Here is a 69,057-nt window from a genome sequence, read left to right on the forward strand (position 1 = left end):
CCCCAAATATCCCCAAAATATCCAAAAAAATCCCCCCAAAATAAAAAAAAATCCCACCCCAAAATCCAAAAAAAATCCCTCCAAAAATCCCCAAAAAAATCCCCTAAAATCCCAAATAAGACCCAAAATAATCCCCAAAAAATCCCCCCCCAAATTTTAATAAAACCCCAAAAATTCCCCCCAAAATAAAAAAAAAAATCCCCCTGAAATCCCAAATAAGACCCTAAAAAATCCCAAATAAGACCCCAAAAAAATCCCCCCAAAAAATCTCAAATAAGACCCCAAAAAAATCCCCCAAAAATTAAAAAAAAAATTTCCCCCCAAAATATAAAAAAAACCCCAAAAATCCAAAAAAAAACCCCCCCAAAAATTTTATAAAAACCCCCAAAATTCCCCCCAAAATCAAAAAAAAGAAAACCCCTAAAAATCGAAAAAAAATCTGAAAAAATTCCAAAAAAATTCCCAAAAAATTCCAAAAAAAATCCCCCAAAAAATCCCAAAAAATTCCCAAAAAATTCCAAAAAAATTCCCAAAAAATTCCCCATAAAATTCCCCAAAAATCCCAAAAAAATTCCCCAAAAATCCCCAAAAAATTCCCCCCAAATCCCCAAAAAATTCCCCAAAAATCCCCATAAAATTCCCCAAAAATCCCCAAAAAATTCCCCAAAAATTCCCAAAAAATCCCCATAAAATTCCCCAAAAAATTCCCCAAAAATCCCCATAAAATTCCCCCAAAATCCCCAAAAAATTCCCCAAAAATCCCCATAAAATTCCCCCGAAATCCCCATAGAATTCCCCAAAAATCCCCATAAAATTCCCCCCAAATCCCCATAAAATTCCCCAAAATTCCCCATAGAATTCCCCAAAATTCCCCATAGAATTCCCCCCAAATCCCCATAGAATTCCCCCAAATCCCCATGGAATCCGCGGCCGGGTCTGGGTCCCACTCACGTCCACGAACTCGGTGGTGAGTTTGAAGGCCGAGGTCTCGAAGCCCAAGTTCCGCGGGGACGACGAGAGGATGAAGCCGAAGTCGATGTGGATGATGTGACCCTCGGCGTCCAGCAGGATGTTCCCGTTGTGCCTTGGGGGGAATTCCAGGGAAATCCCATCAAATCCCCAAAAAATCCCGTTAAAATTGCAAAAAAAATCCCGTAAAAATCCCATCAAATCCCAAAAAAATCCCAAAAAAATCCCAAAAAAATCCCATTAAAACTGCAAAAAATCCCATAAAAATCCCATCAAATCCCATTAAATTCCCGTTCAATTTCCATCGAATCCCATCAAATTTCCATCGAATCCCATTAAAATCGCAAAAAATCCCATAAAAATCCATCAAATCCCATTAAATTCCAAAAAACCCCCAAACCCATTAAAATTGAAAAAAATTCCCATAAAACTCTATAAAAATCGCAAAAAAAATCCGATTAAAATTCCATCAAATCCCATTAAATTCCTGTTCAATTTCCATAAAATCCCATCAAATTTCCATCGAATCCCATCAAATTTCCATCAAACCCCATTAAAATCCCATCAAATCCCATCAAATTTCCATCAAATTTCCATCAAACCCCATAAATTCCCAGCAAACCCCATTAAATTCAAACCAATCCCTCCCCGTTCCTTAAAATCCCCTCAAATCCCACCAAATTCCATAAAATCCCCTCAAATCCCGCCAAATTCCATAAAATCCCCTCAAATCCCACCAAATTCCATAAAATCCCTTTAAAATCCCACCAAATTCCATAAAATCCCTTTAAAATCCCACCAAATTCCATCAAATCCCCTCAAATCCCACCAAATTCCATCAAATCCCATCAAATCCCACCAAATTCCATCAAATCCCCTCAAATCCCACCAAAGTCCATCAAATCCCCTCAAATCCCACCAAATTCCATCAAATCCCCTCAAATCCCACCAAATTCCATCAAATCCCCTCAAATCCACCAAAGTCCATAAAATCCCTTTAAAATCCCACCAAATTCCATCAAATCCCCTCAAATCCCACCAAATTCCATAAAACACCCTCAAATCCCACCAAATAATTCCATAAAATCCCTTTAAAATCCCACCAAAGTCCATAAAACCCCCTCAAATCCCACCAAATAATTCCATAAAATCCCTTTAAAATCCCACCAAAGTCCATAAAAATCCCCTTCAAATGCCATTTAAAATCCCGCCCAATTCCACGAAATTCTCTAAAATGCCGGCGTCAACCCCGGATAAAATTCCCATTAAATCCGCCAACGATTGATAAAAACCCCCAAAACCCCCAAAACAAGTCTGGTTCTCACCTGTCCTTGACCTGCAGCAGGTAACAGACCAGACAGTATCCGGCGCAGCTGCGGACGAAATTCCTCTGGGCGGTGAGGAAGGATTCCGTGTTGTAACTGCCGTGCTCCTGCAGGAAATAATCCAGCAGCGACAGCTGGGATTGCTTCTTGATCTGGTGCAGGGACACGGCGCTGAGCACCGGCTCGATCATCCCGCTGTCGGCCGAGATCACCAGGATCTTGTAGGGCTTGATCCACAGCGGGACGCGCTCCTGCTCCCAGATGGACTGCCGGCGGGAAAAACGACGGGGTTAGAGGGGGGAAATGGGGAAAAATGGGGGAAAATGGGGAAAAATGGGGGAAAATGGGGGGAAATGGGTTTGGTCATCCCGCTGTCGGGATCTTGTAGGGCTTGATCCACAGCGGGACGCGCTCCTGCTCCCAGATGGACTGCCGGCGGGAAAAAACGGGAAAGACGGGGTTAGAGGGGGGGAAATGGGGAAAATATGGGGGAAAAATGGGGGGAAATGGGGGGAAATGGGGGAAAAATGGGGGGAAAATGGGGAAAATATGGGAAAAATGGGGGAAATGGGTTTGGTCATCCCGGTGTCGGCCGGGATCACCAGGATCTTGTAGGGCTTGATCCACAGCGGGACGCGCTCCTGCTCCCAGATGGACTGCCGGCGGGAAAAGGGGAAAAAACGGGGTTAGAGGGGGGGAAATGGGGGAAATATGGGGGAAAATGGGGAAAATGGGGGAAAATGGGGAAAAATGGGGGGAAATGGGGAAAAATGGGGGAAAATGGGGGAAATGGGTTTGGTCATCCCGGTGTCGGCCGGGATCACCAGGATCTTGTAGGGCTTGATCCACAGCGGGACGCGCTCCTGCTCCCAGATGGACTGCCGGCGGGAAAAACGGGAAAGACGGGGTTAGAGGGGGGGAAATGGGGAAAATATGGGGGAAATGGGGGAAAATGGGGGGAAAATGGGGAAAATGGGGGAAAAATGGGTTTGGTCATCCCGGTGTCGGCCGAGATCACCAGGATCTTGTAGGGTTTGATCCACAGCGGGACGCGCTCCTGCTCCCAGATGGACTGCCGGCGGGAAAAAAGACGGGGTTAGAGGGGGGAAATGGGGAAAAATGGGGGAAAATGGGGAAAAATGGGGAAAAATGGGGAAAAATGGGGGGAAATGGGGGAAAATGGGGAAAAATGGGGGAAATGGGGGAAATGGGTTTGGTCATCCCGCTGTCGGGATCTTGTAGGGCTTGATCCACAGCGGGACGCGCTCCTGCTCCCAGATGGACTGCCGGCGGGAAAAACGGGAAAAAACGGGGTTAGAGGGGGGGAAAATGGGGAAAATATGGGGGAAAATGGGGAAAAATGGGGGGAAATGGGGAAAAATGGGTTTGGTCATCCCGGTGTCGGCCGAGATCACCAGGATCTTGTAGGGCTTGATCCACAGCGGGACGCGCTCCTGCTCCCAGATGGACTGCCGGCGGGAAAAACGGGAAAAAATGGGGTTAGAGGGGGGGAAAATGGGGAAAATATGGGGGGAAATGGGGAAAAATGGGGGAAAAATGGGGGAAAAATGGGTTTGGTCATCCCGGTGTCGGCCGGGATCACCAGGATCTTGTAGGGCTTGATCCACAGCGGGACGCGCTCCTGCTCCCAGATGGACTGCCGGCGGGAAAAACGGGAAAAAATGGGGTTAGAGGGGGGAAATGGGGAAAATATGGGGGAAAATGGGGAAAAATGGGGAAAAATGGGGGGAAATGGGGGAAAATGGGGGAAAATGGGGGGAAAATGGGGGGAAATGGGGAAAAATGGGGGGAAATGGGGGAAAATGGGGGAAAATGGGGAAAAATGGGGGGAAAATGGGGAAAAATGGGGGGAAATGGGGGGAAATGGGGAAAATGGGGAAAAATGGGGGAAATGGGTTTGGTCATCCCGCTGTCGGGATCTTGTAGGGCTTGACCCACAGCGGGACGCGCTCCTGCTCCCAGATGGACTGCCGGCGGGAAAAACGGGAAAGACGGGGTTAGAGGGGGGAAAAATGGGGGGAAATGGGGGAAAATGGGGGAAAATGGGGGAAAATGGGGGGAAAATGGGGGAAAATGGGGAAAAATGGGGGAAAATGGGGAAAAATGGGGGGAAAATGGGGAAAATGGGGGAAAAAAAAGGATTTTTTTCTCGGAGTTCTTCAGGAATTTCCTCACCTGGAGCTGTTTGAGCACCTGGAAGGCCACGAAAACCCCATTTAAAGAAAGGTGAAAATCGATTCAAACCCCCTAAAACCCCGGGAATTTTTCCAGGAACGGCAGGAATTTCTCTGGAATTGGGAATTCTCTGGGAATTCTCTCACCTGGAGCTGTTTGCGCACCTGGAAGGCCACGAAAACCCCTAAAAAAACCCCCTAAAACGACATAAAAACTCCACAAAACGCCCTAAAAACGCGGGGTTTTTTCCAGGAACGGCAGGAATTTCTCAGGAATTGGGAATTCTCTGGGAATTCTCTCACCTGGAGCTGTTTGAGCACCTGGAAGGCCAGCAGCTCCTGCCGCAGGTCGTCGCCACATTTGACGATGACGGAGAGGAGGCGCCACGACGGGAGGTGCCCGTAGGGTGACGCTTCCCGGATCCTCCTGAGGGGAAAAATTGGGGAAAAAACCGGGATTTTTCCAGGGGATGAGAGCTCAGGGGATGGACTGGAGGTGTTGCGGTGACGTCCCAGCCCAGGAAAACCCCATAAAATTCCATGAAATCCCCGTTGAAATCCCATAAAGTTCCATAAAACCCCGTTGAAACGTCATCAAATGCCATTAAAATCCCCACAGAATTCAAAAGAATTCCAAGAAATCAAAAGAATTCCATTAAAATCCCATCAAATCCCATTAAAATCCCCACAGAATTCAAAAGAATTCCAAGAAATCCCATCAAATCCCATTAAAATCCCACCAAATCCCATTAAAATCCCATCAAATCCCATTGAACTCCCACAAAATTGAATTAAAATCCCATCAAATTGAATTAAACTCCCATCAAATTGAATTAAAATCCCATAAAATTCAATTAAAGTCCCATAAAACTGAATTAAACTCCCATAAAACTGAATTAAATTCCCATAAAACTGAATTAAATTCCCATAAAACTGAATTAAACTCCCATAAAACTGAATTAAACTCCCATCAAATTGAATTAAACTCCCATAAAATTGAATTAAAATCCCATCAAACTGAATTAAAATCCCATCAAATTGAATTAAAATCCCAGAAAATTCAATTAAAATCCCAGAAAATTGAATTAAACTCCCATAAAATTGAATTAAACTCCCATAAAACTGAATTAAACTCCCACCAAATCCAATTAAACTCCCATCAAATCCCACGCAATCCCATTAACAATCCCCCAGAATTCCAAGAAATCCCGCCGAGGCGCCGCGGAAGGCCAGGAAATTCCACGGCGGCCCATCGCATCCCGCCCAGCTCGCCCGCACCCCACAAAGTCCGACCCAGCGCCCTTAAAACCCCATCAGCTTTCTGACGAATTTACGAATCCTGCCACAAGTTTGGGTTTTTTTCCGCAAATTTCTGGATTTTTAAGGAGTTTTTACGGATTCGCCATTTTTGGGAACGGCTTCCTGCGCGTTCACGATGGTTTTTTTCCCGCGAGGTTTTAACGAAGCCGTAAACCTCGAAACGAGCTTTTCCGGATTTCCCAATTCTTTCCGCGAGTTTTTTAAGGAACGTTTTCGGGGGTTTCTTTTTTTTTTTTTTAACGAACTTTTTTCGCAAATTCACGGATTTTTTTCCCTTTTTTCTTTTTTTAAATAAATTTACGGTTTTTAACGAATTTTTCTTCGACAAACTTTTAACAAATCCCTCGAGAATTCTCCCCCAGATCCTCACCTGACTTTCTCCTGCCAGGGCTCTTTGAGGGCCACGGCCGACGGATCCTCGGGATCCCTCCGGAAGGACGTGGGGGTGTGAGCCAGCTGCTCCGACAGCCGCCTCCTGAGGGGGGGAAATTCCCAAAAATTCCAGGTTTTCCCACGGAAAAATTCCCGGATTTTCGCTCAAAAGGACGTTGGAATCCCAGGTTTTTCTTTAAGGGAGAAATCCTGAATTTTTCGCTCAGAATTCCAGGGAAAACTCCCAAATTTTTGCTCAGAATTCCGGAGTTTCACGAGGGAAAATTCCCAGATTTTTTTGCTCCGGGGAATTCCCGAAAATTCCGGGGTTTTAATGGAAAAAAATTAATGGGTTTTTCGCTCTGAGCGAGGCCGGAATTCCAGGGGGTTTTATGAGGGGAAATTTCCGAAATTTTGGCTCGGAATTCCAAGGGTTTATGAGGCAAAATTCCCAGATTTTTGCGCTGGGGAATTCCCGAAAATTCCGGGGCTTTTTTAACGGAAAAATTCACGGGATTTCCGCTCGGAGCGAGGTCAGAATTCCGGGGGGGTTTTATGAGGGAAAATTCCCGAATTTTTTGCTCTGGGGAATATCAGAATTCCAAGGTTTCTATGAGGGAAAATTCCCGGATTTTCCCCGAGCTGACCGGATGTCTCCGGCGGCGATGAACACGGGCTCCCGGCTCTCCTGGCTGGTGATGGAATCCACGGAAAACTGGGAGATGTTGTCGCAGCTGTTGGTGTGCATCTCCGGGAGCTGAGGGGACCCCGGGAAAATCCCGTCAAATTCCCGTCAAAATCCCGTCAAATTCCCGTCAAAATCCCGTCAAATTCCCGTCAAAATCCCGTCATCAAATCCATTAAAATGCCCCAAAAATCCCATGAAATCCCATTAAAATCCGACCAAATCCCATTGAAATCCCATTAAAATCCCACAGAATTCAAAACAAATTCCGACAAATCCCATTCCAGGGGGAGCCTGGAGTGATGTTCCCCCATGGAAGCCCTGGGGACACCTTGGGGACACCTGGAGGTCACCACGGTGACCAGAACCTTCTGGAAAACCCCGTTCCCACCATCCCCACCTCCATGGGACCACCCTGGAGGCCACCATGGTGCCAGAACCTCCTGGAAAACCCCGTTCCCACCATTCCCACCATTCCCACCATTCCCACCATTCCCACCATCCCCACCTCCATGGAGACACCTTGGGGACACCTGGAGACCACCATGGTGCCAGAACCTTCTGGAAAACCCCATTCCCACCATTCCCACCATTCCCACCATTCCCACCTCCATGGGACCACCCTGGAGGCCACCATGGTGCCAGAACCTTCTGGAAAACCCCATCCCCACCATTCCCACCATTCCCACCATCCCCACCTCCATGGAGACACCTTGGGGACACCTGGAGGCCACCATGGTGCCAGAACCTTCTGGAAAACCCCATTCCCACCATTCCCACCATTCCCACCATTCCCACCTCCACGGTGGCCAGAACCTTCTGGAAAACCCCATTCCTACCATTCCCACCATTCCCACCTCCATGGGACCACCCTGGAGACCACCATGGTGCCAGAACCTCCTGGAAAACCCCGTTCCCACCATTCCCACCATTCCCACCATTCCCACCTCCATGGGACCACCCTGGAGGCCACCTTGGTGCCAGAACCTTCTGGAAAATTCTGTTCCCACCATTCCCACCATTCCCACCTCCACGGTGACCAGAACCTTCTGGAAAACCCCGTTCCCACCATCCCCACCTCCATGGAGACACCTTGGGGACACCTGGAGACCACCATGGTGCCAGAACCTCCTGGAAAACCCCATTCCCACCATTCCCACCGTTCCCACCACCATGATGACCAGAACCTTCTGGAAAATCCCATTCCCATCATTCCCACCATTCCCACCTCCATGGAGACACCACAGTGGCCAGAACCTTCTGGAAAACCCCATTCCCACCATTCCCACCATTCCCACCTCCATGGGACCACTCTGGAGGCCACCATGGTGCCAGAACCTTCTGGAAAACCCCATTCCCACCATTCCCACCATTCCCACCTCCACGGTGGCCAGAACCTTCTGGAAAACCCCATTCCCACCATTCCCACCATTCCCACCTCCATGGAGACACCATGATGACCAGGACCTTCTGGAAAACCCCGCCCCCCACCCTTGCCAGCGTGGTGGCCCACCTCCACCTGGAGCTCCACGATGTCGTCCACGGACCAGGCCTCGTCGTCGTTGTCGTAGTTGGGGACGGTGCTGAAGCTGCCGGCCCTGTGCTCGGGGCCCATGCCGCATTCCGGAAGGTTCTCGGCCGAGCGCGTGCTCCGGATCCGGTTCTCCGGGATCCGCGCCGGGACGTTCGCCGTGTCGAAGTTGTCGCATTCCAGCACCTCCACGTAGATTAAATAGGGAGCCTGGGGACGGGGCGGGGCGGGGGGGGAAAAGCGGGAAAGACGGGAAAAAAAAAAGCGGGAATGTTGGTGGGGTGAGGGATGAGGACGTCGTCGGGGTTTGGGTTTGGGGGGAATTCCGGGTTTTTGGCGGATGTGGAGGAAGCTGGAGGCTCTCCAGGGGGTTTGTTGGCCAAGTCCAGCCGTCCCAACATGCCCTGGAAGTGACAGCTCCAGGTCCTTCCCAAAATTCCCACTCCTGGAGGTGACACTTCCAGGTCTTTCCCAAAATTCCCAATCCTGGAAGTGACAGTTCCACATCTTTCCCATCATTCCCAACCCATCCCAAATCCCAGATTTTCCACCCCAAATCCCAAATTTCCCACCCCAAATCCCAAATTTCCCCCCCAAATCCCGGATTTCCACCCCAAATCCCAAATTTCCCCCCCCAAATCCCAAATTTCCCACCTTATCCTTGGAGTTGAGCACCACGGCCTGGGAGTGGGGCACCCGCACCACGTGGTGCTCGAAGGCGGCCGTGGGCAGCTCCGGCTCTCTCCCACCATCCCCAAATCCCGGATTTCCCACCCCAAATCCCAAATTTCCCCCCCCAAATCCCAAATTTCTCCCCCAAATCCCAAATTTCCCACCTTATCCTTGGAGTTGAGCACCACGGCCTGGGAGTGGGGCACCCGCACCACGTGGTGCTCGAAGGCGGCCGTGGGCAGCTCCGGCTCTCTCCCACCATCCCCAAATCCCGGATTTCCACCCCAAATCCCAAATTTCCTCCCCAAATCCCAAATTTCTCCCCCAAATCCCAAATTTCTCCCCCAAATCCCAAATTTCCCACCCCAAATCCCAAATTTCCCACCTTATCCTTGGAGTTGAGCACCACGGCCTGGGAGTGGGGCACCCGCACCACGTGGTGCTCGAAGGCGGCCGTGGGCAGCTCCGGCTCTCTCCCACCATCCCCAAATCCCGGATTTCCCCCCCCAAATCCCAAATTTCCCACCCCAAATCCCAAATTTCCCACCCCAAATCCCAAATTTCCCCCCCCAAATCCCAAATTTCCCACCTTATCCTTGGAGTTGAGCACCACGGCCTGGGAGTGGGGCACCCGCACCACGTGGTGCTCGAAGGCGGCCGTGGGCAGCTCCGGCTCTCTCCCACCATCCCCAAATCCCAAATTTCCCACCCCAAATCCCAAATTTCCCACCCCAAATCCCAAATTTCCCACCCCAAATCCCAAATTTCCCCCCCAAATCCCAAATTTCCCCACCTTATCCTTGGAGTTGAGCACCACGGCCTGGGAGTGGGGCACCCGCACCACGTGGTGCTCGAAGGCGGCCGTGGGCAGCTCCGGCTCTCTCCCACCATCCCCAAATCCCAAATTTCCCACCCCAAATCCCGGATTTCCACCCCAAATCCCAAATTTCCCCACCTTATCCTTGGAGTTGAGCACCACGGCCTGGGAGTGGGGCACCCGCACCACGTGGTGCTCGAAGGCGGCCGTGGGCAGCTCCGGCTCTCTCCCACCATCCCCAAATCCCGGATTTCCCACCCCAAATCCCAAATTTCCCCCCCCAAATCCCAAATTTCCACCCCAAATCCCAAATTTCCCCCCCCAAATCCCAAATTTCTCCCCCAAACCCCAAATTTCCCCCCCCAAATCCCAAATTTCCCACCTTATCCTTGGAGTTGAGCACCACGGCCTGGGAGTGGGGCACCCGCACCACGTGGTGCTCGAAGGCGGCCGTGGGCAGCTCCGGCTCTCTCCCACCATCCCCAAATCCCAAATTTCCCACCCCAAATCCCAAATTTTCCACCCCAAATCCCAAATTTCCCCCCCAAATCCCAAATTTCCCCCCCCCAAATCCCGGATTTCCCACCTTATCCTTGGAGTTGAGCACCACGGCCTGGGAGTGGGGCACCCGCACCACGTGGTGCTCGAAGGCGGCCGTGGGCAGCTCCGGCTCTCTCCCACCATCCCCAAATCCCGGATTTCCCTCCCCAAATCCCAAATTTCCCACCCCAAATCCCAAATTTTCCACCCCAAATCCCAAATTTCCCACCTTATCCTTGGAGTTGAGCACCACGGCCTGGGAGTGGGGCACCCGCACCACGTGGTGCTCGAAGGCGGCCGTGGGCAGCTCCGGCTCTCTCCCACCATCCCCAAATCCCGGATTTCCTCCCCAAATCCCAAATTTCCCCCCCAAATCCCAAATTTCCCACCCCAAATCCCAAATTTTCCACCCCAAATCCCAAATTTCCCACCTTATCCTTGGAGTTGAGCACCACGGCCTGGGAGTGGGGCACCCGCACCACGTGGTGCTCGAAGGCGGCCGTGGGCAGCTCCGGCTCTCTCCCACCATCCCCAAATCCCAAATTTCCCCCCCAAATCCCAAATTTCCCCACCTTATCCTTGGAGTTGAGCACCACGGCCTGGGAGTGGGGCACCCGCACCACGTGGTGCTCGAAGGCGGCCGTGGGCAGCCAGGCGCGGGCGGGCAGTTTGTGGTTGAGCAGCGACAGCTCCGAGATCAGCCGCTGCGTCTTCTGCTCCTTGGTGGGCAGCGTGGCCAGGCGCTTCCCGATGGCCATCAGCGACTTGATGAACTCGCGCTCCGGGGCCAGCCGCGCCGGCTGGAGGGGCCGCGGCATTCCCAGGGGGAAGGGGGTGGGGGGAGAACGGGAGGGAACGGAGCTGCCGTCAGTGGGTGGAGTGGGAGGAAATTCCCGCCCCTCCCTCTTCCTGCCCTTCCCCCTTCCTGCCCTTCCCTCTTCCTGCCCTTCCCCGTTCCTGCCCTTCCCTCTTCCTGCCCTTCCCTCTTCCCGCCCATCCCTCTTCCCGCCCTTCCCTCTTCCTGCCCTTCCCTCTTCCCGCCCTTCCCTCTTCCCACCCTTCCCTCTTCCCACCCTTCCCTTTTCCCGCCCTTCCCTCTTCCCGCCCATCCCTCTTCCCGCCCTTCCCTCTTCCTGCCCTTCCCTCTTCCCGCCCTTCCCTCTTCCCGCCCTTCCCTCTTCCTGCCCTTCCCCGTTCCTGCCCTTCCCTCTTCCCGCCCTTCCCTCTTCCTGCCCTTCCCCGTTCCTGCCCTTCCCTCTTCCCGCCCTTCCCTGTTCCTGCCCTTCCCTCTTCCTGCCCTTCCCTCTTCCTGCCCTTCCCTCTTCCCGCCCTTCCCTCTTCCCGCCCTTCCCTGTTCCTGCCCTTCCCTCTTCCTGCCCTTCCCTTTTCCCGCCCTTCCCTCTTCCCGCCCTTCCCTCTTCCCGCCCTTCCCTCTTCCCGCCCTTCCCTGTTCCTGCCCTTCCCTCTTCCTGCCCTTCCCTTTTCCCGCCCTTCCCTCTTCCCGCCCTTCCCTCTTCCCGCCCTTCCCTGTTCCTGCCCTTCCCTGTTCCTGCCCTTCCCTCTTCCTGCCCTTCCCTCTTCCCGCCCTTCCCTCTTCCCGCCCTTCCCTTTTCCTGCCCTTCCCTTTTCCTGCCCTTCCCTCTTCCCGCCCTTCCCTCTTCCTGCCCTTCCCTCTTCCCGCCCTTCCCTTTTCCCGCCCTTCCCTCTTCCCGCCCTTCCCTCTTCCCGCCCTTCCCTCTTCCCGCCCTTCCCTTTTCCCGCCCTTCCCTCTTCCCGCCCTTCCCTTTTCCCGCCCTTCCCTCTTCCTGCCCTTCCCTCTTCCCGCCCTTCCCCGTTCCTGCCCTTCCCTCTTCCCGCCCTTCCCTCTTCCCGCCCTTCCCTTTTCCCCGCTTGCTCCTTTTCCCACTTTGCTTTCCCTCTCCCCACTTTTCCCTCTCCCCACTTTTCCCTCTTCCTGGGAATTCCTGGGAATCCCATCCCTCCCCCAGCAGAGCAGGACCCCAGAGGGTTTTTCCTTCCCCCCGGAATTCCAGAGCCGATGTTCCCGCTGGATTCCTGGGATTTGGGATCATCCCAGAATCCCGGGATTTGGGATTATCCCCCTGCCCCTCCCCGCTCTCCCAATCCAAAAACCCCGCACGGAATTCGAGATTTCCCTTTGGATGCAGCGGCCCCTCGCCACACCGATCCCAAATTTCCACTCCACATTCCCAAAAGAAAAAAATCGGGAAGAACTGATTGCTCTTTTTTTTTTTCCGGGATCATGCTGGAAAAGGCGCATGCAGAAAAGCCACGGATCGGGGGGGGAGAGAGAAAAGCAACGGAAAACGCCGGAAAAATCGGGAATTTCGCCGAGCAAGAAGGGAAAAAGATCGGGACAAATCAAGGAAAGAAGGAGGAGGACGGGAATTCCCAGCTGGGAATCCTTTGGATTTGTAGTCCATGGCTAAAAATTCCCTCAGGAATTCCAGGAATTCTTGGCTTTCCTGGCTCCAGGCACGGGAGAAATATTCCAGAGGTGCCAGATCCCGGCTGGATCCCAAAAATTCCTTCAGCTCTCCATGGCTTGAATCCCATTCCTGCAAAAACCCCGGGATATCCCAGGGATGCTTCCCGGATTTTCCAGTGGTTCTGGTATTCCCGATCCTCCCATCCAGGTTTTTTTTTTTTTTTTTGTGGAGTTTGTCCCCCTGGGAAAAGCGGGAAATTCCCAGGGGAATTTGGGAATTTGGGATCAATCCAGGGATCAGCCCCGCCTGGATCCGGAGGAGTTTTGGATTCCTGGTTTTCCCAAGGATCCCAAAAACGCTTCCCAAGGATCTTCTCCCAACCTCAGGAATATTCCAGGATCCCTTGGGAGCCTCTGGAATTCTGGGTCCGGTGGGAAATCTTGGATCTTCCAGCCGGAGGAGTTGGGAAATTCCATCCCATTCCAGAGGGAAATTCCAGAGGGGAATTTCCTCTTCAACCCAGAGGGAAAATTCTTCTCCATCCCATTCCGAAGGGAAATTCCAGAGGGAAATTCCTCTTCTTCCCATCCCAGAGGGAAATTAAACCCATTCCAAAGGAAATTTTCTTCTTCATCCCATTCCAGAGGGAAATTCCAGAGGGGAAATCCCGAAGGGAAAATTCCTCTTCATCTCATCCTTTTCCAAATGGAAAATTTCCTCTTCATCCCGTTCCCAAGGCAAATTCCAGAGGGAAAATTCTTCTTCTTCCCATTCCGGAGAGAAAATTCCTCTTCCCATTCCAAAGGGAAAATTCCTCTTCCCATTCCAGAGGGAAAATTCCTCTTCTTCCCATTCCCAAGACAAATTCCAGAGGGAAAATTCCTCTTCTTCCCATTCCAAAGGGAAAATTCCTCTTCTTCCCATTCCAAAGGGGAAATTCTTCTTCTTCCCATTCCAGAGGGAATTTTCCTCTTGATCCCATTCCTCATGCCAGCATTCCCACGGAATCCTTCCCATTCCAGCAGAACATTCCACAGGGAATGAGGAATTCTCCCAATTTTCCGTCGATTCCCGAGAAAAAACAAACCAAACAAACCCGGAGAGGAGCCCTTGGCTGGGCTGGGAGGAAATCAAGGAATTCCTGGAATTTTGGGTGGGAATTCTGGCCTTGGAGCTCATCCCAAGCATCTCGTTATCCTTAAAAAAGCAGCAGGATTCAGGATGAGCCCGAAATTTGGGAGCAAATCCCAAAATTCCCAAATCCGGGAGTGGGAAGGATCCTTGGGAATTCCCAGCAGGATCCAGGAATTCCAAGAAAAGCCAAAAAAAAAAAAAAAAAAAAGGTGGAAATTTTTTTTTCCCAAAAAATTCCAGTGCTGGAGGAAATCATGGACTACACAATTCCCACTGGGAAAAGAGGGAAAGATCCCAAAAAAAAGGGAGGAAAAAAAAAGGGGAGAAAAGGCTCATTCCAGAGAGAAAAATCAGGGAAAACGCCGGGATTCGATTGGAATTTTCATGGGGGGAAAAAAAAAAAAAGGAATTAAAAGAACGAAATCAAGGAATGATTGGTGGGAAAAAAAAATATGGAAAAAACCAAACAAAATTTTAAAAAAAGCAAATTTTGGGAGCCAAATTCCGAGGGAAAAAACAGCATTTCCTCTTCCACCTGCAAGGGGAAAAAATGGGAATTTCCTCATTCCCAGATGGATTTGGGGGAAAAAAAATGGGAATTTCCTCATTCCCAGATGGATTTGGGGGAAAAAAATGGGAATTTCCTCATTCCCAGATGGAATTTTAGGGAAAAAATGGGAATTTCCTCATTCCCAGATGGATTTGGGGAAAAAAAATGGGAATTTCCTCATTCCCAGATGGAATTTTAGGGAAAAAATGGGAATTTCCTCATTCCCAGATGGAATTCTAGGGAAAAAAATGGGAATTTCCTCATTTCCCAGATGGATCTTTAGGGAAAAAATGGGAATTTCCTCATTCCCAGATGGATTTGGGGGAAAAAATGGGAATTTCCTCATTCCCAGATGGAATTTTAGGGAAAAAATGGGAATTTCCTCATTCCCAGATGGATTTTGAGGGGGAAAAATGAGATTTTTTTTTCCCCTGATTTTATCCAACTGGAAGGAATTTTCCCGGAATTATTTCCGAGGAACAAGTCGCGGTGAACGATCCTGGGAATTTTTCTTGGGATTTTTTTTTTTGGGGGGAATATTTGAGGAATGCTGGGAAATTCCAGAGGTGGGAAGGTGGAAACGGAGGAAATGCTGCCAGGGGGGAGAGGGAAAAACCTCTGGAAAAAAACAACAACAAAAAAACCGGGATAAAACTTACGGGAGCCAAGGATTTCTCCAGGCTTTCCGTACTCGAGGAGAATTCCTGGGAAAAAGCAGGAAAAAAACAAAAAAAAAAGGGAATTTTGGGGCAAGTTTTTTCCGGGGAATTTTTTTCCGTAGGAAAGAGAGGAAGGAGGAAAGGGGGAAAAAAAGTTTAACTCCGGGTTGACTTCCAGCAATTCCCAAAGTTTTTGGGTTTTTTGGGTGTTGTTTTTTCGGTTCCATCCCCTTGGAATCCCTGGAGCAATTCCAAGAATCCCAGCGTCGAATTCCCGGGATTCTCAGGATTTTCCAGGTTTTTTTCCTCCTCTCTGAGATTCGTTATCCCACCCCTGGAAGGACAAGGACGGATCCAGCCCCGAATTCTTTGGATTTTCTCACCTTTTCCATCACCAAATCCACGTGTTGGGTTTTTTTTTTTCCCCCTAAATTCCCGCTTATCCCGAATTTCACCACGGAAACGATCCCAAAAAATTCCCCAAAATCCCCATTTTTGAGGCCTTTTCCTTTTTTTTTTTCCCCTGATTTATCCCAAACTTTTCCTGCCACTCCCACATTTCCCTCCGAGCTCCATCCCAAGGGATTCCCATCCCATAATATCCCGAAATTCCAGCGCTGGGCGTCCATCAATCCACGATTTTGGATTTTCCAAAAAAAACCAAAAAAACCCCACAAAAAACCCTGGGAATTTTGGGGCAAAAATTCCCCAAAAAAATTGGGACAACCAGGTCTGGATCGCACCTGGAGGGAAAATCGACGGGAAATGATCCCAGAATTCATCAGGGAAGGGAAAATGGATGGAAAACGATCCCAAATTTCCCCTCCCCCGGGGAATTCTGGGATCGTTTCCCATCCATTTCCCCTCCCCCGGGGAATTCTGGGATCGTTTCCCGTCCATTTCCCCTCCCCCGGGGAATTCTGGGATCGTTTCCCGTCCATTTCCCCTCCCCCGGGGAATTCTGGGATCGTTTCCCGTCCATTTCCCCTCCCCCGGGGAATTCTGGGATCGTTTCCCGTCCATTTCCCCTCCCCCGGGGAATTCTGGGATCGTTTCCCGTCCATTTCCCCTCCCCCGGGGAATTCTGGGATCGTTTCCCGTCCATTTCCCCTCCCCCGGGGAATTCTGGGATCGTTTCCCGTCCATTTCCCCTCCCCCGGGGAATTCTGGGATCGTTTCCCGTCCATTTCCCCTCCCCCGGGGAATTCTGGGATCGTTTCCCGTCCATTTCCCCTCCCCCGGGGAATTCTGGGATCGTTTCCCGTCCATTTCCCCTCCCCCGGGGAATTCTGGGATCGTTTCCCGTCCATTTCCCCCAAAGGAGCTCTGGGATCCATCCCAAGCCCCCGGAGATCCCTTTCCCAACAGGATGAACTCTAACGGAATTTCGGGATGAATCCCAAGGAACGACCAGGGGAGTTTCCCGGTTCCCTGAGCCTCGGAGCACCACTCCGACCCCGGAGGAGCTCTGGGATCAATCCCGAGGAAAAACCCCGACCCTGGAAGAGCTCTGGGATCAATCCCGAGGAACAGCCCCGACCCTGGAGGAGCTCTGGGATCAGTCCCAAGTTCCCTGGAGATCCCTTTCCCAGCGGGACGAGCCTCGGAGCACACCCACAACTCCAAAGGAACTTTGGGATGAATCCCAAGGAACGACCACAACCCCGGAGGAACTCTGGGATGAATCCCAAGGAACGACCCACGGAATTCCCACTCGGAACGCCTCCCGAACCTTCACCTCCTCCTCGCTCTGCACCTCGGGATTGCTGCCTTGGAGCACAACCACAACCCTGGAGGAACTCTGGGATGAATCCCAAGGAACGACCACGATCCCGGAGGAACTTTGGGATGAATCCCAAGGAACAACCACAACCCCGGAGGAACTTTGGGATGAATCCCAAGGAACGACCACGATCCCAGAGGAGCTCCGGGAAGAATCCCAAGGAACGACCCACGGAATTCCCACTCGGAACATCTCCTGAACCTTCACCTCCTCCTCACTCTGCACCTTGGGATTGCTGCCTTGGAGCACAACCACAACCCTGGAGGACCTTTGGGATGAATCCCAAGGAACAACCACAACCCCGGAGGAACTTTGGGATGAATCCCAAGGAACGACCCACGGAATTCCCACCCGGAACATCTCCCGAATTTTTACCTCCTCCTCGCTCTCCACCTTGGGATTGCTGCCTTGGAGCACAACCACAACCCCGGAGGAGCTCCGGGATGAATCCCGAGGAACGACCACGATCCCAGAGGAGCTCCGGGAATAATCCCAAGGAACGACCCACGGAATTCCCACCCGGAACATCTCCCGAACCTTTACCTCCTCCTCGCTCTCCACCTTGGGATTGCTGGCCGTTCGTTTCAGGTTGCTGCTGAGGCTGATGGACACGGTGGCGTCCGACTTGGACCTCTGGTGAGTCCGTTTGGACGGCGACAACCCCGCGTCAACGCCGGCGCCGGGACCGACGCCGACCGCTTCCCTCCTCCTCCCGGCCGGCTTGAGCTCGTCGGAGAGGATGAGGCGGCGGAGCTTGGTGCCGCGGGAGTGGCGCTGCGCGGAGATGTGCATGTCGGAGGAGTAGGCGCCCAGCAGCAGCGCGCAGCGCAGCGAGAAGTCGACGCTCTGGCGGCAGCGGTGCACGATGTAGGGCTTGATGGCGTCGCCCACGTCCTCGTCCATGTGGATGTACATGTTGAGCAGCTGCGGGAGGTAGAAGTCCACGTCCTCGTGGCGGAAGCAGAAGAGGCGGTTGCCGATGTAGGCCTGCACGCCGGGCTCCTTGGAGTTGTACAGGTAGGAGATGGCCATGGAGATGTCGAAGAGCTTGGATTCGAAGAGGCGGAGGAGCCACGACTGCTTGGCTTGGTGCTGCCGCTTCCTGGCCGTCCTGGAGGAAGGGCTGGAGGTCTCCTCTTCTTCCTCTCGGATGCCGGATCCCGGCGGGTCGTCCAGGCAGCGGATCTGGCAGCTCTGCCCGTTGGGGACGGGCTCGGCCGAGTGGTGGAGCTGCTGCTTGACCTTCTCCAGGACCTCCTGGCAGGCTTTCTTGGCCACCTCGGGGTCGATGAGGGGCAGCTCGCCCACGCCCTCCGTGATGACGCTCAGGGAGGAGGAGGACGACGACGACGCGGCGGCGGCGGCGTTCCCTGGATCCGGCGGGAGGGTCCCGGCCGGAGAGTCGCCCATGGTGGACGGGGGAAGGGGCGGCGCGGGCTCAGAGCTGGGGAGAGAGGGAAAAAAGATGGGATCAGGTTGGGAGGAAAGCAGGAGAAAATCGGGATCAGGTTGGGAGGAAACTGGGGAAAGTTTGGGAGGAAGTTGGGAAAAACTGGGGGAAAGAACTGGGAAGAAGTCGGGATGAAGTGGGATGAAATCGGGATGGAGTTGGGATGAAATTGAGGAAAAAAATCGGGATGAAGTGGGGATGAAACTGGGATGAAGTTGGGATGAAATTGAGGAAAAAATCGGGATGAAGCTGGGATGAAACTGGGAAAAAACTGGGATGAAGTTGGGAAAAAATCGGGATGAAATTGGGAGAAAGTTGGGATGAAATCATGGAAGAATCGGGAAGAAGTTGGGATGAAATTGGACGAAGCTGGGATGAAACTGGGAAAAAATCGGGATGCAGTTGGGAAAAATGGGAAAAGTTTGGGAGGAAGTTGGGAAAAACCGGGGGAAAAAACTGGGAAAAAGTTGGGATGAAATGGGACGAAATCGGGATGAAGTTGGGATGAAATCGAGGAAAAAATCGGGACGCAGTTGGGAAAAAACCTGGGAAAAGTTTGGGATGAAGTTGGGAAAAACTGGGGAAAAAATTGGGAAAAAATCGGGATGAAGTTGGGATGAAATTGGAAGAAAGTTGGGATGAAATCACGGAAGAATTGGGAAGAAGCTGGGATGAAATTGGGAAAAATATGGGAAAAATTGGGAAGAAATAGGGAAAAAAATTTGGATTAGGGGTGGGATTAAAGAGGAGGAACAGAGGGGCTCAGGGCTGGAAAAACAGGAAAAACATTTCTCCTTCTTTTTTTTCCCCCAAACCATTTTCCCTTCTTTTTCATCCTCTTTTTTTTCCCAAAAAACCATTCTCCTTCTTTTTTTTCCCCTTTTTCTCCCCCCAAAAACCATTTCTCCTTCTTTTCTTCTTTTTTTCCCCCAAAAAATTTTCCTTCCTTTTCTCCTTCTTTTTTTCCTTCTTTTTTTCCTCTTTTTCTCCCCCCCCAAGAAATCCCAGCCACCCAAATCCTGATCAAAGTCTGAGAGTTTTGCTCCGTTCCCAGCGCTCCAAATCCCACATTCCTGAAATTTTTGGTGCCTCTTAGATCCTAAAAAACCCCACAAGAGCCGGAAAAAAAAAAAATCTTAGTTTTCAACCAATCCCAAAGAAACGGGGGTGGAAATTCGGGATTTCGAGCTTTGCCACAATTCCCATCCGTGTTTTATTCCCCACATCCCAGATTTTCCCCTTCTATCCCAGGACACGAAAATTCCAGGGATTTCCTTCCTTCCCGAAACTTAAATCATCCCCCCAAAAAAATAAAATAAAATTTAAAAAAAACCTCAAAACTTTTTCCCTCTTCCCACAAATCCCACAGGATTCCTGGAACAATCCCAAAATCCTGGAATTTCCTCCTCCCTGCGGATCAAATTCTGTATAAAAATTCCCATTCTTTGAGGTTTTCCAAGGGTTTTTTGGTTTGTTTTTTTTTTTTTTCTTTCCCAAATGTTGAGGAAAAACGGGAAAAGGCAGGGAACAAAAACCCAGGAATTCACTTTTATTCCCACTTGGATTCCAAGGGCAGCTCCTGGGCTGATCCCAAGCGTGGACCCTGAACTGTGGGATGATAAATTAGCCAGGAAATCTGGAGCAAGGATCAGCCGGGAATCCCAGGAGCAGAAATCCCCCAGGAATTCCAGAAATTATCCAGGAATTCCCAGAGGAGAAATCCCCCAGGAATTCCTGGAGCAAAACTTATCCAGGAATTCCTGGAGCAGGGATGGATCACCCAGGAATTGCAGGAGAAGGGATCAACCATCCAGGAATTCCAGGAGCAGGAATTCCAGGAGCGGAGCCCTGAAATCCCACTCAGAATTCCAAGGCAAGAAACCAGAGATCATTTCCCGGATCGCATCCACGGGATCCACGGGATCCACTCCCGAAACTTCACAAAACTCATCCAACACCGGGAAAAAAAAAAAAACAACAAAAAACCCTGGAAAATCCCTTTTCCCACCCAGTTATTCCCTCCTGGATTACAGGGAAGCCGAGGCAATGACGAAACCTCAATTATTTCTCTTTATTCAACTCCCCACCAACTCCAGCCCAAGTTTTCCAGGGAAAAAACATTTCCCGACCGGGGGGGGGGGGGGGGGTGGCCGAGCGACCCTCGGCAATCCCGGCGGAACGGGATTCCTGGAATTTCAGGAGAGATTTATTTTTTTTTGGGGGGGCCAATTCCAAAGCTCCCGGAGACACCGGATGGGAGAGGGGGAGGGAGGAAAAGTTGGCGAATCCTCCCGAGGAGGGGAGGAAAAAACAAACCAAACAAAAGCGGCTCTGGAAGGAGAATTGCGCCACTTCCCCCCCGCCAGGAGAGAGAGAGAGGGTTTAGGAAAGGAAGAATCCCTGGAAAAGCCAAGAGGGAAGATTTTGGGGGATGATAACGTTACCTGGAGCGCTGCCATCCCGCGAGGCTCCGCTCGGCCAGCCCGGCCCTGCGGCCGGCGCGGGCGGCTCATCCCGGTCACTGCCGCCGCTGCTGTTGGGAGTGGAAGAAAAAAAAAAAAAACAACAACAACACCAAAAACCCCTCAGATAAACCAGCGAAAAATCAACCCCGAAAATCCTGCCCCCAGTGGGGTTTTTTCTTTTTAAAAAAAAAAAGGCCGATTCCCTGCGCGGCGGCTGCGCCACGAAGCGCCGGGGGAGAGGCCGCGGGGGGAAGCAGCAGCAGCAGGAGGAGGAGGAGGAGAAGAGGCCGACCACGGAGCGGGCCCGGCGAGAACCGGCCTGAGGGGGCCCAGCCGGGCCGGGGCTTACCTCGGGGAGGGAGCGGGGAGGAGCGGGGCGGCGGGGAGAGCACGGCAAGGGCGGCAAGGAGGCGGCGGAGCGGCGGGGCCGGCGCCGCGGCGGGGCCGGAGCGGGGCCGGGGCCGGTGGCGGAGCGGGGCCGCTCGGAGCCTCCCCAGGCCCGGCCCGGCGCCGCCTCCCGGGGCTGAGGCGCCGCCACAGCGCCCCCTGCCGGCCCGGCGGAGCGCCGGGAGGCGGCGTGGGTGACTCCTTATATGGATGTGCGGGCGTGGTTTGCGTGCTAGCATGGGCGTGGTCTGAGCGCGGAATGCGGTGGGGGCGCGGTTTGAATGCTAATAGGGCAGTGGGGCGTGGTCTGATCTGGGGGCGCGGTTTATTCAGCTTATATGAATATATGGGCGTGGTTTCGACGCTAATATGGGCAGTGGGGCGTGGTCTGAGTGCGGAATGAGGTGGGGGCGCGGTTTGAATGCTAATAGGGCAGTGGGGCGTGGTCTGATCTGTGGGCACGGTTTATTCAGCTTATATGAATATATCGGCGTGGTTTGAATGCTAATACGGGTAGTGGGGCGTGGTCTGATCGGGGGGCGCGGTTTATTCCGTTTATATGAATATATCGGCGTGGTTTGAATGCTAATACGGGCAGTGGGGCGTGGTCTGATCTGGGGGTGTGGTTTATTCAGCTTATATGAATATATCGGCGTGGTTTGACTGCTAATACCGGCAGTGGGGCGTGGTCTGATCTGGGGGTGTGGTTTATTCAGCTTATATGAATATATCGGCGTGGTTTGACTGCTAATACCGGCAGTGGGGCGTGGTCTGATCTGGGGGCGTGGTTTACTCTCATATGAATATATCGGCGTGGTTTCGACTCTAATATGGGCAATGGGGCGTAGTCTGATCTGGGGGCGTGGTTTATTCAGTTTATATGAATATATGGGCGCAGTTTGAATGCTAATACGGGCAGTGGGGCGTGGTCTGATCTGGGGGTGTGGTTTATTCAGCTTATATGAATATATCGGCGTGGTTTCGACGCTAATATGGGCAGTGGGGCGTAGTCTGATCTGGGGGCGTGGTTTATTCAGTTTATATGAATATATGGGCGCAGTTTGAATGCTAATACGGCAGTGGGGCGTGGTCTGATCTGGGGGTGTGGTTTATTCAGCTTATATGAATATATCGGCGTGGTTTGACTGCTAATACGGGCAGTGGGGCGTGGTCTGATCTGGGGGTGTGGTTTATTCAGCTTATATGAATATATCGCGTGGTTTCAACGCTAATATGGGCAGTGGGGCGTGGTCTGGCCGTGGAATGCAATGAGGGGCGTGGTTTATTACCTTATATGAATGTATGGGCGTGATCTGCATGAGGAATGCAAAGAGGGGCGCGGTTTAGCCCCTTATATGAATATATGGGCGTGGTTTGAAATGCTAATATGGGCAGTGGGGCTTGGCCTGCGTGCAGAATGCAATGAGGGGCGTGGTTTGAAATGCTAATATGGGCAGTGGGGCGCAGTCTGTTCTGGGGGTGCGGCTTATTCAGCTTATATGAATAGGTAGGCGTGGTTTGAATGCTAATATGGGCAGTGGGGCGTGGTCTGCATGCGGAATACAATGAGGGGCGTTGCTTGTTACATCAGTGGGCGTGGCCATCGCACTGGATGCAGAAGAGGGCGGTGTTTATTGACATATATGGTACGAGGGCGCGGTTTATGGTGATTACGGGCGTGGCCTCGCACGACACCCCCGTGAGCTGCGCGTTTGACGGAAATCTGCGATTTTTTGGGGAGGAAAAGTCGCCTCGGTTGTCGCTGTCACCGGCCAGGGAGGGTGGCACGGGTTGTCCTCGTCCTTGTCCGTGTCCTGTCCCACTGCCCGTGTCCCCTCCCCACTCCCAATGTCCCCTTCCTACTCCCAGTGTCCCCTCCCAGTGTCCATGTCCCCCTCCCCACTCCCAATGTCCCCTTCCTACTCCCAGTGTCCCCTCCCAGTGTCCATGTCCCCCTCCCCACTCCCAATGTCCCCTTCCTACTCCCAGTGTCCCCTCCTAGTGTCCATGTCCCCCTCCCCACTCCCAATGTCCCCTTCCTACTCCCAGTGTCCCCTCCCAGTGTCCATGTCCCCCTCCCCACTCCCAATGTCCCCTTCCTACTCCCAGTGTCCCCTCCTAGTGTCCATGTCCCCCTCCCCACTCCCAATGTCCCCTTCCTACTCCCAGTGTCCCCTCCCAGTGTCCATGTCCCCCTCCCCACTCCCAATGTCCCCGTTTCCAGAGTCCCCTCCCAGTGCCCCGTGTCCCACTGCCCGTGTCCCCCTTCCCCACTCCCAGTGTCCCCTCCCCACTCCCCGTGTCCCCTCCCGGTGCCCGGGCTCACACACATGCCGGCCATACTGGAGCCACCGGTGTTTTACTGGTTTTTACTGGTGTGACGCAGACGACGCCGTCCCCGTGCCCGCCCTCGTGTGTCCCCGCGTGTCCCCAAGGGGGGACCCGGCCTGGTCGTGACCTCGCTGTGCCAGCGCCTCCGGTGTCACCCTGGTGCCCGTCCTGCCGTCCCTGATGACGCTGACACGGGCGGGTGTGACGGGCCGGGCGGGTGTGACGGGCCGGGAGGGCGCGGTGGCACTGCCGGGCCTGTCCCCAGTGGTGGTGGCACTGCCGGGCCTGTCCCCAGTGGTGGTGGCACTGCCGGGCCTGTCCCCAGTGGTGGTGGCAGTGCCCCTGGATGGACACTCCCTGACAGGGATGGTGGCACTGCCACCGCCGAGCCTGTCCCCAATGGTGGCACTGCCCCTGGACGGGCATTCTCTGACGGGGACAGTGGCACTGTCCCTGCCTAACCTGTCCCCACCAGGGATGGTGGCACCGTCCCCACCAGGGACGGTGGCACTGTCCCGTCCTGACCAGTCCCTGATGGTGACAGTGATATTGTCCCTGCCTGTCCAGGCCCTGTCAGAAATGGTGGCACCGTCCCCACCAGGGGTGGTGGCACTGTCCCCTCCTGCCCAGTCCCTGTCGGGGACGGTGGCACTGTCCCTCCCTGACCAGTCCCTGATGGTGACAGTGGCACTGTCCCTGCCGTGGAGGCTGGCACTGCCCCTGGGCGGGCACTCCCTGACAGGCATGGTGGCACTGCCACAGGCCAGCGCGACAGGCATGGTGGCACTGCCACAGGCCAGCGTGTCCCCGAGGACCCTGGACTCCACGATGGTGGCCGTCACCCTGGGGATGGACTCCCCGACCAGGACGGTGGCACTGACAAAGACGGGCGTGTCCACGATGGTGGCAGTGCCCCTGGACAGGCTGGACCTGACGGGGACGGTGACACTGCCCAGGATCCTCCTGTCCACCACGCTGCCACTCAGGGTGACCAGAGCGTCCACGATGGTGGCAGTGCCCCGCGACGGGCAGTCCCTGATGGGGACAGCGGCGCTGCCGGCCATGCCGCTGTCCCCAGCCGTGCCACTGGCCCAAAATGGGCTGTCCCTGACAGCGACAGTGGCACTGCTGGGGACTGGCGTGTCCCCAGGGGTGGCACTGTCACTGACCGGCCTGTCCTCAATGGGGATAGTGACAGTGACCGGTCTGTCCTCAAAGGGGACAGTGACCAGTCTGTCCTCAATGGGGACAGTGACCAGTCTGTCCTCAATGGGGACAGTGACCGGTCTGTCCTCAAAGGGGACAGTGACCGGTCTGTCCTCAATGGGGACAGTGACCGGTCTGTCCTCAAAGGGGACAGTGACCGGTCTGTCCTCAATGGGGACAGTGACCAGTCTGTCCTCAATGGGGACAGTGACCGGTCTGTCCTCAAAGGGGACAGTGACCAGTCTGTCCTCAATGGGGACAGTGACCGGTCTGTCCTCAAAGGGGACAGTGACCAGTCTGTCCTCAATGGGGACAGTGACCGGTCTGTCCTCAAAGGGGACAGTGACCGGTCTGTCCTCAAAGGGGACAGTGACCAGTCTGTCCTCAATGGGGACAGTGACCGGTCTGTCCTCAATGGGGACAGTGACACTGCCAGAGACTGGAGTGTCCCCAGGAGTGCCACTGTCCCTGACTGGCCTGTCCTCAATGGGGACAGTGACAGTGACCGGTCTGTCCTCAATGGGGACAGCGGCAGGGACAGTGACCAGCCTGTCCTCAATGGGGACAGTGCCACTGTCACTGACCGGCCTGTCCTCAATGGGGATAGTGACAGTGACCGGCCTGTCCTCAAAGGGGACAGTGACACTGCCGCAGACTGGCATGTCCCTGACGGGGACAGTGGCACTGCTCCTGACCAGCCTGTCCCCAAAGGGGACAGTGGCACTGCTCCTGACCAGCCTGTCCCCAAAGGGGACAGTGGCACTGCCAGAGACCGGCATGTCTCTGATGGGGACAGTGACAGTGACAGTGATGGACCTGTCCTCAATGGGGACAGTGGCACTGCTCCTGCCCGGCCTGTCCCCACTGTCAGTGGCTCTGAGTGACCTGTCCCTGACGGGCATGGTGGCACGAGCCCTGCGTGGCCTGTCCCTAAAGGGGACGGTGGCACTGTCCCTGACCAGCCTGACCCCACCGGCCCTGGGTGACCTGTCCCTGAAGAGGACACTGCCACTGCCCGGCCTGTCCCCACTGCTGCTGGCCCTGGGTGACCTGTCCCTGAAGGGGATGGTGGCACTGCCAGGCCTGTCCCCAATGGTGCCACTGCTCCTGTCCCAGCTGCCACTGGCCCTGGGTGACCTGTCCCTAACAAGGACGGTGGCACTGCCACTGCCAGGCCTGTCCCCAATGGTGCCACTGCTCCTGTCCCAGCTGCCACTGGCCCTGGGTGACCTGTCCCTGATGGGGACACTGCCACTGCCTGACCTGTCCCCAGTAGTGCCACTACTCCTGTCCCAGCTGCCACCAGCCCTGGGTGACCTGTCCCTGATGGGGACACTGCCCCTGCTCTGTCTGTCCCCAGTGGTGACACTGCCCCAGCCCTGCCTGTCCCCAAGGGTGGCACCGCTCCTGCCTGGCCTGTCCCCAGAGGTGGCACTGCCCCTGGCTGCGCTGTCCCTGACAGGGACGGTGGCACTGCCACCGGCTGAGATGTCCCTGATGGGGACAGTGGCACTGACTCTGACCACCCTGTCCCTGAAGGTGCCACTGCCCCTGCCTGGCCTGTCCCTGCTGCCACTATCTCTGGGTGACCTGTCCCTGATGGGGACGGTGGCACTGCCACCACCCAGCCTGTCCCCGCTGCCACTGTCTCTGGGTGACCTGTCCTTGATGGGGCCGGTGGCACTGCCACCACCCAGCCTGTCCCCGCTGCCACTGTCTCTGGGTGACCTGTCCCTGATGGGGACAGTGGCACTGCCACCACCCAGCCTGTCCCCGCTGCCACTATCTCTGGGTGACCTGTCCTTGATGGGGACAGTGGCACTGCCACCACCCAGCCTGTCCCCGCTGCCACTGTCTCTGGGTGACCTGTCCTTGATGGGGACAGTGGCACTGCCACCACCCAGCCTGTCCCCGCTGCCACTGTCTCTGGGTGACCTGTCCTTGATGGGGACAGTGGCACTGCCACCACCCAGCCTGTCCCCGCTGCCACTATCTCTGGGTGACCTGTCCCTGATGGGGACAGTGGCACTGCCACCACCCAGCCTGTCCCCGCTGCCACTATCTCTGGGTGACCTGTCCTTGATGGGGACAGTGGCACTGCCACCACCCAGCCTGTCCCCGCTGCCACTATCTCTGGGTGACCTGTCCCTGATGGGGACGGTGGCACTGCCACCACCCAGCCTGTCCCCGCTGCCACTGTCTCTGGGTGACCTGTCCTTGATGGGGACAGTGGCACTGCCACCACCCAGCCTGTCCCCGCTGCCACTGTCTCTGGGTGACCTGTCCCTGATGGGGACAGTGGCACTGCCACCACCCAGCCTGTCCCCGCTGCCACTATCTCTGGGTGACCTGTCCTTGATGGGGACAGTGGCACTGCCACCACCCAGCCTGTCCCCGCTGCCACTATCTCTGGGTGACCTGTCCCTGATGGGGACAGTGGCACTGCCACCACCCAGCCTGTCCCCGCTGCCACTGTCTCTGGGTGACCTGTCCTTGATGGGGACGGTGGCACTGCCACCGCCCAGCCTGTCCCCGCTGCCACTGTCTCTGGGTGACCTGTCCTTGATGGGGACAGTGGCACTGCCACCGCCCAGCCTGTCCCCGCTGCCACTGTCTCTGGGTGACCTGTCCTTGATGGGGACAGTGGCACTGCCACCACCCAGCCTGTCCCCGCTGCCACTATCTCTGGGTGACCTGTCCTTGATGGGGACAGTGGCACTGCCACCACCCGGCCTGGCCCCAGTGGTGGCCCTGTCCCTGACAGGGATGGTGGCACTGCCCCGGCCCGGCCTGTCCCCAGTGCCACTGTCTCTGGGTGACCTGTCCCTGATGGGGACACTCCCACTGCCCCTGACCAACCTGTCCCCAGCGGTGGCACCGTCCCTGGCTGGACTGTCCCTGACAGGGATGGTGGCACTGCTCCTGCTGGGCCTGTCCCCAGTGCCACTGTCTCTGGGTGACCTGTCCCTGGTGGGGATGGTGGCACTGCCACCACCCAGCCTGTCCCTGACAGGGACGGTGACACTGGTAGCGACAGGCCTGTCCCCAATAGTGCCACTGTCCCTTGGTGAGGTGACCCTGACAGGGACGGTGGCACTGCTGGTGACAGGCCTGTCCCCAATAGTGCCACTGTCCCTTGGTGATGAGACCCTGACAGGGACGGTGGCACTGCTGGTGACAGGCCTGTCCCCAGTCGTCCCACTGTCCCTTGGTGAGGTGACCCTGACAGGGACGGTGGCACTGCCACTGACAGGCCTGTCCCCAATAGTGCCACTGGCCCTGGGTGAGGTGACCCTGACAGGGACGGTGACACTGGTAGCGACAGGCCTGTCCCCAATAGTGCCACTGGCCCTGGGTGAGGTGACCCTGACAGGGACGGTGGCACTGCTGGTGACAGGCCTGTCCCCAATAGTGCCACTGTCCCTTGGTGAGGTGACCCTGACAGGGACGGTGGCACTGCTGGTGACAGGCCTGTCCCCAGGGCTGCTGGCCCTGGATGAGCTGTCCTTACTGGGGACAGTGGCACTGCTGGTGACCGGCTTGTCCCTGACAGGGACGGTGGCACTGCCGGTGACAGGCCTGTCCCCAGTGGTGGCATCACCCCTGGCTGCGCTGTCCTTGACAGGGACGCTGGCACTGCCACCACCTCGGCTGTCCCTGACAGGGAGGGTGTCACTGCCACTGACCGGCTTTTCCTTGACAGGGACAGTGGCACTGCCACCAGCCGGGCTGTCCTTGATGGGGACGGTGGCACTGCCAGTGACAGGCATGTCCCCAATAGTGCCATCGGCCCTGGGTGAGCTGTCCCTGACGGGGACAGTGGCACTGCCAGTGACTGGCTTGTCCCTGACAGGGATGGTGGCACTGTCCTGGGATGAGCTGTCCCTGACAGGGACAGTGGCACTGCCACCAGCTGGGCTGTCCTTGGTGGGAATGGTGGCACTCCTGGTGACAGGCCTGTCCCCAGTGGTGGCACTGCCCTGCGATGAGCTGACAGGGACAGGGACAGTGCCACTGCCACCAGCCATGGAGACAGTGGCACTCCTGGTGACAGGCCTGTCCCTAACAGTGCCACTCCCCCTGGAGGAGCTGTCCTGACTGGGGACAGTGGCACTGCCACTGACCGCCTTGTCCTTGATGGGGACAGTGGCACTGCCACCAGCTGGGCCGTCCGTGGTGGGAATGGTGGCACTGCCAGTGACAGGCCTGTCCCCAGTGGTGGCACTGTCCTGGGATGAGCTGTCCTTAGCAGGGACACTGGCACTGACAGGGAGGGTGGCACTGCCACTGACCGGCTTGTCCTTGATGGGGACAGTGGCACTGCCACAAGCCGGGCTGTCCTTGGTGGGAATGGTGGCACTCCTGGTGACAGGCCTGTCCCCAACAGTGCCAGCACCCCCGGAGGAGGTGTCCTTGACAGGGATGGTGGCACTGCCACTGGCTGGCCTGTCCCCAGGGGTGGCACTGCCCTGGGATGAGGTGTCCTTAACAGGGACACTGGCACTGCCACCGGCCGGGCTGTCCCTGACGGGGACAGTGACATCACTGATTGGCCTGTCCCCAGTGGTGGCACTAGTCCTGGGTGAGCTGTCCTTGACAGGGATGGTGGCACTGCCACTGACTGGCCTGTCCCCAGTGGTGGCACTGCCGCTGGCCAGATTGTCCTTGACAGGGACAGTGGCACTGCCACCAGCTGAGATGTCCCTGATGGGAATGGTGGCACTCCTGGTGACAGGCCTGTCCCCAGTAGTGTCACTGGCCCTGGCTGCACTGTCCTGAACAGGGACAGTGGCACTGCCACCAGCTGGGCTGTCCTTGACAGGGACAGTGACACTCCTGGTGACTGGTCTGTCCCCAGTGGTGGCACTGGCCTTGGAGGAGCTGTCCTTACTGGGGACAGTGGCACTGCCACCAGCCGGGCTGTCCCTGCTGGGAATGGCGGCACTCCTGGTGACAGGCCTGTCCCCAGCAGTGCCACTGCCCCTGAATGAGCTGTCCTTACTGGGCACAGTGGCACTGCCACCAGCCGGGCTGTCCCTGATGGGGACAGTGGCACTCCTGGTGACTGGTCTGTCCCCAATAGTGCCACTGACCCTGGGCGAGCTGTCCTGACCGGGGACAGTGGCACTGCCACCACCTCGGCTGTCCCTGACAGGGACGGTGGCACTGCCACCAGCCGGGCTGTCCCTGGTGGGAACGGTGGCACTCCTGGTGACAGGCCTGTCCCCAGTGGCGGCCCTGCCCTGGGATGAGCTGTCCTTGACAGGGACAGTGGCACTGCCACCACCTCGGCTGTCCCTGACAGGGACGGTGGCACTCCTGGTGACAGGCCTGTCCCCAGTGGTGGCCCTGCCCTGGGATGAGCTGTCCCTGACAGGGATGGTGGCACTGCCACCAGCTGGGCTGTCCTTGATGGGAATGGTGGCACTCCTGGTCACCGGCCTGTCCCCAGTGCCACCAGCCCTGGCTGCGCTGTCCCTGACAGGGACGGTGGCACTGCCACTGACCGGCTTTTCTTTGACAGGGACAGTGGCACTGCCACCAGCCGGGCTGTCCCTGTCAGGGACAGTGGCACTCCTGGTGACAGGCCTGTCCCCAGTGGTGGCACTGGCTCTGGATGGACTGTCCTTAACAGGGACAGTGGCACTGCCACCAGCCATGGGGATGGTGGCACTCCTGGTGACAGGCCTGTCCCCAGTGGTGGCACTGGGCCTGGATGAGCTGTCCCTGATAGGGGTGGTGGCACTCCTGGTGACAGGCCTGTCCTCAGTGGTGGCCCTGCCCCTGGAGGAGCTGTCCTTGCTGGGGACAGTGGCACTGCCACTGACCGGCTTGTCCCTGACAGGGACAGTGGCACTCCTGGTGACAGGCCTGTCCCCAGCAGTGCCACTGCTCCTGGATGGACTGTCCTTGACAGGGACAGTGCCACTGCCACCAGCCATGGGGACACTGGCGCTCCTGGTGACAGGCCTGTCCCCAACAGTGCCACTAGGCCTGGAGGAGCTGTCCTTGACAGGGACAGTGGCACTGCCACCAGCTGAGATGTCCCTGATGGGAATGGTGACACTCCTGGTGACAGGCCTGTCCCCAACAGTGCCACTGGCCCTGGGCGAGCTGTCCCTGACAGGGACGGTGGCACTGCCACTGACCGGCCTGTCCCCAATGTCACTGACCCTGGCTGGGCTGTCCCCAGTGGTGGCACTGCCACTGACCGGCCTGTCCCCAGTGTCACTGTCCCTGTGTGAGCTGTCCCTGACAGGGACAGTGGCACTCTCAGAGACGGGCTTGTCCCCAGTGGTGGCACTGACTGTGACAGGCCTGTCCCCAGTGTCACTGGCCCTGGCTGGGCTGTCCTTAACGGGGGTGGTGGCACTCTCAGTGACCGGCCCGTCCTCACTGGTGGCACTGACTGTGACAGGCCTGTCCCCAATGTCACTGGCCACAGGTGAGCTGTCCTGGACAGGGATGGTGGCACTGCCAATGTCTGGTTTGTCCCTCACAGGGACAGTGACACTGCCTGTGACTGGCTTGTCACTGACAGGGACAGTGGCAGTGCCACCAACAGGAGAGCCACCACCGGGGATGGTGGCACTGTCATTGACTACGCTGTCCCCAGCTGAGCTGTCCCCAAGGAGAGCAGTGGCACTGCCACCGCCAGGAGAGCCACCACCAGGGACACTGGCACTGACCGGCCTGTCCCCAAGGGGGATGGTGGCACTGTCCCCAGCTGGGCTGTCCCCAAGAGGGACGGTGGCACTGCCACTGACTGAGCTGTCCCCAAGGGGAACAGTGGCACTGTCCCCAGCTGAGCTGTCCCCAAGAGGGGCAGTGGCAGTGCCATTGACCACACTGTCCCCAAGGGAGATGGTGACATTGCCACTGACCGCAGCGTCCCCAAGGGGGACAGCGGCACTTCCCTCAGCTGAGCTGTCCCCAAGTGGGACGGTGGCACTGCCACTGACCACACTGTCCCCAAGGGAGATGGTGACATTGCCATTGACCGCAGCGTCCCCAAGGGGGACAGCGGCACCTCCGGTGTCCGAGATGTCCACGAGGAAGAGGGTGACAGTGTCACCGTCTGGGCCGTCCCCAAGAGCGACGGTGGCACTGCCATCCACCCCACCGGTGGCACTGCCATCCACCACGGCGTCCCCGAGGGGGACGAGGCCGCTTGCCCCAGCTGGGCTGCCCACGAGGGGCACGGTGGCGCTGCCACCGCCCGCGCTGTCCCCAAGGGCCACGGTGGCACCGTCCCCAAGCGACGCGGCCACACCGCCGCCGTCCCCGCCACCCGCCGCGTCACCGTCCACCTCCGCGTCCTCCCCAGCCCCGTCCCCGTCCCCAACACCCCCGGTGACACCGCCGCTCCCTCGAGGAGGCGACTCCCCGCCCTCGTCCCCCTTGGCGACATCCCCGTCCTCCTCCGGCCTCTTCCTGGGCCTCCCCCTCCTCCTCTTGGTGGCCGCCGTGTCCCCCCCTCCTCCTCCTCCTCCTCCTCCCTCCGAGGGACGCTTGGTGGCCTTCCCGTGCCGCTGTCCCTCGCTGTCCCCGCCCGGCCGGGGGCTCTCGGGGACCCCCAGGGCTCCGGGCAGCAGCACGTTGAGCACGGGGATGGCGGCCGGGGGGCTGAGGACGCCGGGGGGCAGCGGCAGCGCCACCTTCACCGCGCCGCCCGCCAGCTTGGGGACGAGCACGGGAGGGCACGGGCGCGCCGGGCTGGCGGCGGGGGTGGCGGGGGGACGCTCCTGGGGGGACACTCGGGGCAGCAGCAGGGGCAGGCGGGCCACCAGCGCGTTCACCTGCGGGCTGCTGGGGCCGGCGGAGGCCTTGGCGGGCTCCGGCGCTTTCTTCTTGTCCGGCCGCGGTGGTTGGGCTTGGTGGCCTTTGGGGACAGCGTCCTTCTTGGCCTGTGGGGACAAGCATGCGTGTCACCGAACGGGACTTGGAGACAGACGGATCCGCGTAGATAGACGGAGCGATGGATAAACACGTTAATATACGCACGCGCGTACGTAAAGCTAGAGGTGTATGTAGATAAAGATTAGATAAGATGGATAAATATATTAATATACGCACGCACATATATAAAGCTACAGGTATACATAGAAACAGATTAGATAAGATGGATAGATAAATATATTAATATATGCACGCACAGATATAAAGCGATAGATATATATAGATATAGATTAGATAAGATGGATAGATAAATATATTAATATATGCATGCACATATATAAAGCTATAGATATATATAGATACAGATTAGATAAGATGGAGAGATAAATACATTAATATACACACACACAGATATAAAGCTATAGATATATATAGATATAGATTAGATAAGATGGATAGATAAATATATTAATATACACACGCACATATATAAAGCTATAGGTATATATAGATACAGATTAGATAAGATGGAGAGATAAATATATTAATATATGTACGCACATATATAAAGTTAGAGATATATATAGATACAGATTAGATAAGATGGATAGATAGATAAATATATTAATACACACACGCACATATATAAAGCTATAGATACATATAGGTACAGATTAGATATAGATTAACAGATGTAGATAGATAGAGAGATATATAGTGCTATAAATGTTATATAGATTTCAGATATATAGATATGTATCAATTTAGATACAGATGGAGATAGGGATATATAAAAATATATATTAAACAGATATAGATAAAGATAGAGAGATATATGGTGCTATAAATGTTATATAGATTACAGATATATAGATATGTATCAATTTAGATATAGATCCAGATAGATAAAAAATATATAAATATATATATAAATACGTATACACCTATATATAAATATTTATAGATATACATAGGCATATCTATATAATTACACAGCATCTCTATAATTTTATAGATATATATATAGAAATATACAGTACTATAAACGTTATAAAGTTTGCTTTATATATGGATACATGCAGATATATGTATATATAGATATACAGAGAGATACGTATACCTATATATCTATATATCCATAGATACAGATATCGATACAGAGATACCTCTAGAGATATCTACAGATAAACGCAGCGTTACAGCTGTCACGGAGTCAAAGATACGGACGCACAGATAAGGATATGGATCCGTAGGGTAAAGATACAGACACACGTGGCCTCGGGAGGGAGGGAGGTGACATCGGGGTCGGTGTCACCCGGCTCGGGGGGTCTCACCTGCTCCGCGCTCTCCGCGGCGTCCAGGCCGTTCTTTTTGGGGGCTGCCGGAGCCCCCCGAGGCTCCTGGGGGGCCTTGTCCGGGTTCTCTGCGGGACACGGGGACGTCACTGGGGTGGCAGGGGACACCGCGGGTGGGGAACGAAGTGCCAGCCCCATAGGGTGGTGACAGTGTCCCCAAGGGTGTGACAGTGTCCCCAAGGGGGTCCCACTGTCCCCAAGGGACTGACAATGTCCCTAGAGGGGTAACAATGGCCCCAAGGGACTGACGGTGTCCCCAAGGGTCTGCCAGCCCCCCAGGGCGGTCCCACTGTCCCCAAGGGCAGTACCACTGTCCCCAAGGGTCTGCCAGCCCCCCAGGGCGGTCCCACTGTCCCCAAGGGCAGTACCACTGTCCCCAAGGGTCTGCCAGCCCCCCAGGGCGGTCCCACTGTCCCCAAGGGCAGTACCAATGTCCCCAAGGAGGTCCCACTGTCCCCAGGGGAGCTCCAGCCCCCCAGGGAGGTACCAGTGTCCCCAAGGGCGGTACCACTGTCCCCAAGGGGGTCCCACTGTCCCCAGGGGAGCTCCAGCCCCCCAGGGTGATCCCACTGTCCCCAAGGGCAGTACCACTGTCCCCAAGGGGGTCCCACTGTCCCCAGGGGAGCTCCAGCCCCCCAGGGAGGTACCAGTGTCCCCAAGGGCAGTACCACTGTCCCCAAGGGGGTCCCACTGTCCCCAAGGGCAGTACCAATGTCCCCAAGGAGGTCCCACTGTCTCCAGGGGAGCTCCAGCCCCCCAGGGTGGTCCCACTGTCCCCAAGGGGGTCCCACTGTCCCTAAGGGGGTCCCACTGTCCCCAAGGGAGTTTCAGGCCCCCAGGGCGGTCCCACTGTCCCCAAGGGGGGTGCCACTGTCCCCAAGGGGGTCCCAGTGTCCCCAACGGTCTGCCAGCCCCCCAGGGTGGTCCCACTGTCCCCAAGGGGGGTGCCAATGCCCCACAACGAGGTCCCAGTGTCCCCAAGGTGGGTGGCAATGTCCCCAGAGGAGTTCCAGCCCCCCGGGGCGGCGCCACCGTCCCCAGGGGTGCCAGGGCCGCGTCCCCGGCGTCCCCAGCGGACCTGAGAGCACCATGGCCATGAGCAGGTCGGCGCGGGCGCCGCGGGAGCTGATGATGTGCTGCTGCAGCAGGAACTGCGCCACCTCCACGATGTTGTTGAAGGAACGCTTGAGGATCTTCTCGGCCCAGTCACAGGTGAGGGCGCAGGCGGCCTCCATCACCTCAGCGCTGTAGGACTGCACCAGCTCGGCCAGCTCCGACTGCTGGGGACAGGGACAGGGACGTCAGAGTGGGGACAGGGACATGAGAGAGGGGACAGTGCCATCAGACAGGGGACAGGGACATCAGAGAGGGGACACCGTCACCTCAGCGCTGTAGGACTGCACCAGCTCGGCCAGCTCCGACTGCTGGGGACAGGGACAGGGACGTCAGAGCGGGGACAGGGACAGGGACAGGGACATCAGAGCAGGGACAGGGACATCAGACAGGGGACAGGGACATGAGAGAGGGGACAGTGCCATCAGAGCGGGGACAATGCCATCAGACAGGGGACAGGGACATCAGAGCAGGGACAGGGACATCAGAGAGGGGACAGGGACATGAGAGAGGGGACAGGGATGTCAGACAGGGGACAGGGACATCAGAGAGGGGACACCGTCACAGTGCTGTAGGACTGCACCAGCTCGGCCAGCTCCAACTGCTGGGGACAGGGACAGATGACAGGGACACGGACAGGGACAGGGGAAAGGGACAGGGACAGGGACAGGGACAGGGGACATCAGAGCGGGGACACCGTCACCTCGCTGCTGTAGGTGTGCACCAACACGCATCCCATCCCATCCCACAGATCCCATGAATAATCCCATAAATCCTATCCCATAAATGACCCCATAAATCTCATGGATCCCATCAATCCCATGGATCCCATAAATGACCCCATAAATCTCATGGATCCCATCAATCCCATAAATCCCATGGATCCCATAAATGACCCCATATATCTCATGGATCCCATCAATCCCATGGATCCCATGGATCCCATAAATGACCCCATAAATCCCCCCCGGGACTCACGGTCTCGGTGACTTTGAGGTCCAGGCTGGGCAGGGGAGGAAGGCTGACCACGGTCTTCCTCCGGATGCCGCCGTAGCAGTACGTGGGGAAGGGTCAAGGAGTTTTACCCGGCACGGAAAACTGGGAAGGAAGCCCTGGAGAAACCCTCGGGAATGGGGGGAAAAATGGGGAAAAAACGGGGGGAAAAATGGAGAAAAAAAAGATGGGGAAAAACCCCAGGGAAAAAAAATAGGGAAAAATAGGAGAAAACTGGAAAAATGGGGAAACGGGAAAACAACAGAGGGAAAAAAAAAAGGGGGGAAAACAAGGGAAAAAATGTGAAAAAAAGGAAAAAAAAAAAGGGAAAAAAACAGAAAAAAAAAACCTGGAAAGAAATGGGAAACAACGGGAAAAAAAAAGGGAAACAACAGGGAAAAACTGGGGAAGCCAGGGCAAACCGGGAAAAGCAGCATCTGCCTGCAGGAATTGCATCCGGGGAAGGATATTTGGACTGCCCGCGGCCCCCCAGGCGCCGGGCCTTGATGTTGGGGAAGATCTCGCGGATGATTTTGCCGAAGTTGGCCGTGCTCAGCGGGCGGCAGCCGAGATTGTCACAGTAACGCCTGCGCCCAGGGACACGGGACGTCAGCGCGTGGGGACGGGGGACACGGGGACACGGGGACATGGGACAGCGGGACAGGGGACACGGGGACAGGGGACATGGGACGTCAGCGCGTGCGGACGGGGGACACGGGGACACGGGACACGGAGACATGGGACAGCGGGACAGGGGACACGGGGACAGGGGACACGGGACGTCAGCGCGTGTGGACGGGGGACACGGGGACACGGGACACGGAGACATGGGACAGCGGGACAGGGGACACGGGGACAGGGGACACGGGACGTCAGCGCGTGGGGACGGGGGACACGGGACACGGGGACATGGGACAGCGGGACAGGGGACACGGGGACAGGGGACACGGGACGTCAGCGCGTGGGGACGGGGGACACGGGGACACGGGGACATGGGACAGCGGGACAGGGGACACGGGGACAGGGGACATGGGACGTCAGCGCGTGCGGACGGGGGACACGGGACACGGGGACATGGGACAGCGGGACAGGGGACACGGGGACAGGGGACACGGGACGTCAGCGCGTGGGGACGGGGGACACGGGGACACGGGACACGGAGACATGGGACAGCGGGACAGGGGACACGGGGACAGGGGACACGGGACGTCAGCGCGTGGGGACGGGGGACACGGGACACGGGGACACAGAGACATGGGACAGCGGGACAGGGGACACGGGGACAGGGGACATGGGACGTCAGCGCGTGCGGACGGGGGACACGGGACACGGGGACACAGAGACATGGGACAGCGGGACAGGGGACACGGGGACAGGGGACACGGGACGTCAGCGCGTGTGGACGGGGGACACGGGGACACGGGACACGGAGACATGGGACAGCGGGACGGGGACACGGGGACAGGGGACACGGGACGTCAGCGCGTGGGGACGGGGGACACGGGACACGGGGACATGGGACAGCGGGACAGGGGACACGGGACGTCAGCGCGTGCGGACAGGGGACACGGGACACGGGGACATGGGGACATGGGGACATGGGACAGGGGACACAGGACATCAGTGTGTGGGGACAGGGGACACGGGGACACGGGACATCAGCGCGTGGGGACAGCGGGACACGGGGACATGGGACACGGGACAGCGGGACAGGGGACATCAGCGTGTGGGGACAGGGGACATTGGGACAGGGGGACAGTGGGACAGGGGGACAGGGGACATCAGCGCGTGGGGACATGGGACATCAGGGCAGGGGGACATGGAATGTCAGGATATGGGGACATGGGACACTAGGACACGGGGACACCAGGACACAGGGTCCCAAGAGACACGGGGACATGGGATCTCAGGATGGGGGGCATGGGGACATCGGGACATGGGGACAGCGGGGCGCGGCGCCGCGTGTCCCCGGCCCCCGGGCTCACTTGTAGGCGTCGTAGACGTCCTGCTTGGGCAGGCAGGTGTCGCCGTGCTCCTCCAGGTGGTTGCGGATCCAGCTGCAGGCGTGCATGTGCTCCGCCGTGCCCAGAGAGCTCAGCTCCGCGCTGCCGCCGCTGAGGGGACGGCCACAGGGGACGGGGACAGGGACGGGATGGGATGGGGACAGGGAAAAGGAAAGGGACAGGGACAGGGGACGGGGACAGGGACGGGATGGGATGGGGACAGGGAAAAGGAAAGGGACAGGGACAGGGGACGGGGACAGGGACGGGGACAGGGAAAAGGAAAGGGACAGGGACAGGGGACAGGGACAGGGATGGGATGGGGACAGGGAAAAGGAAAGGGACGGCCACAGGGGACGGGGACAGGGACGGGGACAGGGAAAAGGAAAGGGACAGGGACAGGGGACAGGGACAGGGATGGGATGGGGACAGGGAAAAGGAAAGGGACGGCCACAGGGGACGGGGACAGGGATGGGATGGGGACAGGGAAAAGGAAAGGGACGGCCACAGGGGACGGGGACAGGGATGGGGACAGGGAAAAGGAAAGGGACGGCCACAGGGGACGGGGACAGGGACGGGATGGGATGGGGACAGGGAAAAGGAAAGGGACGGCCACAGGGGACAGGGACAGGGATGGGATGGGGACAGGGAAAAGGAAAGGGACAGGGAACAGGGAGAGGGACAGGGGACAGGGGAAGGGACAGGGGACAGCAGGGGACAGAGATGGGGACAGGCATAGGGATAAGGATAGAGATGGGACAGGGAAAAGGGACAGGGAAAGAGATGGCTCAGGGATGGGGACAGCGACACAGGGACAGGGGACAGGGATGGGACAGGGAAAGGGAACGGGAAAGGGACAGGACACGGACACGGACAGGGACAGGGACAGGGACGAGAGGCTGTTGGCATCTCTGTGTGCTGGCCCTGGTGTGACCGCGCTGTACCAGCTCCAGCCTGTCCCATCCCACCCCACCCCACAGATCCCACCCCATGGATCCCATCCCGTGGATCCCATCCCGTGGATCCCATCCCGTGGATCCCATCCCCACTGATCCCACCCCACAGATCCCACCCCACAGATCCCACCCCACCGATCCCATCCCACCGATCCCACCCCATGGACCCCACCCCATGGACCCCACCCCACCGATCCCTCCCCACAGATCCCACCCCACGGATCCCATCCCATGGATCCCATCCCGTGGATCCCATCCCTACAGATCCCACCCCACAGATCCCACCCCACGGAGCCCACCCCACGGAGCCCACCCCACGGACCCCACCCCACGGACCCCACCCCACGGACCCCACCCCACGGATCCCACCCCACCGACCCCACCCCACGGACCCCACCCCACGGATCCCACCCCACGGATCCCACCCCACCGACCCCACCCCACGGATCCCACCCCACCGATCCCACCCCACGGATCCCACCCCACGGATCCCACCCCACGGATCCCACCCCACCTCTTCTCGCCCAGGCTGGGCCCCGAGGGCAGCTGCAGGTACAGGTAGAGTTTGTCACTGTCCGAGAACTTCTGCACGTCCTGCTGCTCCCCAGGGGACACCGGGAGGGGACAAAGGGACAGGGACAAGGCTCAGGATCCGCCGGGATCGCCCCCAAAAACCCCAGGAAAATCCTGGGAATTCCCAGGCCGGCGTTCCAGGGAAACACTCACCAGGATGGAGTCCACCTTGCTCTGCACGGATTTGCTGCGGGACAGAGGGCAAAGGTCAGGGATGATCCCAAAAAAACCCCCGGGAATTCCCAAAATTCCCAAAAATCCCACTGCCCATCCCATGCTGCCCCCCCCCCCATCCCCAGTTTGGGGGGGCTCTCCAGGAATTCCCAAAATCCCCCGAATTCCTGGAATTCCCCAAGCCCATCCCATGCCCCCACTTTGGGGAACTCTGCAGGAACTCCCGGAATTCCCGGAATTCCCGCTGCCCTTACGAGATGTTTCCCCGCAGCTCCTGGAGCAGCGTGCTGGACTCGGTGGCGCCGCCCCGGGCACCTCCAGGTGACAAAGTGACCTTCCTGCCACCACCTCTGGTCGCCAGCTCCTCGTCAGCCATGGCAGCCGAGTCCTGACGGGAACGGGGAGGGGGAGAAAACTGGGAATTTTAGTGAAAACCGGGAAAAAATCCCGGTTTATGGGTTATAGAGGGGAATGTGTGAGGCGCTGGAAAGGGGATGGGGACATCGCCGGTGGGCCTGGCAGGGGACATGGGGACATGGGACAGCAGGACAGGGACATGGGGACATCGGACAGCAGGACAGGGACATGGGACAGCAGGACAGGGACATGGGGACATGGGACAGCAGGACAGGGACATGGGACAGCAGGACAGGGGGACATGGGGACAGCTGGACACGGACATGGGAACACGGGACAGCAGGACACGGACATGGGGACATGGGACAGCAGGACAGGGGGATGTGGGGACATGGGGACAGCAGGACAGGGACATGGGACAGCTGGACACGGACATGGGGACATGGGACAGCAGGACATGGACATGGAACAGCAGGACACGGACATGGGGACATGGGACAGCAGGACATGGACATGGAACAGCAGGACACGGACATGGGGACATGGGACAGCAGGACACGGACATGGGAACAGCAGGACAGGCGGACATGGGGACAGCTGGACACGGACATGGGGACATGGGACAGCAGGACAGGCGGACATGGGACAGCAGGACAGGCGGACATGGGGACAGCTGGACACGGACATGGGGACAGCTGGACACGGACATGGGGACATGGGACAGCAGGACAGGGACATGGGACAGCAGGACACGGACATGGGGACATGGGACAGCAGGACAGGGGGATGTGGGGACAGCTGGACACGGACATGGGAACATGGGGACAGCAGGACAGGGACATGGGGACATGGGATAGCTGGACAGGGACATGGGGACAGCAGGACAGCAGGACAGGGGGATGTGGGGACATGGGAGATCAGGACAGGGGTCTCCAGGGACAGTTCCCAGGGGCGTGGGGACCCGGGAATACGGGGACATGGGGACACCAGGAAGAGACCCACAGGGCCACCAGGAACAGATCCCCCGGGACATGGGGACACGGCACACCGGGAAACGACCTCCGAGTCCACGGCGACACGGGGACATGCGCCACCAGGAAGTGACCCTCGGGGGCGGCGAGGCCGCCGGAAGCGACCCTCGGGGCCACCGCCGCCCTCCGCGCCCTCCCCCGCGGCCCCGGCGCGACCCCCGCGCTCCGCACCCGGGGCGGGAGCGGCGGCCGGGACCCCCCCTCGCCCCGCAGCCCACCCGGGGGTGTCGCCGGGGTGTCCCCAGCCCTGTCCCCTCCCCAGCCCCGCACCCACCTGGTCCCGTCCTACTCGGGGGGAGGGAGGGGGGGGGTCCCGGAAAAGGGGGAGGGGAGGGGGTCCCGCCACGTGCCCCGCGCCCCCCGCGCGAACCGAAAGTGGGCGCGCCCCCCCCCCCCCCCCCGGGCTGGCCGCGCGCGCGGACCTTTCTTTTTTTTCTGATTGGCCGCGGCTCCGCTGGTCTGCCCGGATACGGCCGCGCCGGCGGCTCTGATTGGCTGAGCCGGCCTCCCGCCCGCCCCCCCCCCTCCGCCGCCTTTCCCGGCAGCGCCCGGATGGGGAGGGGGCGGGAGGGGCTGAAATCTGCCTGGCAACAGCGATCTGATTGGTCGGGGTGGGCGGGGCGGCGGGAGGGGAGGCGGGTGTGAGGTGAGCGTGCAAATGGGGGGGGCGGGGGGGGGTCACGAGTGTGAGTGTGCAAGGGTGCGTCACGTGCGTGTGCGTCACGTGCGTGCGTGCGAGGGGGCGGGAGGTGAGTGTGCAAGGGGCGGGGTCACGTGCCCGGGGTTGTGCAACGCGGGGGGGGGGGGGCGTGTCGAGCGCGCGGCGCGTGCGCGGGGGGCGTGCAAGGCGCGTGCAAGGAGCAGGAAAAAGGGAGGGGTTTCCTTTGGATTTATTTCGTCCGACTCCCGGAGTCCCCGAATTGCCGAATCCCGGGGGATCACAGGCAGAGGTCGGTGGTGCAGTCCCCCGCATTCCCACATTCCCAACTCTTGGAATTCCCAAAATCCCGAATCCTGAATTCCCCGATTCCCGGGGGGATCTCACAGCCAGATGTCAGAGGTGCAGTCCCCCATTCCCGAATTCCCGAACTCCTGAATTCCCAAATTCCCCCCAAAATCCGCAAAAATTCCCAAAGAATTCCCGGAATTCCCAAGACCTCAGAGCCAGATGTCGGAGGTGCAGTCCCCGCATTCCTGAATTCCCGAACTCCTGAATTCCCAAATCCCCCCCAAAATCCGCATAAATTCCCAACGAATTCCCGGAATTCCCGAGGGGGTCTCACACCCAGATGTCGGAGGTGCAGTCCCCCATTCCTGAATTCCCGAACTCCTGAATTCCCAAAAATCCCCCCCAAAAAATCCCCCAAAAATCCCCCAAAATCCCCTCAAAATCCGCAAAAATTCCCAAAGAATTCCCGGCATTCCCAAGATCTCACACCCAGATGTCGGAGGTGCAGTCCCCCATTCCCCCATTCCCGAACCCTGAATTCCCAAACAATTCCCGGAATTCCCGAGGGGCTCTCACACCCAGATGTCGGAGGTGCAGTCCCCGCATTCCCGAACCCTGAATTCCCAACGAATTCCCGGAATTCCCGAGGGGCTCTCACACCCAGATGTCGGAGGTGCAGTCCCCCATTCCCCCATTCCCGAACCCTGAATTCCCAAACAATTCCCGGAATTCCCGAGGGGCTCTCACACCCAGATGTCGGAGGTGCAGTCCCCGCATTCCCGAACCCTGAATTCCCAAACAATTCCCGGAATTCCCGAGGGGCTCTCACACCCAGATGTCGGAGGTGCAGTCCCCCATTCCCCCATTCCCGAACCCTGAATTCCCAAACAATTCCCGGAATTCCCGAGGGGCTCTCACACCCAGATGTCGGAGGTGCAGTCCCCCATTCCCGAACCCTGAATTCCCAAACAATTCCCGGAATTCCCGAGGGGCTCTCACACCCAGATGTCGGAGGTGCAGTCCCCGCATTCCCGAACCCTGAATTCCCAAACAATTCCCGGAATTCCCGAGGGGCTCTCACACCCAGATGTCGGAGGTGCAGTCCCCGCCCGGGTAGCGCATCTCGTGCGCCAGGCAGGGCCCGCCCGGCTCCTTCCCGAAATCCAGCAGGAATTCGGGATTCACCGCCAGGCCCCCCCGCGCCGTGTCCACGTCCAGCTGCAGCAGCACCGAGCCCTCCCTGAGGGGAAAAACCGCTTAATTGTCAATTATTTCTAATCATTAATTAATTTATTAGTTGTTAATTGACAAGCAATCATTGATATTCGTTAATAAGTATTCGTGATAACTGTGACCATTAAATAATCTGATTTTATTTATTTTTATGGTATTTATTTGACGAACCTGTTAGCTTTTTCTTCTCGATTACTGTATTTATTAATTACTATTTTTAAATTAACGCTTTTAACTTACAGAATAGATGTGTCTACCCGATAAATTAAAAAGAAATGTATGATTATTCTTTAATTCTTTATTCTTTTAGGGTTTTTTATTAGACACAACGCGACGTGCTGAATAAAAAAATAATAAAAAAATAATAAATTAATAAACGTGTTTATAGCTATGACGTAAGCATTTATTACATCTCAATTCCTGATGATCTTATCGCTAACTACTTACTCTTCCCTCTTTTTCTCTTCCCCCCAATCGTTTCTCAATTAATCCGCAGCCATTAATTATTAATTATTAATTACTATTAATTACTAATTACTAATTACCTGATGAGGTCGGGGTAGAACTGCTTGTCCCAGGCGCTGTAGAGGGACGTGCTCACGTAGAGCCTCTTCCCGTCCAGGCTCAGCTGCAGCATCTGGGGACCCCCCGGGATCTTCTTCCCCTGGAATTCCCATGGAAAATTCCGGAATGTCCCACCCGGATCCGGGGCGGGGTCCGGCCAAGGGGGCGGAGCCGATCCCGGAGGGGGATTTGGGGAGAATTCCCGGGAAAATGGGGCTGATCCCAAAGGGGGGTCTGGGGAGGATGGAATGGATCCCAGAGCGGGATTTGGGGAGAATTCCCGGGAAAATGGGGCTGATCCCAAAGGGGGGTCTGGGGAGGATGGAGTGGATCCCAGAGCGGGATTTGGGGAGAATTCCCGGGAAAATGGGGCTGATCCCAAAGGGGGGTTTGGGGAGGATGGAGTGGATCCCAGAGCGGGATTTGGGGAGGATTCCCGGGAAAATGGGGCTGATCCCAAAGAGGGGTTTGGGGAGGATGGAATGGATCCCAGAGCAGGATTTGGGGAGGATTCCTGGGAAAATGGGGCTGATCCCAAAGGGGGGTCTGGGGAGGATGGAATGGATCCCAGAGCGGGATTTGGGGAGGATTCCCGGGAAAATGGGGCCGATCCCAAAGAGGGATTTGGGGAGAATTCCCGGGAAAATGGGGCTGATCCCAAAGGGGGATTTGGGGAGGATTCCCGGGAAAATGGGGCCGATCCCAAAGAGGGATTTGGGGAGAATTCCCGGGAAAATGGGGCTGATCCCAAAGGGGGATTTGGGGAGGATGGAATGGATCCCAGAGTGGGATTTGGGGAGGATTCCTGGGAAAATGGGGCTGATCCCAAAGGGGGGTTTGGGGAGGATGGAGTGGATCCCAGAGTGGGATTTGGGGAGAATTCCTGGGAAAATGGGGCTGATCCCAAAGTGGGATTTGGGGAGAATTCCCGGGAAAATGGGGCTGATCCCAAAGGGGGGTTTGGGGAGGATGGAATGGATCCCAGAGCAGGATTTGGGGAGGATTCCTGGGAAAATGGGGCTGATCCCAAAGGGGGGTCTGGGGAGGATGGAATGGATCCCAGAGCGGGATTTGGGGAGGATTCCCGGGAAAATGGGGCCGATCCCAAAGAGGGATTTGGGGAGAATTCCCGGGAAAATGGGGCTGATCCCAAAGGGGGATTTGGGGAGGATTCCCGGGAAAATGGGGCCGATCCCAAAGAGGGATTTGGGGAGAATTCCCGGGAAAATGGGGCTGATCCCAAAGGGGGATTTGGGGAGGATGGAATGGATCCCAGAGTGGGATTTGGGGAGGATTCCTGGGAAAATGGGGCTGATCCCAAAGGGGGGTTTGGGGAGGATGGAGTGGATCCCAGAGTGGGATTTGGGGAGAATTCCTGGGAAAATGGGGCTGATCCCAAAGTGGGATTTGGGGAGAATTCCCGGGAAAATGGGGCTGATCCCAAAGGGGGGTTTGGGGAGGATGGAGTGGATCCCAGAGCGGGATTTGGGGAGAATTCCTGGGAAAATGGGGCCGATCCCAAAGTGGGATTTGGGGAGGATGGAGTGGATCCCAGAGTGGGATTTGGGGAGGATTCCTGGGAAAATGGGGCTGATCCCAAAGTGGGGTTTGGGGAGGATGGAATGGATCCCAGAGCGGGATTTGGGGAGAATTCCCGGGAAAATGGGGCTGATCCCAAAGGGGGATTTGGGGAGGATGGAATGGATCCCAGAGCAGGATTTGGGGAGGATTCCTGGGAAAATGGGGCTGATCCCAAAGAGGGATTTGGGGAGAATTCCCAGGAAGATCCCAGGAAGGATTTGGGGAGGATGGAGTGGATCCCAAAGGAGGATTTGGGGAGAATTCCAGGAAAATTGTGCTGATCCCAAAGAGGAATTTGGGAAGGATCCATGGAAGGATGGAGCCGGTCCCAAAATGGGATTTGGGGAGAATTCCCGGGAAAACGGCGCCGACCCCAAGGCGGGATTTGGGGAGAATTCCCGGGAAAACGGCGCCGCCCCCAAGGCGGGATTTGGGGAGAATTCCCGGGAAAACGGCGCCGCCCCCAAGGCGGGATTTGGGGAGAATTCCCGGGAAAACGGCGCCGACCCCAAGGCGGGATTTGGGGAGAATTCCCGGGAAAACGGAGCCGACCCCAAGGCGGGATTTGGGAAGAATTCCCGGGAAAACGGAGCCGACCCCAAGGCGGGATTTGGGAAGAATTCCCGGGAAAACGGCGCCGACCCCAAGGCGGGATTTGGGGAGAATTCCCGGGAAAACGGAGCCGACCCCAAGGCGGGATTTGGGGAGAATTCCCGGGAAAACGGCGCCGCCCCCAAGGCGGGATTTGGGGAGAATTCCGGGACCCACCTGGATGACGAGGGGCTCGGGTTGGCTCCGCAGCTCCTCATCCTCACACACCGTCACCGGCCCCCCCTCGGTGACGCTGCCGCCCACAAACACCTGCGGGACAGCCAAAAACTTGGCCCCGCCCCCCCAAAAAAACCCCCCAAAAACCCCCAAAGTCTCCCCAAAAAACCCCACGGGGAATCCTGGCGGTTCCTCACCCGCCCCACGAGTTTGGGGTTTTGGAGAATTTTTTGGGATTTTTTTTTTTTGGGGGGGGGGGGGGCAGGGGGAAGATTTCTGTGAATTTTTTGGATTTTTTAAAAAATTGTTTTGGAATTTTTGCGATTTTTTAAAAAATTTTTTGGTGATTATTTTTGGGGGGGGGATTTTTTTTTTTTTTTAAATTTTTGTGATTTTTTTTTAAATTGTGAATTTTTTGTGAATTTTTTTGTGAAGTTCTGTGATTTTTTGGGGGGGGGATTTTTTTTTTTAATTTTTGTGATTTTTTTTGTGTGTGTGTGTGTGAATTTTTTGTGAATTTTTTGGTGAAGTTCTGTGTTTTTTTGGGGGGATTTTTTTTTTTTTGAATTTTTGTGATTTTTTTTTTTTAGTTGTGAACTTTTTTGTGAATTTTTTTGTGAAGTTTTGTGATTTTTTGGGGGGGGATTTTTTTTTTTGAATTTTTGTGATTTTTTTTTAAATTGTGAATTTTTTGTGAATTTTTTTGTGAAGTTCTGTGATTTTTGGGGGGGGGATTTTTTTTTGAATTTTTGCGATTTTTTTTTTGTGTGTGTGAATTTTTTGTGAATTTTTTGGTGAAGTTCTGTGATTTTTTGGGGGGGATTTTTTTTTAAATTTTTGTGATTTCTTTTTTGTGTGTGTGAATTTTTTGTGAATTTTTTTGTGAAGTTCTGTGATTTTTTGGGGGGGGATTTTTTTTTTAAATTTTTGTGATTTTTTTTTTAATTGTGAATTTTTTGTGAATTTTTTTTGTGAAGTTCTGTGATTTTTTTTTTTTTTTGGTAATTTTTGTGATTTTTTTTTTTTTTTAAATTTGTGGTGAATTTTTTTTTTTTTAATTATTTTTTATTTTTTGAGGGCGGATTTTGGGAATTTTTGGGGCATCTTTGGGCTCACCTGGCCCACGAGTTTGGGACGTTCGGGGTCGGAGATGTCGTACTGCCGAACGTCCCCGTGCAGCCAATTGCTGAAATACAGGAACCTGTCGTCCAGGGAGATCAGGATGTCCGTGATGAACCCTTGGGGGAAGGAATTACCGGGAGATCCCCAAATCCTCGGATTTAGGGCAGGGTAAAACCCCCGGATCCTTGGATTTAAAGCCGGGAGGCCCCAAATCCTTGGATTGGATGGAGAACCCCAAATCCTCAAAGGCAGAGAAACGCCCAAATTCTTGGATCACTGACAAGGAGACCCCAAATCCCCGGATTCAAGGCAGGGAGAGAGACCCCAAATCCCTGGAATGATCCCGGGAATGATCCCAGCCCCAGGAACGATCCCAACCCTGGGAACGATCCCAACTCTGGGAATTATCCCAGTCCTGATCCTGGGAACGATCCCAACCCTGGGAATGATCCCAAACCTGATCCTGGGAATGATCCCAATCCCGATCCTGATCCCAGGAACGATCCCAGCCCCAGGAACGATCCCAGCCCTGGAGATGATCCCAATTCCGACCCCAGGAACAATCCCAAACCCTGGGAATGATCCCGGGACCGATCCCAACCCTCGGGAATGATCCCAACCCCAATCCTGACCCCAGGAACGATCCCAAACCCTGGGAATGATCCTGGGACCGATCCCAACCCTCGGGAATGATCCCGATCCCGATCCCGGGAACGATCCTGACCCTGGGAATGATCCCAACCCTGGGAATGATCCCGATCCCGACCCCGGGAACGATCCTGTCCCTGGGAATGATCCCAACCCCGGGAATGATCCCGACCCCGACCCCGGGAACGATCCCGATCCCCACCTGGCATCTCGGGCAGGATCCAGCCCTGCACCTTCTTGCTGGGCACCTGGATCACCTTGTGGGCCGCCCACGTCCCGTCCTGTGGGGTCACCGGGGTCACGGGGGTCACGGGGGTCATGGGGGTCACAGGGGTCACAGGGGTAATGGGGGTCACGGGGGTCACAGGGGTCACGGGGATCACGGGGGTCACAGGGGTCAGAGGGGTCACAGGGATCACGGAGGTCACGGGGGTCAGAGGGGTCACAGGGGTCAGAGGGGTCACAGGGATCACGGGGGTCACCGGGATCACGGGGGTCACAGGGATCACGGGGGTCATGGGGGTCACAGGGGTCAGAGGGGTCACAGGGATCACGGGGGTCACCGGGATCACGGGGGTCACAGGGATCACGGGGGTCATGGGGGTCACAGGGGTCAGAGGGGTCACAGGGATCACGGAGGTCACCGGGATCACGGGGGTCACAGGGATCACGGGGGTCATGGGGGTCACAGGGGTCAGAGGGGTCACAGGGATCACGGGGGTCACCGGGATCACGGGGGTCACAGGGATCACGGGGGTCATGGGGGTCACAGGGGTCAGAGGGGTCACAGGGATCACGGAGGTCACGGGGGTCAGAGGGGTCACAGGGATCACGGAGGTCACCGGGATCACGGGGGTCACAGGGGTCACGGGGATCACGGGGGTCACAGGGGTCACGGGGTCACGGGGTCATGGGGATCACGGTGGTTAGAGGCTGGGACGGGAGCCGGGGACGGGATCCCGCCACCCCAAACCCCTCGGGATCCCACCCCAGGTCTGGATCCACCCGGAATGAGGGCTCTGGCGGCCAAAAACGTGGGATTTTCCAGGTTTTTTGGGGATGCTTTTGGGGGCCAAAAAAATGTTGGATTTTCCCAGGTGCTTTGGCGGTTTTCCCACCTCCTCTGGATCCAGATCCACCCGGAAGGAGGGCTCTGGGATTCCAGGAATATTTTGGCTCTGGGGACCAAAACTGTTGAACTTCCCGGTTTTTGGGACACTTGGAAGGGGTTCGGAGGAAAAACCCGTCGTATTTTCCATTTTTTTGGAGGGGACAGGGACGGTTGGAGGATCTTTGGGTTCCGCCAGTTCCGAACCCACAAAAAACCCCATTTTGAGCCCAGAATTCCGGGGATTTCGGGGCGCACCCGCGTCTCCTAGGAGCGGCGGACGGCGCCGCTGATGGTGCAGCCCCACGAAGCCCCGGGCGGCGTCGGAATGCTTCGGCGGCCAAAAATATTTAATTTTCCCATTTTTTTGGGGAGGCTTGGAAGGGATTTGGGGTGGCCAAAACCGTGGAATTTTCCCGTTTCATGGGGATGCTTTTTTCCGCCAAAAGCACCGAATTTTCCCAACCATTTTGAGGATGCTTTTGTGGCCAAAAATGTTGATTTTTTAATATTTTTTTTTTTCCCTCCTCCCACACCCCCCCCCCCCCCGTATTTTGCCGGAAAACATTCCCCCCCCTCCTCCTCATCCCCAGGGAATTCGAAACCCACTAAAAAAAAAAGAGAAAATCCTCGAAATTTTGGGGGTTTCGGGGCCTCACCTGCGTCTTGTAGAAGCGGTGGACGGCGCTGCTGATGGTGCAGCCCACGAAGCCCTGGGCGGCGTCGGGGTCGTGCAGGAAGCGAATTTCCAGCGGCGCCGAGTCCTCGCCCACGTCGATGGCCTGGACGTACCTGCGGCTGCTCCAGTCCCACACGTTCAGCCGCCGCCCGTAGCGACCTGGGGACGGCGGGAAATGGGGATTTTTTTTTGGGGGGGTAGGGGGGGTTTGGGGGGATTTTTTGGGGATTTTTTTTTAATTTCTGGGATTTTTGGATCCGGGACTGGGAGACCTCAAATCCTTGGGTTGAAGGCAGGGAGAGACCCCAAATCCTTGGAATGAATGAAGAACTCAAAGTCCTTGAATCCAAAAGTGGGAGAACCCCAAACCCTTGGATCGATTGGAGACCCCCAAACCCTTGGATTGGATGGAGACCCCCAAACCCTTGGATTGGATGGAGACCCCCAAACCCTTGGATTGATTGGAGACCTCCAAACCCTTGGATTGAACGGAGACCCCCAAACCCTTGGATTGATTGGAGACCCCCAAACCCTTGGATTGGATGGAGACCCCCAAACCCTTGGATTGGATGGAGACCCCCAAACCCTTGGATTGACTGGAGACCCCCAAACCCTTGGATCGACTGGAGACCCCCAAACCCTTGGATCGATTGGAGACCCCCAAACCCTTGGATCGGTTGGAGACCCCCAAACCCCTGGATCGACTGGAGACCCCCAAACCCTTGGATTGACTGGAGACCCCCAAACCCTTGGATCGACTGGAGACCCCCAAACCCTTGGATCGATTGGAGACCCCCAAACCCTTGGATTGATTGGAGACCCCCAAACCCTTGGATTGGATGGAGACCCCCAAACCCTTGGATTGGATGGAGACCCCCAGACCCTTGGATCGACTGGAGACCCCCAAACCCTTGGATTGGATGGAGACCCCCAAACCCTTGGATCGACTGGAGACCCCCAAACCCTTGGATTGGATGGAGACCCCCAAACCCTTGGATTGACTGGAGACCCCCAAACCCTTGGATCGATTGGAGACCCCCAAACCCTTGGATTGATTGGAGACCCCCAAACCCTTGGATTGATTGGAGACCCCCAAACCCTTGGATTGGATGGAGACCCCCAAACCCTTGGATTGACTGGAGACCCCCAAACCCTTGGATTGATTGGAGACCCCCAAACCCTTGGATTGGATGGAGACCCCCAAACCCTTGGATTGACTGGAGACCCCCAAACCCTTGGATTGACTGGAGACCCCCAAACCCTTGGATCGATTGGAGACCCCCAAACCCTTGGATCGATTGGAGACCCCCAAACCCTTGGATCGATTGGAGCCCCCCAAACCCTTGGATTGGATGGAGACCCCCAAACCCTTGGATTGGATGGAGACCCCCAAACCCTTGGATTGATTGGAGACCCCCAAACCCTTGGATTGGATGGAGACCCCCAAACCCTTGGATTGATTGGAGACCCCCAAACCCTTGGATTGATTGGAGACCCCCAAACCCTTGGATTGATTGGAGACCCCCAAACCCTTGGATTGGATGGAGACCCCCAAACCCTTGGATCGGTTGGAGACCCCCAAACCCTTGGATCGATTGGAGCCCCCCAAACCCTTGGATCGACTGGAGACCCCCAAACCCTTGGATCGATTGGAGCCCCCCAAACCCTTGGATTGGATGGAGACCCCCAAACACTTGGATCGACTGGAGACCCCCAAACTCTTGGATTGGATGGAGACCCCCAAACACTTGGATCAACTGGAGACCCCCAAACCCCTGGATCGATTGGAGCCCCCCAAACCCTTGGATCGATTGGAGACCCCCAAACCCTTGGATTGGATGGAGACCCCCAAACCCTTGGATTGGATGGAGACTCCCAAACCCTTGGATCGACTGGAGACCCCCAAACCCTTGGATTGATTGGAGACCCCCAAACCCTTGGATCGACTGGAGACCCCCAAACCCTTGGATCGATTGGAGACCCCCAAACCCTTGGATTGATTGGAGATCCCCAAACCCCTGGATCGATTGGAGCCCCCCAAACCCTTGGATTGACTGGAGACCCCCAAACCCTTGGATTGGATGGAGACCCCCAAACCCTTGGATCGACTGGAGCCCCCCAAACCCTTGGATTGGATGGAGACCCCCAAACCCTTGGATTGGATGGAGACCCCCAAACCCCTGGATCGACTGGAGACCCCCAAACCCTTGGATCGACTGGAGACCCCCAAACCCTTGGATTGAACAGAGACCCCCAAACCCTTGGATTGATTGGAGACCCCCAAACCCTTGGATTGATTGGAGACCCCCAAACCCTTGGATTGAACAGAGACCCCCAAATCCTTGGATCGATTGGAGACCCCCAAACCCTTGGATCGACTGGAGACCCCCAAACCCTTGGATCGGTTGGAGACCCCCAAACCCTTGGATCGATTGGAGACCCCCAAACCCTTGGATTGGATGGAGACCCCCAAACCCTTGGATTGGATGGAGACCCCCAAACCCTTGGATTGGATGGAGACCCCCAAACCCTTGGATTGGATGGAGACCCCCAAACCCTTGGATTGGTCGGAGGCCGGGACCGCACAGCCCCGGCGCTCCGCTGACCTTTCCCGAGGTCGCTGGGGTCGAAGCCGTATCCCAGGAATTTGGGGACGCCCCACTCGGTGCTGATGAGGACGTTGTGCCGGGGCTGGTACCAGAAGTCGTAGCCCATGGGGGGCACCTCGTCCCCTCTCTGCCACGTCCCCTTCAGCTCGAACGTCTCGGCGTCCAGCAGGATGAACCCCCCTGATTATTCCACCCCCGCAAAAAAATAATTAAAAAAAAAAATTAATAAAAAGAGATTTAAAATTTTAAAAAAAAAAAGGAAAAATTTTTAAAGAGTTGATTTTGTTAATAAAATAAAATAATAAAAAGTTGAGAAAATGATGAATGAAAACGAAAATAATTTTTAAAATTTTAAAAAAAATTTAAAATGAAGAGAATTAATTTATTAATAAGATACGATATTTTAATCAAATCATTAAAAGATAGAAATAAATTTAAAATTTTTTAAAAAAATTGAAAACGAAAAGAATTGATTTATTAATAAATGAAATAATAAGAAATAATAAAAACAAATTTACATTTTTTTTAAAAAAAATTAAAATAAAAATAACTAATTTATTGCTAAAATAATTACTAAAATAATTAATAAAATAATTAAGAGCCCACGGAATCCTCGTCCTGGTCAATTCATGTTTGTCCAATGATTCCAGAATTCCGTGATTCCCGAGATGTGTTCCCACCATCAGGCGTTTTCCAACCCCCCGCAGAATCCCATAATTCCACGATTCCCATCCCGTTTTCCCACCAGGCTCTTTCCCAACCCCCAAAATTCCCCAACTCAACCCCTCGGATTCTCCAGGTGGGAATTTTCCTTCGGGACAATTCCAGCCCCTCCCTTTTTTTTTTTTTTTTTAATTTTTTAATTTTTAAAATTTTTCGATTTTTTAATTTTTAAAATTTTTTTAAATTTTTTTATTTTCCCCTGGAATTTCGGGATACCTTTCCCGTTCCCAGCCGGGTCCCCCAAGGTGCTGATCATGATTTCCCCGCTCCCCAGGCAGTGGGAGGTGTGGGGGTAGCCCAGGTCACACTTCCAGAAAACATCCTCGGGATTCACCACCTGGAAAAACAAAAAACCAACCAAACAACCCCCAAAAATCCCAGGAATCGTCAAAATCTCTTTTTTTTTTTTTTCCCCGATTTGATGTGACCCTGCCCGAGCTCGGGGTTGGGAATTAATTCCAATTTTATTTTTTTTTTTTCCCGGTGGAAAATGAGGGTGGGGCAGAGAATTCTGGGAGGGTTTTAGGTTGGGAAACTGGGGGGAGAATTCCTCCCTGGAATTTTGATTTTTGTGCCTGGAGTGAAGGCCTTGGGATGGCGGCGCCTGGGGATGTGGATTTGATCCTAAAAGGGATTTTTTCCAACCTTAAAAATTCCATTAATTCCATGAATCCCGTGATTTTTCAGCCAGGATTTGCAGCCCCGCCTCCTCCAAGGCTTTTCCCAGCCCCCCAAATTTCGTAATTCCATAATTCCAACCCCAAATTCCCACCACCGGCTCCCACCGGGGCGTCCCCTGAACCCCAGCGTGCCCCAAATCCTCTTCCCTGCTCTGCCACCGATCCTAAATCCTGCCCATCCCAAATCCCAAATCCCAAATCCCAAATCCCAAATCCCATCCACCCCACTGATCCCAAACCTTGCCCAACTCAAACCCCGCCCTTGCCAAATCCCAAATGCCGAATTGAGCGGATCCCAAATCCCACTGATCTCAAATCCTGCCCATCCCAAATCCCAAATCCTGCTGACCCCAGATCCTGCAGATCCCAAATCCCACCCATCCCAAATCCCAAATCCCACAGATCCCAATTCCTAAATCCCACCCATCCCAAATCCCAAACCCCACAGATCCCAACTCCCAAATCCTGCCCATCCCAAATCCCAAATCCTGCCCATCCCAAATCCCTCAGATCCCAAACCCCTCCCATCCCAAATTCCAAATCCCACAGATCCCAATTCCCAAATCCCGCCCATCCCAAATCCCACCCATCCCAAATCCCAAATCCCACAGATCCCAATTCCCAAATCCCGCCCATCCCAAATCCCAAATCCCAAATCCCAAATCCCAAATCCCAAATCCCAAATCCCAAATCCCACCCATCCCAAATCCCAAATCCCAAATCCCAAATCCCAAATCCCAAATCCCAAATCCCACCCATCCCAAATCCCAAATCCCAAATCCCAAATCCCAAATCCCGCCCATCCCAAATCCCACCCATCCCAAATCCCAAATCCCACAGATCCCAACTCCCAAATCCCGCCCATCCCAAATCCAAAACCCCTCAAATCCCAAATCCCATCCATCCCAACTTCCAAATCCCAAACCCCTCCCATCCCAAATCCCAAATCCTGCCGATCCCAGATCCCAGATCCCAGATCCCAAGCCGCAGACCTTGTGCAGCCTGGGCGCCCTGGGGTCGGTCCTGACGTCCACGACGTGGATGCGGGAGGAGACGAGGCCGGGCAGGATGAGGAAATCCCGGGATTTGGTGGGATCCCCGTGGCAGCTGCTGCAGATGTTCCAGCCCGAGTGGTGCAGCTCGTCCCCCACGTTGGGCATGGGCAGCCGGTGGATCACCTGGGGGGAGACGGGGAGAGAATTCCCAAATTTTCCCGAATTTTCCCGAATTTTCCCGAATTTTCCCAAATTTTCCCAAATTTTCCCAAATTTTCCCAAATTTTCCCGAATTTTCCTGAATTTTCCCGAATTTTCCCGAATTTTCCTAGAACCAAACACCAAATTCCAGGATTTTTCCTGGGATTAAACATCAAAATCTCAGATTTTCCTGGGAGCAAATGCCAAATTTTCCCAAATTTCCACAAATTTTCCTGGGATCAAACACCAACTTCCCAGATTTTCCTGGCATTAAACGTCAGGTTCACGGGTTTTCCTGGGATTAAATGTCAAATTCCCAGGTTTTCCCATCCCAAACCATTCCAGCATTCCCTGCCCTGGTTTATTTGGGATTTTAGAGATAAATCCCTGATCATATCCCAGGTTGGGATTCCCAAAAAATCTTCTGGAAGTGACACTTTTTAAAGGATTCCAACCTCAAAGATTCCTTAATCCCACGATTTTATGATCCCACTGGCTTTCCGCACCCTCATCCCACCAATCCAGGAAATTTTTTGGGAATTTTTGCCGCCCACGGAAGGTACCTGGCTGTAGGTGGGGGATTTGGGATCCACGTCCACCGTGGCCAGAAAATCGGGAATTTTCTTCCCGGTGTTCCTGTAGATGCAGGGAATGTAGATGATCTCTTCCCGAGGGCCTGGAAAAAAATGGGAATTTGGGAGGAAAAAAATCCTTAAAAATCCAGGGAAAAATCCTTTCCCGGAGCGGGAGTTTTGTGGGGTGGTTGGATCCGAGTTTTCCCGCTGTTCCATGGGGGGATTTTTTGGGATTCGTGGATATCAGGATCTCTTGGGAATGATTTAGCTTGGGAAAAAAAACCCAATCCTTGGGATCATCAAATCCAACCAGAGCAGCCATGGGGGATCGGGAATGGGAATGGGAAATGGGATAATGGGATAATGGGATAATGGGATAATGGGAATGAGAAAAATGGGAATGGGGAATGGGATAATGGGAATGGGAAATGGGAATCGGAACGGGGATGGGAGTGGGAATGGGAAATGGGAAAAATGGGGATGAGATAATGGGAACGGGATAATGGGAATGGGGAATGGGGAATGGGAAAAATGGGAATGGGAATCAAATCCCTCCCACACAGGAGGAACTTGGACACCACAGGAGAAGAAGTCGGACAGGTTGGATCCAAGGCTGGGAGACCCCAAATCCTTGGATCGGGCCCCAAATCCTTGGATCGGGCCCCAAATCCTCGGATTGAAGGCCGGGAGACACGAAAATCACGGACTGAAGGCAGGGAAACCCAGAATCCTTGGATTAAGGGCAGGAATTCCCGAAATCCCCGACTGCCGACCCCTGCGGAGCCTCCCTGGCCCTGTGGGGGCGGCTCCGGCGTTTCCCAATCCCGGCCGGGTGGGAAGAACCGGTTCAGGAAGGGCTGAGGAAGAGTCTGGGATGGAAAACAGGGACAGGGAGGGGATCTGGGGTTCCTGGAGCAGATCCAGGGACTGGGAAAGGGGATCTGGGGTTCCTGGAGCAGATCCAGGGGCTGGGAAAGGGGATTTGGGATCCCTGGAGCAGATCCAGGGACTGGGAAAGGGGATCTGGGGTTCCTGGAGCAGATCCAGGGACTGGGAAAGGGGATTTGGGGTTCCTGGAGCAGATCCAGGGACTGGGAAAGGGGATTTGGGGTTCCTGGAGCAGATCCAGGGGTTGGGAAAGGGGATTTGGGGTTCCTGGAGCAGATCCAGGGACTGGGAAAGGGGATCTGGGGTTCCTGGAGCAGATCCAGGGACTGGGAAAGGGGATTTGGGATCCCTGGAGCAGATCCAGGGACTGGGAAAGGGGATTTGGGGTTCCTGGAGCAGATCCAGGGACTGGGAAAGGGGATTTGGGATCCCTGGAGCAGATCCAGGGGTTGGGAAAGGGGATTTGGGATCCCTGGAGCAGATCCAGGCACTGGGAAAGGGGATCTGGGGTTCCTGGAGCAGATCCAGGGACTGGGAAAGGGGATCTGGGGTTCCTGGAGCAGATCCAGGGACTGGGAAAGGGGATTTGGGATCCCTGGAGCAGATCCAGGGGTTGGGAAAGGGGATCTGGGGTTCCTGGAGCAGATCCAGGGACTGGGAAAGGGGATTTGGGGTTCCTGGAGCAGATCCAGGGACTGGGAAAGGGGATTTGGGGTTCCTGGAGCAGATCCAGGGACTGGGAAAGGGGATTTGGGATCCCTGGAGCAGATCCAGGGACTGGGAAAGGGGATTTGGGGTCCCTGGAGCAGATCCAGGGGTTGGGAAAGGGGATTTGGGATCCCTGGATCTGCTCCGGGACGGGCCAGGGCTGGTGGCGGGGTTGGAGCGCGGCTGCCAGGGGGATCCCAATCCCAATTCCCATTCCCAATTCAAATTCCAGTTCCCAATCCCAATTCCATTCCCAATCCCAATCCCGGCTCCAAACCCATTTCTTCGCCCGAATTCCCAGCCCAGTCCCAGTTCCCAGCCCGGTTCCAATTTCAAGCCCCATTCCGATTCCATTCCCGCTCCCAATTCCAATCCCAGGGCTCCCCAGGACTTGGATCGGGATCCCGGGAAGGGAATCCCTGATCTCCCCAAGACTTCAAGGACCGGGGATCCCAGAGGGGAATTCCCGACCTCCCCGAATTTTCAAGGATTTCAGGGACAGGAATTCCAGGACATGGACTCCGGAGCTCCCGAATTTCCAAGGAATCATTTCGCAATCCCTGGGAAGGGGCGGGGCAGGGAAAGCCGACTTTGCCACGGGCCCGGGACATCCCAAATCCCAACAATGTCATCATTGGTGTCATTATCCCATCGGAATTCCGGGCTGGGGGAACAGGATTTTCCGGAAAATCATCCCATGCATTCGATTATCCCATTGGAATTCCTGTTTGGGGGGACGGGATTTTCCAGAATATCCTCCCAAGCCATCCCGAATCCCACAAATTTAATTATTCCCATTGGAATTCCGGTTTGGGAGGTCGGGATTGCCCAGATAATCATCCCAAGACATCCCAAATCCCACAGAATTTAATTATTCCCATCGGAATTCTGGTTTGGGACAAACAGGATTTTCCAGAAAATCATCTCAAATCCCATAAATTTAATTATTCCCATTGGAATTCTGGTTTGGGACAAACAGGATTTTCCAGAAAATCATCTCAAATCCCATAAATTTAATTATTCCCATTGGAATTCTGGTTTGGGACAAACAGGATTTTCCAGAAAATCATCTCAAATCCCATAAATTTAATTATTCCCATTGGAATTCTGGCTTGGGACAAACAGGATTTTCCAGAAAATCATCCCAGATCCCATAAGTGTCATTATTCCCATCGGAATCCGGGATTTTCTGGCAAATTATCCCAATTTTTCCCATTCCTGCCCTGGGCTCACCTTTCATGGCGTCCAGAGGCGTGGCGTAGCCGGGACCACAAGATCCACATTTTCCTGGGAAAAAAATTCATCAAAAATTTAATTTAATTTAATTCATAAATAAAAAATATAAGAAGAAATAAGAAGAAATAAAAAGAAAGAAAATAAAATAAAATAAAATAAAATAAAATAAAATAAAATAAAAATCAATACAATAAAATATTTAAAAATAAATAAAATTAAGTTTAAATTGAATTTAAAAAATAAATTTAAAGAAATAATGTGCAATGCAATAGAAGAAATATAATAATTAAATTTAAATAAATAAATAAAATGAACAAATGGAAATAAATAAAAGAATGAAAATTAAAAATGAAATAAAGATAAAATAAATTAAAATTAGAAGAACTAAAATAAAACAAATCAAATTATATAAAACAATTAAATTTAAATTCAAATGAAAGAAATGAAATAAACCAATAAAATAAAAGAACTTCAATTAAATTCAAATCAATATAAGTTAAAATAAATTTGAGAAATACATAAAATATTTCAAACTAAATGAAATTAAAACCTCCATTTTAATCCATTTTTAATTTAAATTCCCTCTCCCGGCTGGAGCGGCTGCGGCGCCCGATCCCACCGGGTGGAAAATCCAAGGAAAAGGGGTTGGGACAGCAGAAAAAAATTTGGGGAGAAAAACTGGAAAAAAATCGGGAAAAAATGGGGAAAAAAAATCGGGAAAAAACTTGGAAAAAAATCGGGCAAAAATGGGAAAAAACTGGAAAAAATCGGGGAAAAAATCGGGAAAAAATGGGGGGAAAAAAGGAAAAAAATCGGGGGAAAAAATCGGGACAAAAATCGGGAAAGAAACCTGGAAAAAAGTCGGGGAAAAAAAAACCCTAGAAAAAGTCTGGAAAAAAACTGGAAAAAATTGGGGAAAATGGAAAAAAAAAACGGGGAAAAAAAAGCAAAAAAAAAAAAAAATTAAATCGGGAAAAAAGGGATTTGGACAAGTAAAAAAATCCCAGCGAGGAATTCCAGCCTCCCCCTGAAGGGAGGGAATTTTTGTTTTACCCCGTGGATGAGGAAACGGGAATTTTCTGGGCTTTGATCCCAGGATTTGCTCTTGGATTTTCCCGATTCTTTGAAATATTTTTCCATGTTTCTGAGCTTTGATTTGGGGTCGTTATTCCCCCTCCCCGTCCAAAAAAAGGGATTTTTGCCCCCCCAAAATTCCCAGTTTTGGGAATAAGCAGATGGGAATTTGCCAGAATAAAACAAAGGATCCTTTTTAGGACGGGGAGAAGGAGGAAAAGGTGGAAAAATGCCGGAAAAATCCCGGGAAAAAAAAATCCCGGAAAATCCTGGATAAACTGCACCAGTTTTCTGAGTCAGGTTTTTAAAATTATTATTCCTATTTTATTTTCAATTTAATTTAATTCAATTTAATTTTTTTATGATTCAAATCCCAGCTCCTCCAGAGAATTTCTCCCACCTTCTCCCTTTTCCTTGGATTTTTTTTTTTTTTCCCAAGGATTTCATTTGGGGTTTGGAAAGTGGGGAAAAAAAATTCAATTTGGGGTTTGGAAAGTGGGAAAAAAAATTCAATTTGGGGTTTGGAAAGTGGGGAAAAAAAATTCAATTTGGGGTTTGGAAAGTGGGAAAAAAAAATTCAATTTAGGGTTTGGAAAATGGGGAAAAGGATTTAGGGTTTGGAAAATGGGGAAAACGACAATTTCCCCCGTATTTTCTGCCTGTCAGAGCCACGAAATCCCAAATTTTAGCTCCTGAAGGATTCAGGAAAACTCCAAATGTGGGAAAGAAAAATTAAAAAATTCCCAAATTTTCCCCTCGTGGCAGCCTCTTACCTGAGCTGGATTTCACCTGCGGGGGGAAAGATCCAACCTCCATCATTCCAGGGGGGAAAAAAAAATCCCAAAAAATTTTAGGAAATAAAAAAAAAAAAAGGAAAAAGAAAAAAGAAAAAAGAAAACAATTACAGGGGAAAAAAAAAATCCCAAAAAATCCAGAGGGGGGGGGGGGAAAATCCCAAAATTTTCAGGGAAAAAAAAAATGCCCCAGAAATTCCTGGAAAAAAAAATTTAAAAAAAAATCCCCAAAAATTCCTGGAAAAAAAAATTTAAAAACCCCCAAAAATTCCTGGAAAAAAAAAACAATTGAAATATTCCTGGGAAAAAAAAATCCCCAAAATTTCCAGGGAGAAGCAGCAGCAGCAGCAACTCCGGGAAAGTCCAGATCAGAAAAGGGAGGAGGATCGAGGGTTGGGAAATTCAAAAGCTGGACGAGGGAACAGCCCCAAATCCCAAAATTCCCCCGAGGCCGTGGGAGGAACCTGCGGGAACAAAAAAAAAAAATAAAATAAATAAATTAAAAATTAAAAAAAAAAAAGGATCCGGAGCTTCCAGAATATTCCAGGGGCCCCTTTGGAATAAATTAAAAGCGAAATAATGAAATTCTTCCCAACATTTCCCGCCCCGGGGGAGTCGGCAGATTTTTATCGGGGGGGAAAAACTGGTTTGGGGGATTTTTGTGTTGGGTTTTTGGTTTTTTAATTGGGGTTTTTGTTTTAATTGGGTTTTGGTGGTTTTGGGGATTTTTGGTTTTGAAATCGGGGTTTGAGTCAGAGGCGGCTTGGGGACGCGGCGCGGCGATTTTTGGGATGGAGGGGTGGGGGGGTTGGGGGGTGCGGGGGGAATTTTTTGGGGCTCTTTTGGGATTTTTGTGGGGTTTTTTTTGGATTTTTTTGTGGGATTTTTGGGGGCTTTTTTTGGGAGTTTTTGGGGAGTTTTTTTGATTTTTGGGGATTTTTGGGGGATTCTTTGTGGATTTTTTTTTATTTTGGGGGATTTTTTGGGATTTTTGGGGGATTCTTTGTGGATTTTTTTTGATTTTTGGGGATTTTTTGGGATTTTTGGGGGATTCTTTGTGGATTTTTTTTGATTTTTGGGGATTTTTTGGGTTTTTTTTGGGGGGGATTTGGGGGTGGTTGGGATCATAAATCCCATCTGATTCCGCCCCCCTTGCACAACTCCTGCTGGCCCAGGTAATTCCAGGCTTGGATAAATCCAGGGGCTTGGGAATTCCATTGGAAAAAACCCCAAAAACCTGCGACAGGGAAGGATTTATCCCCAAAATCCCAAATAAATCAGGATAGGGAGTCCTGGAATTGTTTGAGGTGGGGAAAAAAACCCCAAAAAATCCCTCAAATTCCATTCCCAGGGACATTCCCACCATCCCAGGGGGCTCCTGGACATTCCCAGGGATGGAATTCTGGGTCTGGAATGAGGAGGATTTTGGGGCTGGAATGAGGAGGATTTTGGGGCTGGAACGGGGATTTTGGGGCCGGAACGAGGAGGATTTTGGGGCTGGAATGAGGAGGATTTTGGGGCCGGAATGAGGAGGATTTTGGGGCTGGAACGGGGATTTTGGGGCCGGAATGAGGAGGATTTTGGGGCCGGAATGAGGAGGATTTTGGGGCTGGAATGAGGAGGATTTTGGGGCTGGAATGAGGAGGATTTTGGGGCTGGAATGAGGAGGATTTTGGGGCCGGAATGAGGAGGATTTTGGGGCTGGAATGAGGAGGATTTTGGGGCCGGAATGAGGAGGATTTTGGGGCCGGAATGAGGAGGATTTTGGGGCCGGAATGAGGAGGATTTTGGGGCTGGAATGAGGAGGATTTTGGGGCTGGAACGGGGATTTTGGGGCCGGAACGAGGAGGATTTTGGGGCTGGAATGAGGAGGATTTTGGGGCTGGAACGCGGATTTTGGGGCTGGAACGAGGAGGATTTTGGGGCTGGAACGAGGAGGATTTTGGGGCTGGAACGGGGATTTTGGGGCTGGAACGAGGAGGATTTTGGGGCTGGAATGAGGAGGATTTTGGGGCCGGAATGAGGAGGATTTTGGGGCCGGAATGAGGAGGATTTTGGGGCTGGAATGAGGAGGATTTTGGGGCTGGAATGAGGAGGATTTTGGGGCTGGAATGAGGAGGATTTTGGGGCCGGAATGAGGAGGATTTTGGGGCCGGAATGAGGAGGATTTTGGGGCTGGAATGAGGAGGATTTTGGGGCCGGAACGGGGATTTTGGGGCTGGAATGAGGAGGATTTTGGGGCTGGAATGAGGAGGATTTTGGGGCCGGAACGGGGATTTTGGGGCTGGAGTGACGGAGATTTTAGAATTGATCTCTTCAAGTCTCTCCTTGGGAGAAGTTTTGTCTTTTATTGCCCGTCAGGTGGTTCCCGCTGGCACAGCGCTGGGCCATGGCCAGTCCCGGTACTGGTCTGAACTGGTCTGTGGCCAGTCCCAGCTCTGGTCCAAACTGGTCCGTGGCCAGTCCCGGCTCTGGTCCGAACTGGTCCATGGCCAGTCCCGGCTCTGGTCCAAACTGGTCCGTGGCCAGTCCCGGCTCTGGTCCAAACTGGTCCGTGGCCAGTCCCAGCTCTGGTCCAAACTGGTCCGTGGCCAGTCCCAGTACTGGTCCAAACTGGTCCGTGGCCAGTCCCGGCTCTGCTCCAAACTGGTCCGTGGCCAGTCCCAGCTCTGGTCCAAACTGGTCCGTGGCCAGTCCCAGTACTGGTCCAAACTGGTCCGTGGCCAGTCCCAGCTCTGGTCCAAACTGGTCCGTGGCCAGTCCCGGCTCTGGTCCAAACTGGTCCGTGGCCAGTCCCGGCTCTGGTCCGAACTGGTCCGTGGCCAGTCCCGGCTCTGGTCCAAACTGGTCCATGGCCAGTCCCAGTACTGGTCCAAACTGGTCCGTGGCCAGTCCCAGTACTGGTCCAAACTGGTCCGTGGCCAGTCCCGGCTCTGGTCCAAACTGGTCCGTGGCCAGTCCCGGCTCTGGTCCAAACTGGTCCATGGCCAGTCCCAGTACTGGTCCAAACTGGTCCGTGGCCAGTCCCAGTACTGGTCCAAACTGGTCCGTGGCCAGTCCCGGCTCTGGTCCAAACTGGTCCGTGGCCAGTCCCGGCTCTGGTCCAAACTGGTCCATGGCCAGTCCCAGTACTGGTCCAAACTGGTCCATGGCCAGTCCCAGTACTGGTCCAAACTGGTCCGTGGCCAGTCCCAGTACTGGTCCAAACTGGTCCGAGGCCAGTCCCGGCTCTGGTCCAAACTGGTCCGTGGCCAGTCCCGGCTCTGGTCCAAACTGGTCCGTGGCCAGTCCCGGCTCTGGTCCAAACTGGTCCGAGGCCAGTCCCGGCTCTGGTCCAAACTGGTCCATGGCCAGTCCCGGTACTGGTCCAAACTGGTCCGTGGCCAGTCCCGGCTCTGGTCCAAACTGGTCCATGGCCAGTCCCGGCTCTGGTCCGAACTGGTCCGTGGCCAGTCCCAGCTCTGGTCCAAACTGGTCCGTGGCCAGTCCTGGCTCTGGTCCAAACTGGTCCGTGGCCAGTCCCGGCTCTGGTCCAAACTGGTCCATGACCTGTCCCAGCTCTGCTCCAAACTGGTCCGTGGCCAGTCCCGGCTCTGGTCCAAACTGGTCCGTGGCCAGTCCCGGCTCTGGTCCGAACTGGTCCATGACCTGTCCCAGCTCTGCTCCAAACTGGTCCGTGGCCAGTCCCGGCTCTGGTCCGAACTGGTCCGTGGCCAGTCCCGGCTCTGGTCTGAACTGGTCCGTGGCCAGTCCCAGCTCTGGTCCAAACTGGTCCGTGGCCAGTCCCGGCTCTGGTCCAAACTGGTCCATGACCTGTCCCAGCTCTGCTCCAAACTGGTCCGTGGCCAGTCCCGGCTCTGGTCCAAACTGGTCCGTGGCCAGTCCCGGCTCTGGTCCAAACTGGTCCATGGCCAGTCCCGGCTCTGGTCCAAACTGGTCCATGGCCAGTCCCGGCTCTGGTCCGAACTGGTCCGTGGCCAGTCCCGGCTCTGGTCCAAACTGGTCCGTGGCCAGTCCTGGCTCTGGTCCAAACTGGTCCGTGGCCAGTCCCGGCTCTGGTCTGAACTGGTCCATGGCCAGTCCCGGCTCTGGTCTGAACTGGTCCGTGGCCAGTCCCAGCTCTGGTCCAAACTGGTCCATGGCCAGTCGCGGCTCTGGTCCGAACTGGTCCGTGGCCAGTCCCGGTTCCAGTCCCGGCCGCCTCGTGCCCTCGGCCCAGTGGCGCTGCCACGGCCGGCGGCGGGGACAGAGATCTCAGCCGCTCGGCTCGCCGGCCCGGCCGCGTGGGGCCGCCCAGTGACCTGTTCCAAAGCCAGAAAAAAAAGATTTTCCCGGGTTTTGTTCGTTTTCAAATGTGTTTTCCCACATTTTCCCACGGACGAGCGGGAATGAGAAACGCTGTTGAGGTGATCGGGTGTCAATCTTCAATCTGAGCCAGCTGATTGGCTCTTCAAACCAAGACAGCCGATTGGCTCTTCAAGCCTAGACAGCTGATTGGCTCTTCAAACCCAGCCAGCTGATTGGCTCTTCAAACCAAAGACAGCTGATTGGCTCTTCAAACCAAGACAGCTGATTGGCTCTTCAAGCCTAGACAGCTGATTGGCTCTTCAAACCCAGCCAGCTGATTGGATATTTAAACCAAGCCAGCTGATTGGCTCTTCAAACCGAGTCAGCTGATTGTCTACTCAAACCCAGCCAGCTGATTGGCTGTTCAAGCCTAGACAGCTGATTGGCTCTTCAAGCCTAGACATCTGACTGGCTCTTCAAACCGAGTCAGCTGATTGGATATTTAAACCCACCCAGCTGATTGGCTCTTCAAATCCAGCCAGGTGTTTGGGTCCGCCCCACAGGGAACCACACCCACAGCACGTAGGCTCCGCCCCAAATGAGAACCCGACAATCTGATAAAGCTCCACAGGGAGATGGGACAGGATCAGGAGAACCCCAACTCCGCCCCAAATCCACCCCAAATCCACCCCAAATCACCCAAATCACCCAAATCACCCCAAATCCACCCCAAATCACCCCAAATCCACCCCAAATCACCCAAATCACCCCAAATCCACCCCAAATCACCCCAAATCACCCCAAATCCCCCCAAATCCACCCAAATCACCCCAAATCCACCCAAATCACCCCAAATCCACCCCACCTCCTCCCCAGGGCTCCAGGGATGGTTTTCCCCTCTCACCTTGGGATTTGCAGAAGAAAACGAGGAAAACCGATAAAAGCGCCACGATTTCAACCCCGGCCACGACCCCGATCCTGACCCAGCTGCCCGAGGGGGCGTCTGGAAAAGGGAGAGGATCCCAAAATCCATCCGGCTCTTCCCGGCATCGGGAATTTGGCCTCCAACCCCTCCCCAATCCCTCGGTCCAGGGGAACTCGATCCCAGCCAGGGCAGAGGACGGGGACGAGCGGCTTGGCGGGAGCAGCAGCGGGAGATTCCCAGAATCCCCCAAATCCCCCAAATCCCCAAACCCCCGGCTGTTGGGTGGGAACCTCTCGGGGTTGGGGTTTGGGGCCACCGCTCCTCGGCCCGTCCCCGGGAGCTGCGGGAAGATCCGGAACATTCCCTGGGAAGGGTTTTTGGGAGGAGCTGGAGGGGGCTGGGCTCAGGCTCCCCTATCCCCCTCCCCGGCCGGACACGGAAAAGCTGCTCCCGACACTTGGGGACACTTGGGGACACTCGGGGACACTCGGGGACACTCAAGGACACTCAGGGACACTCGGGGACACTCGGGGACACTCGGGGACACTTGGGGACACTCAAGGACACTCGGGGACACTCGGGGACACTCAGGGACACTCGGGGACACTCGGGGACACTCAAGGACACTCAGGGACACTCAGGGACACTCGGGGACACTCGGGGACACTCAAGGACACTCAGGGACACTCAGGGACACTCGGGGACACTCGGGGACACTCGGGGACACTTGGGGACACTCAGGGACACTCAAGGACACTTGGGGACACTCGGGGACACTTGGGGACACTTGGGGACACTCGGGGACACTCAAGGACACTCAAGGACACTCGGGGACACTCAAGGACACTCAGGGACACTTGGGGACACTCGGGGACACTCGGGGACACTTGGGGACACTCGGGGACACTCGGGGACACGGCTGGACATGGACAGGGCGTGGCAGCTCACCGGGGCCGGGAGGGTGTGTGGAGTTTCCTGGCGAGGGGACAGAACAGGGACAGGGGTCAGAGCTTCCCTCGGCACCCCGAGCCCGGCCCGGCCCCAAATCCCGACCCCAAATCCCACCTGGGTCTCGGAATGGGATCAGTGCATCCCAACCCCAACATTCCCAGCCCATCCCGACCCCAAATCCCACCTGGCTCTCAGGAAATGGGATCAGCCCAGCCCAACCTCAACATTCCCATCCCATCCCGACCCCAAATCCCGACCTTTTCCCGGCTCTCAGGGGAGCGGGATCAGCCCAACCCACCTTCCCCTCCATCTTTCCTTCACCCTCAGGGGTAGCCAGATCGAATCATCCCAATTCCAAACTTTTCCTGGCTCTCAAGGGACCAGGATCAGCTTCATCCCAACCCCAACACTCCCATCCATCCCATTCCATCCCAATCCCATCCCAAATCCCATCCCAACCCCAAATCGCACCTTCCCGTGGCTTTTAGGGGTTCAACCCACCTCAACCCCAACACTCCCATCCGTCCCATCCCATCCCAATCCCACCCCAACCCCAACACTCCCATCCGTCCCATCCCATCCCATCCCATTCCATCCCATCCCACCCCAACCCCAACACTCCCATCCGTCCCACCCCATCCCAATCCCATCCCCAATCCCACCCCAACCCCAACACTCCCATCCGTCCCATCCCATCCCAATCCCACCCCAACCCCAACACTCCCATCCGTCCCATCCCATCCCAATCCCACCCCATCCCCAATCCCGGCCTTTCCCAGCGTTCTCAGGGGAGCAGGATCAGCCCGTCCCAAATTCCCACCTGTGCCCGGCTCTCACCTGAGCACAGCCCCCCGGGGCTGGCGACGGTGACGCTCCTGCTGCTGACGGCGTTCCGGGCCGCGCACGTCAGCGGCTCCGGCTCCTCCTGGGAGGATTGATTCACCGCCAGCACCACGGATTGCCGTTCCCACCGCCCATCCCGCGCTCTCCAGGTGTAGGAGACGTTCCCGAAGCCGGCGCCGGGCACGGAGCAGCGCAGGGAGATGCGGCATCTCCCACCTGAGCAGTTCTGGGTCTCGCAGGTCACCGTGGGCTCTGTCAGCTCCTCTGCGGGCACGGGGGGCGGGGGGTCAGAAATCTCTCTTGTTTTCGGTGTAAAAACCCCAAAACAACTCTAGGAGCACCTACTGTACACCCGGAGGGTGAAGGTGGATGTTTTTCCGTCGATCTTTACAGAGTAGGTCCCGGCGTCCTCCATCCTCAGCTGGGAGATGCTGAGTGCCCAGCCGTCCTCGGAGACAGCGAAACGAGTTTTGAATTTGTCTTCATGAAAGAAGGGCTCAGGAGAATCCTTAAACGCCACGGTCACTATGTGATCGTTCCCAAAATTCCACAACGCTGCGTTTCCGTCTGTGTTGGGGCTGCGGAAGGTGACGGACTCGCCCACGGCCCCGGTCACCTCTGTGGGGTCGCTGGCGCTGCCTGGGGAGAGGAAGTGGGGAGAGAACATGAGATGAAGGGTGGAGATGAAGCTGGAGTGAAGGTGGAGTGAGCGCGGGAGGAAGGTGGGCTCAAGGTGGGATGAGAGTCAGTTGAAGGAGGGATGAAGGGATGAAGGTGTGATGAGGGTGGGATGAAGGTGGGATGAAGGTGGGATGAAGGTGGGATGAAGGTGGGATGAAGGTGGGATGGAGGTGGGATGAAGGTGGGATGGAGGTGGGATGAAGGTCAGTTGAAGGAGGGATGAAGGGATGAAGGTGGGATGAAGGTGTGATGGAGGGTGGGATGAAGGTGGGATGAAGGTGGGATGGAGGTGGGATGGAGGTGGGATGAAGGTGGGATGAAGGTGGGATGAAGGTGGGATGAAGGTGGGATGAAGGTGTGATGAGGGTGGGACGAAGGTGGGATGGAGGTGGGATGAAGGTGGGATGAAGGTGGGATGAAGGTGGGATGGAGGTGGAGTGAACATTGGATGAAGGTGGGCTCAAGTTGAAATGGAGGTGAGATGAAGGTCAGTTGAAGGTGGGATCCAGGTGGGATCCAGGTGGGATCCAGGTGGGATCAAGGCACTGAACCAAGACAATGAATCTGACCCTGGCTCAGCCCCGAGCTCGGGCTGGGAATTTCCGGCTCCCTCAAGCCTCGGGCACAGCTGGGACAGGGACAAGGGAATCCCTCCGAGCACAACGGGGGAAAACGCTGTTGGGGAAGAAAAACTCACAGGAAATGTGAACAAAGAAGCCCCGGGCTCGTTCGTGTGCCAAAACCCCTCAGAGGCTGCGGGGCGGGGCCGAAACTCGCCCAATTTCCCTTCATTCAGCCCCAAACCACCCCAAAATGAAACCCCCAAAACCCGGGAGGGGCGGGAGCTGCGGGTGGAGCAGGAGAACATCTGGACACGGGCTGGAGCAGAGGTGGACCTTGGCGCTCCGTCCACAGCCCAGACCCCAACATCTGGCACAAACCC

General features: G+C 55.1%; 4 protein-coding genes across 6 annotated transcripts in view; all 4 read right to left on the reverse strand.

Annotated features, from left to right (window-relative positions):
* Positions 1–21,210, reverse strand: part of PI4KB (phosphatidylinositol 4-kinase beta) — a 28,734-nt gene extending 7,524 nt beyond the window's left edge. Inside the window, 10 exon segments of the mRNA XM_066206922.1 lie at positions 952–1,084; positions 2,295–2,560; positions 4,793–4,916; positions 6,180–6,284; positions 6,829–6,938; positions 8,380–8,607; positions 10,999–11,226; positions 15,220–15,264; positions 17,546–18,446; positions 20,897–21,210. Coding sequence (XP_066063019.1) covers positions 952–1,084; positions 2,295–2,560; positions 4,793–4,916; positions 6,180–6,284; positions 6,829–6,938; positions 8,380–8,607; positions 10,999–11,226; positions 15,220–15,264; positions 17,546–18,412 — 2,106 coding nt within the window. The 5' untranslated portion in view covers positions 18,413–18,446; positions 20,897–21,210.
* Positions 21,211–23,673: 2,463 nt separating this feature from the next.
* On the reverse strand, positions 23,674–41,630 carry RFX5 (regulatory factor X5). The gene is made up of 12 exons (XM_066206523.1): positions 41,567–41,630; positions 40,159–40,292; positions 39,884–39,917; positions 39,672–39,754; positions 38,187–38,315; positions 36,672–36,788; positions 36,187–36,268; positions 35,174–35,375; positions 34,075–34,163; positions 30,349–32,748; positions 28,285–30,275; positions 23,674–25,603 (listed from the first exon to the last, which is right to left on the reverse strand). The coding sequence occupies exons 2-12, from the start codon at positions 40,278–40,280 to the stop codon at positions 23,674–23,676; spliced, it is 7,179 nt and encodes a 2,392-aa protein (XP_066062620.1). The 5' UTR covers positions 40,281–40,292; positions 41,567–41,630.
* A 1,042-nt stretch (positions 41,631–42,672) lies between these two features.
* On the reverse strand, positions 42,673–60,471 carry SELENBP1 (selenium binding protein 1). The gene is made up of 12 exons (XM_066206918.1): positions 60,407–60,471; positions 58,557–58,610; positions 55,716–55,828; positions 54,949–55,134; positions 53,493–53,613; positions 52,551–52,733; positions 49,925–50,103; positions 48,360–48,438; positions 47,504–47,625; positions 46,388–46,480; positions 44,020–44,138; positions 42,673–43,481 (listed from the first exon to the last, which is right to left on the reverse strand). Exons 1-12 carry the CDS (start codon positions 60,450–60,452, stop codon positions 43,319–43,321), a joined length of 1,458 nt encoding a protein of 485 aa, XP_066063015.1. The 5' UTR covers positions 60,453–60,471; the 3' UTR covers positions 42,673–43,318.
* Positions 60,472–64,602: 4,131 nt separating this feature from the next.
* LOC136303221 (SLAM family member 9-like) overlaps positions 64,603–69,057 on the reverse strand; it is a 4,700-nt gene continuing 245 nt past the window's right edge. The window contains exons 2-6 of one of the 3 annotated variants that reach the window (XM_066206919.1): positions 67,779–68,072; positions 67,428–67,697; positions 66,588–66,614; positions 65,619–65,717; positions 64,603–64,728 (exon numbers count right to left, since the gene is read on the reverse strand). In XM_066206919.1, the coding sequence (XP_066063016.1) occupies positions 64,682–64,728; positions 65,619–65,717; positions 66,588–66,614; positions 67,428–67,697; positions 67,779–68,072 (737 nt within the window). In that variant the 3' untranslated portion in view covers positions 64,603–64,681. Of the gene's footprint in view, positions 64,729–64,833; positions 64,954–65,618; positions 65,718–66,587; positions 66,615–67,427; positions 67,698–67,778; positions 68,073–69,057 lie in introns of those variants that run through there. The other 2 variants (XM_066206920.1, XM_066206921.1) reach the window with 2 other exon arrangements.

This window comes from Chamaea fasciata, unplaced genomic scaffold (genome assembly GCF_029207755.1).
Source record: "Chamaea fasciata isolate MVZ Bird 193981 ecotype frontalis unplaced genomic scaffold, bChaFas1.0.hap1 SCAF_31, whole genome shotgun sequence".
In the NCBI taxonomy this organism is placed as follows: Eukaryota; Metazoa; Chordata; class Aves; order Passeriformes; family Sylviidae; genus Chamaea; species Chamaea fasciata.

What these genes read in the sequence shown, in the direction of transcription:
- SELENBP1 (XM_066206918.1), bottom strand. Translation starts at nt 60,452, where the DNA reads ATGATGGAGGTTGGATCTTTCCCCCCGCAGGTGAAATCCAGCTCAG. An exon ending in GCAGGTGAAATCCAGCTCAG is followed by an intron (nt 58,611 to 60,406) that starts GTAAGAGGCTGC and finishes TTTTTTTCCCAG; the next exon opens with GAAAATGTGGATCTTGTGGT. An exon ending in GATCCTGCCCGAGATGCCAG is followed by an intron (nt 47,626 to 48,359) that starts GTGGGGATCGGG and finishes CCTTCCCCCAAG; the next exon opens with GGTTCATCACGGACATCCTG.
- RFX5 (XM_066206523.1), bottom strand. Translation starts at nt 40,280, where the DNA reads ATGGCTGACGAGGAGCTGGCGACCAGAGGTGGTGGCAGGAAGGTCACT. An exon ending in GACGTCTACGACGCCTACAA is followed by an intron (nt 36,789 to 38,186) that starts GTGAGCCCGGGG and finishes CCCTGGGCGCAG; the next exon opens with GCGTTACTGTGACAATCTCG. An exon ending in GGGGGCCGCGGGCAGTCCAA is followed by an intron (nt 36,269 to 36,671) that starts ATATCCTTCCCC and finishes ACCCTTCCCCAC; the next exon opens with GTACTGCTACGGCGGCATCC.